Source organism: Pristiophorus japonicus, chromosome 13 (assembly GCF_044704955.1).
Source record: "Pristiophorus japonicus isolate sPriJap1 chromosome 13, sPriJap1.hap1, whole genome shotgun sequence".
Classification (NCBI taxonomy): Eukaryota; Metazoa; Chordata; class Chondrichthyes; family Pristiophoridae; genus Pristiophorus; species Pristiophorus japonicus.
The window spans coordinates 103993029-104065117 of NC_091989.1; positions in this window are offsets into that span (position 1 = coordinate 103993029).

Below are 72089 nucleotides of genomic sequence, written 5' to 3' on the forward strand. Positions count from 1 at the left end.
TTACACCACTTCACTCAAACCAATTGCTGACCCACACGGACTGCTTTGAAAAGTGAATGTGTGTCAGGGAAAATTTCATTCATCACTTAGTGCAAAGTGCAAATTTCTGTTGCATACATGCAGATAATCAGATCCATTTTTTATTTGATTGTGGGAGTATTTCTGCATTGAGGTGCAGAATTTATTACTGTGTGGAATACTGAGTGGACCCAAAAAACAAAAAACACTGACTTTTACTTTAGTCTTAATAGAGTTCTCCTTACTTTGGGTTACTCGTAGACTCTTACTCCCGCTCTCCCATCCACTCTCTGACTTATTGTATTAAAATCAAAGGCTGACAGTAGATCTTACTTTTATTAATTTGAAATTGGCAGTGCGTCCCAATTATGATGAAGAGTACTAGAACCCCCAGTCCACCCACAGCACATCTAAAACACGAGCACTAACGGGACATATCGACATTATCTGCAAGATTAATAGGAGTATAAATATTAAGTTATACGTTGTGGTGGGTGTTTTGTAAAATGAGGCAGAAGCGAGTGCTTATTGGTTAATCCAATGCTGTTTTCTGCAACTCCGCAGTATAGAACGGAAAATGAAGTTTAAATTAATTATGTTTTACATAAAGTATTAAAGCGAACTTCACCATCGAATGGATGAGAAGCATTTGGAATAACCTGTGAAGCGGGATCCCGAATTTAAAGCTTTCGAACACTGGCGCAGCGGAGGTAGAATACGAGAGGGACGATTTCCCTGGACCGAATGGTTTGTTATGGTTCTTGACATTTATTATGTTCTTTACTTAATTGTTTGACTGTGACAATTGTTTAGGCGTTGCCAGCATAAATGCCGAATTAAAGAAATCTACAACGCCCGCAAAACACATGAGGAGAGATTGAAAAGAATGGGCCTATATTGAAGTAAGAATTCAGTAAATAGTAAAGGAGAGCGACACGCGGTGGTTTATTAAGTATTAAGGTGAGGCAAACAGTGGCTGTTAAAACCATGTAACCGGCTGTGCTGCAGGCAGGTTGTGAGCACAATTTAAAATAAATGTATGAGACAGGTCTAACCGCAATGCCATGGAAGAATAAGCTGTAAGATTTGGCCAGAGGGTTAATTGCAGACAACTTCACCAGGAATCGCGGAAAAGGGAGGTCATGATCGTAATCTGCATTGGGAGAAGGGCGAGTGCAGACAACCTTGATAACAGTCTTGATGCAGGAAAACTAGATAATTTAAACGAATAAAACCATTTTAACATGGAGACAAAGAAAGACTACTAACGGGCAGAATGTGAAATATAATGGAAAAACAAAGATAAATCTCTTGGTGATAGTTAGCTGAATTATCCGAAAGTGGGGTCAGAATCGGGAACTGCATTGAGAGAAAGCCGAGCACAAACGACATGACTGTTGCTCTTGATAACAGTCTTGCAAGGGGAACAGACAATGGTAAAGCATAAAACAATAATGAAAACAAACCCAGCCTATCCAATCTGTCATCATTGCTTAGATTCTCCACTCCTGGCAACATCCTCTTAAATGTCCTCTGTCCCCACTCCAGTGCAATCATGTCCTTCTGTAATGCGGTGGCCAGAACTGCACGCAGTACTCCAACTGTGGCCTAACCAGTGTTTTATACAGTTCAAGCATAACCTCCCAGCTCTTGTATTCTATGCCTTGGCTAATAAAGGCAAGCAATCCGTATGCCCTCTTAACTACCTTATCTATCTGGCCTGCTGCTTTCAGGGATCTGTGAACAAGCACTCCAAGATCCCTTTGTTCCTCTACACTTCTCAGTAACCTACCATTAAATATGTATTCCCTTTCCTTGTTAGCTCTCACAAAATGCATTACCTCACACTTCTCTGAATTAATTTCCATTTGCCACTGTTCTGCCCACCTGACCAATTGATTGATATTTTCCTGCAGTCCACTGCTTTCTTCATTATCAACCACACAGCCAATTTTAGTATCATCTGCAAACTTTTTAATCATACCCCCTATATTCAAGTCTAGATCATTGATGTATATCACAAAAAGCAAGGGATCTAGTACTGAGCCCTTTGTGGAACCCCATTGGAAACATCCTTCCAGTCGCAAAAATACCCATCAACCATTACATTTTGCTTCCTGCCGCTGAGCCAATTTTTGATCCAACTTTTCACTTTGTCTTGGATCCCATAGGTTTACTTTTGTGACCAGACTGCCATGTGGGACCTGATGAAAAGCTTTGCTAAAATCCGTATACACTACATCATATGCTTTGCCTTCATTCACTCTCCTGGTTATCGCCTCGAAAAATTCAATCAGGTTAGTCAGACTCGACCTTCCCTTAAAAAATCCATGCTGACTGTCCTTGATTGAACCATGTCTTTCCAAATGAAGATTTATCCTGTCCTTCAGGATTTTTTTCCAATAATTTTCCCACCACTGAGGTTAGGCTGACTTGCCTATAATTACTCGGTCTAACTCTTTCTCCCTTCTTAAACAAAGTTACCACGTTAGCAGTCCTCCAGTCCTCTGGCACCACTCCTGAAGACAAAGAGGATTGGAAAATGATCGTCAAAGCTTCTGCTACTTCCTCTTTTGCTTCACTTAGCAGCCTTGGATACATTTAATCCATCCCCGGGGTTTTATCCACTTACAAAGCTGCTAAACCCCTTAATACCTCCTCTGTCACTATGTTTATTTCATCTAATAGTTCACACTTCTTCTCCTCGATATTAGTGCCTGCATCACCCCTCTATTTCCTCGTCCCTGGGAGGACAGATGCACCAACATTAGTGTCGTGGACCAGGGAACATCCCCAGCATTGAAGCACTGACCACACTTGATCAGCACCGCTGGGCAGGCCACATTGTCTGCATGCCAGACACGAGACTCCCAAAGCAAGCGCTCTACTGGGAACTCCTTCATGGCAAACAAGCCAAAGATGTGCAGAGGAAACATTACAAGGACACACTCAAAGCCTCTCTGATAAAGTGCAACATCCCCACAGACACCTGGGAGTCCCTGGCCAAAGATCACCCTAAGTGGAGGAAGTGCATCCGTGAGAGTGCTGAGTCTCTTCGCCGAGAGCATGCAGAAATAAAGCGCAGGCAGCGGAAAGCGCATGCGGCAAATCTGTCCCACCCTCCCTTACCCTCAACGACTATCTGTCCCACCTATGACAGAGACTGTGGCTGTTGTATTGGACTGTTCAGCCACCTAAGGGGGCATTTTAAGCGTGGAAGCAAGTCTTCCTCGATTCTGAGGGACTGCCCATGATGATGATGATCTCTTTTATGAAAACCGATGCAAAGTCTTCATTAAGAACCATACTTACATCTTCCGCCTCCACACAGAGATTACCCTCATGGTCTGTAATAGGCCCTACTGTTCCTTTAGTTATCCTGTTGCTCTTAATATATTCATAAAACATCTTGATTTTACTTGCCAAAAATTTTCATGCTCTCATTGCTTTCCTAATAACTTTTTTAATTTCACCCCTGGACTTTCTATAGTCCTCTAGAGATTCTACAATATTTAGCCCTTGGTATCGGTGATATGCCTCCCTTTTATTCTTTATCCTACCCTGTATGTCTCTCGACATCCAGGGGGCTCTAGAATTTTTAGTCCCTCCATTTTTCTTTGAGGGCACATATTTGGCTTGAACCTTACGGATCCCCTCCTTGAATGCCTCCCACTGCTCTGACACTGGTTTACCTTCAAGTAGCTGTTTCCAGTCCACTGTGGCCAAATTACTTCTCAGCTTAGCAAAGTTGGCTTTTCACCAATTTAGAACTTTTATTCTTGATCTATCCATGTCCTTTTCCATAACTACCTTAATTCTGACTGAATTATGGTCACTAGCACCTCAATGCTCTCCTACTGATAAAATAACATAAGAACATAAGAAATAGGAACAGGAGTAGGCCATACGGCCCCTCGAGCCTGCTCCGCCATTTAATAAGATCATGGCTGATCCCTTCCATTCCCTAAAACTAAATGCAGAACCATTCCCTCCCGTGTTGAGCTTGCTACATACTGGCTAAAAGAGTTCTCATGAATGCATTTTAGGAATTCCGCACGCTCTATACCCTCAGGAACTCGGGGAGAGAAGGTCAGGAGCTGAGGATGAGAGGAGAAGGTCAGGAACTTGGGGGGAGGAGGTTCAGAGCTCGGGGGAAAGGAAGAATGTCAGGAATTCAGGGGGGGGCAGCGAAGGGCGGAAACTTGAGCGAGGGGAAAAGGTGATGAAAAGGTGGGAAGGGGAAAGTCAGAAACTCGGGTGAAGGGAGAAGATCAGGAACTCAGTTGGAGAGGGGGCATAAGGAACTTGGGGGAGCAGAAGGTCAGGGCCCCAGGGTGAGATGGCCAGGAGCTCGGGGGAGTGGAGATGTTCATGAACTATGGGGAGGGGGAAGGTCAGAAACTTGGGAGAGGGAAGAAGATCAGAAACTTGGGGGAGGGGGTGCTGGTGTTGAAAGTCAGGAACTGGGGGGTGGGGGGCAGAAGTTAAGGAGATATGGGGAGGGTAGAAAGTGAGAAACTTGGTGGGAGAAGCTCAGGAGTTCGGCGGAGGGGAGATGGTCAGGAATTCGAAAGAGGGGTAATGTCATAAATGCAGGTGGCAGGAAATGATCAGGAAATGGGGGAGGGAGATGGCAAAGATCAGGAGTGGGTGGGGGAGGTCAGGAGCTTGGCTGCATGGAAGATGGTTAGGAACTCGGGGGTGAATGTCAGGGGCTAGGGGGAGGGGAAAAGGTCAGAAACTCGGGAGAGAAGGTCAGAATCTGGGGGAGGGTGGGGGGGGGGGGGGGGAAGGACCCCGGAGGGAGAAGATCAGGAGCTTAGGGGAGGGGAGAAAATCAAATACTTAGGTGGGTGGGATGATCAGTTACTCGGGGGGTTCGGAAAGGGTTGGAACTCGGAGGGCAGGGGTGGGTGGGGCGATGTTGTTCAGGAGCGTGGGTGGTGGGAATACAGTTGGGAACGCGGGGGTGAAGGTCATGAGCTAGGGGGAGGGGAGGAGTCAAAAATTAGAAAGGAGAAGGGCAGGAGCTGGTGGAGGGGAGGGGACAGGACCCCAGGGTAGAAGGTCAGGAGCTCAGAGGAGGGGATAGGGTCACGTATTCATGGGAAGGGGAAGGTCAGATACTCAGTTTGGAAGAGAGGGTCAGGTACTCGGGGTGGAGGGTGAAGGGGTTCAAGGTCAGGAGTTGGGGGTGGGTGGGGAGAAGGTCAGTACCTCGGGGTACAAGGTCAGGAGCTTTTGCGTATGTGCAAAGGGGGTGGGTAGGAGCTTGAGCGTGGTGGTAGGAGCTTGCGTGTGGGAGGGTTGGCAGTTGTTGAGGAATACAGGATGGAGGGTTACTGTTTAGAACCCGGGAAGAACAATGGGGATGGGGGAAGAATGTGATCGAGGTCTAAAGTGCTGAGTTGAGAGCAAAAAGGTGATCCAGATGGGAAGAGGGATCACATTCTCCCCCCATGTTAGATGTGGATCATGTTCTTCCAACCAGATGAATTAGTAAAACCCTTCTCAAACATGGAGCATGTGAGCGGTCTCTCCCCAGTGTGAACTTGTTAATGTCTCAGAATGTTGGACACATGTAAACATATGAACAATGACGGACAGGTAAAGACCATCTTGGCCATCAAGCCTGTTCCACATAATTGCGATACCATGTGCATCACAACATATACACCCCACCTCACCTGAAACCGTGTGATCTCCGGTGAGAGAAAAAAAACAGATAAGAAACGCAGGCCAATTGAGAGAAAAAAGTCTGTGAAATTCTTCTCTGACCCATCTAGGTGATGGAAATTAGTCCGGGAGATTTTTCTGCCACTGAATTCGCTGAAGTGCCTACCCTCTATGAGCGGTAATCTCTGCCACAGCCAACAACATGTCCAGCTCTCAATTGAAGGAATTCAATGAGTCTGCATCCATCATACAAGATGATGTATGATGTCCAGAGGTCCACTACTCTCTGGGAAAAGAGCCATCTCCTAACATCTAACCTAGAGCTAGCCTTATATAACTTTAATTTGTGACCCCTGGTCCTGCCTAACCTATGTAATTGAACAAAACTGTCAGCTGGAACACAATCTGTTCCCTTCATTATCATAAACTTCAATCAAATCCCCCCATAAGTCTATGCATATGTAAGGTATTGAATACCAAGGGGCCAAAATTGTCCCTTTGCGCAGTGCCAGTTAGTGCCACCAGCCAGCGCTACTGGTTTGCATCCCTGGTGAGCCTCTAATGAAATTTTGTTCGGGGTGTTAAATCTGTGCTTCCAGTTGGTTAACTCTTACACTCCAATCAACATCCACTCTGGCCGCTGAGTGAGGCATTAGCTGTACTTGCTGAGGCAATATCAAGTCTCTCTCTAGCTGTTTGATTCACACTGATAGAAATAGCAACCCCAGCTCCCCCTTGACCTATACTAACATTTCTAAAAAGTATGTAGCACTTTAGGTGAATTTCTGTCATATAACTTTCATCTAGCTATGCCTCAGAAGTACAGTTAGGCTAGAAATTCGGTATCACCCCGGTTGGGGCTCTAAATTTTAAAAAGCATCATGCTCAAATCCTTCTGACCTCCTGCTAAATTGATTGTTAGCACTTCAAGAGAGAACTGAAGCAGTAAATCAAGTGCTAATCATTTAAATTAGGATGTTACACACAGAGAGTGGGGCGTTACCCGCAGAGCGATAACACATTTCAGGTGCACTCCAATCGGCCCTCATCATTCACAGTGGCTCCTTCCAGTTCTTAAAGGGGAGTTTCAATCATGCTTCACAAACTCATTGTCAACATTGCTGGCTCTGAAGTTGACCTCCAAGCAACTTAACAGCTACACCTCTTATCCTCATAGCTGATCCCAATCCCAGGGAGAGAGCTTGCCGTTTCAGTGACCAGGCATTGGAGGCATTGGCCATAGCAGTCAAAAGAAGGAGGGCAGTGCTGTTCCCAGATATTGGCAGGAGACCATGTCTTCAGGGCAATGTGGAGGCAAGAGGCCCAGGACGTCTCAGCCAGCAGGGTGGTCCTCTGGACCCTCATACAGTGCCACAAAAAATTCAATGATCTCACTGGGCTGGTCAGGGTATATCCATCTTCAACAAGTCCTACATACCAGCATCTTAAACTCAGTCTGTAAACTCTGAACAAACCACCACACCTCACAACTCATCAACCAAGCATCTGCATCTACTAAAACTCACATCCACATCTCACGGCTTACCTACAATCAGCTATTCAACTATTGCAGGCACATTTCCAAAATGCATAGCTGCACAGTCACTCAAAAGCTTACCTTTCTCTTGCAGGCCAAGATCGCCCACAATAGGAGAGTGCATAGGCAAACAGGCAGGGGGGAACTGGACATCGAACAGCTTAGAGACCTGGAGGAGTGAGTATGGAGAGTCATTGGGCACGAGGTGGTGAGTGCCGTGGCCATTGGCAATGTTGATCCACTTGGGGACAACAATAGTATGTTCATCCCCCCTCCTTTTCTCAGCACACTTCCCCCTCACAGCACAAGCCTTTCCCACTTTCCAGCTCCTGATATTGTCTGCATTCCTTGCTCCCTTACGGTCCATGCCCTCATCATAGGGTGAGCCTTGCACCTTTATGCTTTCAGGTAATCAGCAACCAGATGACCAGCCTGTCCCTGAGCATTCCAGTGAGAGTCTCTGGCACTGACACTCAGCAACCTTCCACCCAGCCCTGCTGCAGTCACTGGGGACAGACTATGTTGGGGCAGTAGATTAGGAAAAGGCAATGTAAAGAGGGGATGTAAGGGTTTTCTCAAAGGTGATTAGTTAATATTGTTGTTGTACATAAGTCTTTACTGAATGTTGATAATTTTTTTATGGAATGTTGCAGATTTTGTGCTTTCTGCTGTGATATGGCATGTGAAATGGATGAAATTATGGAGACGTGGTGAGCAACCTGGACGTGGGTTAGAAATTGTTGGAACTGCAATCTGATAAGGTGGTCAAGGACCGCCCTGCCAGAAGGCTGATTGAGTGGCTGCGTCGTCCCTCACTGCTGTTCCTCCCCCTGTTCCTCCTCCTCCTCCTCAGCCTGCTTCTTGTCATCCTCCTCTCCCTCTTCATCCTCCTGAGGTGGTTCCGCTATTCCTGGGGGCAGTGGTTGGACGCTTATGGTAGTGAAGTTGTGCAACATTTAGCACATCACAACAAAAAGGGCCACCTGCTCAGCCGACTATTGGAAGGCTCCTCCCGAATGGCCAAGGAACCATTGCTTGAGCACTCTGATGGTCTGCTCGATGATGTTCCTGGTGGCGGCCTGGCTATCATTATAAGAGTGCTGCGCAGTAGAGTTGGTGTTGCTGAGTGGAGTCATGAGCCAGCTGGCGAGCAGATAGCCCTTGCCTCCGACCACCAATCTGGTGCAGGGTGAAGGCATCGTGGCTGCTGCCAGGATAGCGGGCACTGACAGTGACGATTCATTGTCTGAGGTCACACACCAACTGGACATTGCGTGAGTCGTAGCCTTTGAAGTTACAGAATGCCCCGGGATTGTTACAGGGATCCCGTAAAGTGATGTGGGTGCAATCAACACCGCCATGCACCATGGAGAAGCTCACTATCCTGGCAAAGTCACATGAATGCTCATGTGATGGAAAAGGAAATGTATGCACTTCTCCTTCTGTAGATAGCCTCTGTGATCTCGCGGATGCAGCAATAGACGGAGAACTGTGATAAGTTAGATGTTTTCTGCTGACTACCTGGACGGATCCGCTGGTGAAGAAATTGGAGGCAATGGTGACCTTGACTGCCACAGAGAGTGCCATGGTGATCTTGATCTGGTGTGTGAGGTTTGGCTGCAGGAGGTGGCAAAGCACTGTAACCACCTCCTTGCTGAAGTGGAGCCTTCTAAGACACTGCTCCTCAGTTAAATGTATATAGGAAAAGTGCTCCAGGAATACCCTGTGGGGGTAAGGCCTCCTGTTGTGAGCCATGTTGGCACTCTTCCCTCTAGTCACTTTTTCTAATCTTTTGCTTTGCTTCCGCTGCCTGCGAAGTTGATGCTGGAGGGCGAGAATGAGAGCCAGTGCAGCCCACATTAACCTATCCAAGTGTACCAGTTTGAAATCTCAGCAGAATGAAAGTGGCAGATTCTCTGCAGGCAGAACACTCCTGAAAGGAGGAAATGGTTAACTCACAGCTTGCATCTAAGAAAGCAACATTGATTGGCGATTACTTTGAAACCTGATGTTGATTCCCTTAAAATACCATTCCTATAGTGGCCATCCGAACCATCACGCCTCCTTTTCCTGCCGTTGTTCACACCAGGCATGAACGCAGGGGACGACAGTTAATTTTGCATCTGGCCATTAATGGGGCGCTCCAAATGCATTGGTGTCACAATCTGGCAGGTGCTAAAGGCATAGGTGCTAAATGTTCGCGCCAGTGCTAATTCCTGCGTGAATTATGCATGCGGCATTAGATTTGCCACGCCTAGTCCCCAGGTGCCAAGCGGAGGCACGAACATTCTGAATTTTGCCCCCATATATATCTAATTTCCTCAGCACAGTGTAGGATTGCAGTTCCAGCAATTTGTTTCTAACACTTTGAACCCACACACACGAAGCCCTGACTCACGGATCCCATACACATGGACCCCACAAAGATGGACCCCACAGACACAGAACCACCACATACCTGGATGCCAAACACATGGACCCGCCCCCCCAAACAAGATTTCCACACTCAGACCCCCACACACGAACCATTCATTTAGAATTAAATAATTTTGTTCGCACTTGCAGAGGAAAATAACCCATAAATCTCCAACGAATTAACTACCCCATCAATTAAAATATAAATTTGTTTATTTTACCAGCAGTGCAATTGCAGATTAATATTAACATATGATTGTCACAAAGCTAACTATACTTCCACATTCTGGCAAGAATGGCAAGACTGGAGTAAGCTATTCACTGTAGGGTTGTCTACAGAAGGCAGGATCAAATTACACGAGAAAAACTCGTGGCTGTGTCTTGTCCTCCAAGGGAAACAATCAGAAATCTGGTCTTGTCCTTCAAAGGGAAATAATGAGAAGTCTGCTGTTGCAAATAGATGTTGCCATGCTTATTATCAGCTGAACCTCATTGGCTGCACCCTGTCTGGTTTTAACCAATCATTCTCTTACAAAGACTATGTGCCATTGTTTGCCTGCAATGAGGTATGATTCCCATCCAACCAATTGTCAAAGCATGCAATTGTTAAGTTGATAACAGTTGACAAATTTGCATTCATCGACGGCCAACTAACAGTTAATTGGCTCCACCCAGTCTAACTTCAACCATCTTACAGCTAACGAGGTGCCAGAGCTACAGGAGTGCATCATCAACCCTGGCAACAAAATTTTAATTTGATTTTAACGTCTAAAGTTTAATTTGCTTAAGTTGTCGGTTTTAATGCCCCCATCCCCTCTTTTGCAGGGAACATAAAAACTGACTGCAAAAGCTTCTATAGATATGTGAACAGAAAACGATTAGTGAAGACAAATGTAGGTCCCTTGCAGTCAGAATCAAGTGAATTTATAATGGGAACAAAGGAATGGCAGACCAATTGAACAAATACTTTGGTTCTGTCTTCAAATGGAAGACACATATAACCTTCCATAAATACTAGTGAGAAGGAGGAACTGAAGGAAATCCCTATTAGTCAGGAAATTGTATTAGGGAAATTGATGGGATTGAAGGCTGATAAATCCCCAGGGCCTGATAGTCTGCATCCCAGAGTACTTAAGAAAGTGGCCCTAGAAATAGTGGATGCATTGGTAGTCATTTTCCAACATTCCTTAGACTTGGGATCAGTTCCTATGGATTGGAGGGTTGTTAATGTAACCCCACTTTTAAAAAAAGGAGGGAGAGAGAAAACAGGAAATTATAGACCAGTTAGCCTGACATCAGTAGTGGGGAAAATGCTGGAATCAATTTTAAAGATGTAATAGCAGCGCATTTGGAACGAAGTGACAGGATCAGTCCAAGTCAGCATGGATTTATGAAAGGGAAATCATGCTTGACAAATCTTCTAGAATTTTTTGAGGATGTAACTAGTAGAGTGGACAAGGGAGAACCAGTGGATGTGGTATATTTGGACTTTCAAAAGGCTTTTGACAAGGTCCCACAAAAGAGATTAGTGTGCAAAATTAAAGCACATGGTATTGGGGGTAATGTATTGACGTGGATAGAGAACTGGTTGGCAGACAGGAAGCAAAGAATAGGAATAAACAGGTTCTTTTCAGAATGGCAGGTATTGACTAGTGGGGTACCGCAAGGTTCAGTGTGTGGACCCCAGCTACTTACAAAATATACATCAATGATTTAGATGAAGGAATTGAGTGTAATATCTCCAAGTTTGCAGATGACACTAAGCTGGGTTGCGGTGTGAGCTGTGAGGTGGATGCTCAGAGGCTGCAGGGTGACTTGGACAGGTTAGATGAGTGGGAAAATACATGGCAGATGCAGTATAATGTGGATAAATGTGAGGTTATCCACTTTGGTGACAAAAACAGGAAGGCAGAATATTATCTGAATGGTGACAGATTAAGAAACTGGGAGATGCAACGAGACCTGGGTGTCATGGTACATCAGTCATTGAAAGTTGGCATGCAGGTACAGCATGAAGAAGGCAAATGGGATGTTGGCCTTCATAGTGAGAGGATTTGAGTATAAGAGCAGGGAGTACACGGCCTTGGTGAGGCCACACCTTGAATATTGTGTACAGTTTGGTCTCCTAGTGTGAGAAAGAACATTCATGCTATTGAGGGAGTGCAGCGAAGATTCACCAGACTGATTCCATGGATGGCAGCACTGACATATGACGAAAGACTGGATCGACTAGGCTTATATTCACTGAAATTTAGAAGAATCAGAGGGGATCTCATAGAAACATGTAAAATTCTGACGGGATTGGGCAGGTTAGATGCAGGAAGAATGTTCCCAATGTTGGGGAAGTACAGGACCAGGGGTCACAGTCTAAGGATAAGGGGTAAGCCATTTAAGACCAAGATGAGGAGAAACTTCTTCACTCAGAGAATTGTGAACTTGTAGAATTCTCTACCACCGAAAGTTGTTGAGACCAGTTCGTTAGATATATTCAAACGGGAGCTAGATGTGGCCCTTACTGCTAAAGTGATCAAGGGGTATGGAGAGAAAGCAAGAATGGGATACTGAAGGAATGATCAGCCATGATCATATTCAATGCTGGTGCAGGCTCGAAGGGCCGAATGGCCTATTCCTGCACCTATCTACTATGTTTCTATGTTCCTATGTTTAGCCAGGGGGTCTTGTATAATTTTTGTTTTTGTGCTTCTCCCCAAAACAACAACAAAAAAACAACAAAAAAAATCCCCGAAAACAAGGGGGCACTTGAAAAAATTTTGGAGTGTGCGCCCCCCACCCCCCTTTAATCAGGGGACACTTGATTAAAGTATACAACAAAAATATTTGTAGAGTTCTTTTGGGCGTGGCCTATTAATTTGGAGCTGTGAGTCTGTGCATTGAGGAACTCCTGCAACTGCTCCTGCAAACCTGCAAATCATTGTACCTAGGAGAGGAGAAAGGGGCCTACTGTTACAACACTTCGAGCGAGAGGAGGAGAGTAAGAACTACAGCTAATGAGGTTACCTCACAATTCCCCACATGGAGGGTGAAAAACTTAGTTCTAATTCTGCAACAGGATGACCAGTCATCTCCACCCGCCCACTTAAGTGTAGCTAGCTCCAGATTATGAGCGTGTAATTTCATTATTTTGATGGGCTGGTTGATATCGCAGCAATGACTGAACTTTGAGTGAAAGCACTGCCCTGGTGTTTTGGAGGCCGTGCAAGCATCATTATTATCCGCGTCCATTTGACTGTGTAAATGGAAATCCCCATTGTTTTGGGAAGTATTCCACTGATCTTAGTAAACTGTTAACAGTCAACCTCATTTACAACAATAGTGTCGAATAAGCACAAGACTTCGTAGTAGTGTTTATAGAACAGGCTTTATTATGCACAGTAAAGATGATCAGCCTTTAACTGTATATAGAGAGTGACCTTTTCCTGTAATTTTATTCATTCCTGGGTTGTTGGCTTCGCTGGCAATGCCAACACTTATTGTCCATCCCTAATTGCCCTCGAGAAGGTGGTGGTGAGGCGCTTTCTTGAACCATTGCAGTTTGTGTGGTGAATGTACTCGCATAGTACTGTTAGGGAGGGAGTTCCAGAATTTTGTCCCAGCGACTATGAAGGAACGGCGATATATTTCCAATCAGGATAGTGTGTGACTTGGAGGGGAACTTCGATGTGATGGTATTCCCATTTGCCTGATGCCCTTGTCCTTCTAGTTGTTATAGGTCATCATTTGGGAGGTGCTGTTGAAGAAGCCTTGACGAGTTGCTGCAGCGCATCTTGCAGATAGTACACACTGCAACACAGGTGCTGAAGTGAGTGAATGTTTAAGGTGTTGGATGGGGTGCCAATCAAGCGGGCTGCTTTGTGCTGGATGGTGTCGAGCTTCTTGAGTGTTGTTGTAGCAGCACTCATCCAGGCAAGTGGAGAGCATTCCATGACACTCCTGACTTGTGCCTTGCAGATGGTGGAAAGGCTTTCAGGAGTCAGGAGGTGAGACACTTGCCACAGAATACCTAATCCCTGACCTGCTCTTATAGCCACAATACTTACGTGGCTGGTCCAGTTAAGTTTCTGGATAAAGGTGAACGGCGTTGTATGTCAAGGGACGATGGCTAGACTCTCTCTTGTAAGTAATAGTCATTGCCTGGCACTTGTATGCTGCGAATGTTACTTGTCACCAAGCCTGCATGTTGTCCAGGTCTTGATGCATGTGGGCATAGATTGCTTCATTATCTGAGGAGTAGCGAATGGAACTGAACACTGTGCAATCATCAGTGAACATCCCCACTTCGATATCTTTTGAGCACACTCTGAAATACCATTGAAAAACATGATCCTTTTTACAACATATTTTGAGTACATCAAAGGAAAGTATCAAAATAACGTATTTATTTCCCAAATCATTTATAAACAGAATATCTATGTAAACAGTTTGCTTAATGTTTTACTTCAAACTAACTTCCCTTAAACAAGGCTTCCTTTACCTAATCCTGTCTTTAGAAAATGAGGCTTCTACACCTGCTTCATTACACTAAAACTAAAGTTACATTTTATTACCTAAACTTATTTCCTTACACAAGCACTTTACATATCAGAAGACAAACCATGCTTTTTCCTCACAGTAATTCAAAGCCATCCTGTGCGTACATAGGAAATACGGAAAGCCTGTAAATCCAAGGTACAATGAAGTTCAGCTGTTAACCCTTAACTCCCCAAAATGTCCAACGTTCATCTCTCAAGGATGTCCAGCCGTTGTTGTGCTACTCAAACTGGAACCAACATTTGTCTCAATGTTCTTGCTGCCTGTGCTGTTTCTCCTATGGATAATTAGTTTTACACATTTCTCTCTCATTCATCCAGGTTTAATTAAATCAGGGATGTGGTTATCACTAGACCATCCCCCAAAATGTATATGTGACACCTCCGCAAGAGTAGGGTCCCACCCAATACCTAATAATTGAATTAAAGGGTTGACAGGGCAAACATTTAAAGATCACATGGATGAACTTCAACAATTGTACATCCTGGTCTGGAGTAAAAATAAAATGGGGAAGGTGGATCAACCGTGGCTAACAAGGGAAATAAGGATAGTGTTAAATCCAAGGAAGAGGCATATAAACTGACCAGAAAAAACAGCAAACTTGAGGACGGGGAGAAATTTAGTATTCAGCAGAGGAGGACAAAGGGTTTAATTAGGAGGGGGAAAATAGAGTATGAGAGGAAGCTTGCTGGGAACATAAAAACTGACTGCAAAAGCTTCTATAGATATGTGAACAGAAAAAGATTAGTGAAGACAAATTAGGTCCCTTGCAGTCTGATTCAGGCGAATTTACAATGGGGAACAAAGAAATGGCAGACCAACTGAACAAAGACTTTGGTTCTGTCTTCACGAAGGAAGACACAAATAACCTTCTGGAAATACTAGGGGACCGAGAGTCTAGTGAGAAGAAGGAACTGAAGGAAATCCTTATTAGTCAGAAAATTGTGTTAGGAAAATTGATGGGATTGAAGGCTGATAAATCCCCAGGGCCTGATAGTCTGCATCCCCGATTACTTAATGAAGTGGCCCTAGAAATAGTGGATGCATTGGTGATCATTATCCAGCAGTCTATCGACTCTGGAACAGTTCCTATGGACTGGAGGGTAGCTAATGTAACACCACATTTTAAGAAAGGAGGGAGAGAGAAAAAGGGGAATTATACATCGGTTAGCCTGACATCAGTAGTGGGGAAAATGTTGGAATCAATTTTTAAAGATGAAATAGCAACGCATTTGGAAAGCAGTGACAGGATCGGTACAAGTCAGCATGGATTTATGAAAGTGAAATCATGTTTGACAAATCTTCTAGAATTTTTTGAGGATGTAACTAGTAGAGTGGACAAGGGAGAACCAGTGAATGTGGTGTATTTGGACTTTCAAAAGGCTTTTGACAAGGTCCCACACAAGAGATTTGTGTGCAAAATTAAAGCACATGGTATTGAGGGTAATGTATTGACGTGGATAGAGAACTGGTTCGCTGACAGGAAGCAGAGAGTCGGGATAAATGGGTCCTTTTCAGAATGGCAGGCAGTGACAAGTCGGGTGCCGCAGGGCTCAGTGCTGGGGCCCCACCTACTTACAATATACATCAATGATTTAGATGAAGGAATTGAGTGAAATATCTCCAAGTTTGCAGATGACACTAAGCTGGGTGGCGGTGTGAGCTGTGAGGTGGTTGCTAAGAGGCTGCAGGGTGACTTGGATAGGTTGATGAGTAGGCAAATGCATGGCAGATGCAGTATAATGTGGATAAATGTGAGGTTATCCACTTTGGTGGCAAAAAACAACGGCAGAATCTTATCTGAATGTTGGCAGATTAGGAAAAGTGGAGGTGCAACGAGACCTGGGTGTCATGGTACATCAGTCTTTGAAAGTTGGCATGCAGGTATAGCAGGCGGTGAAGAAGGCAAATGGCATATTGGCCTTCATAGCTAGGGGATTTGAGTCTAGGAGCAGGGAAGTCTTACTGCAGTTGTACAGGGCCTTGGTGAGGCCTCACCTTGAATATTGTGTTCAGTTTTGGTCTCCTAATCAGAGGAAGGACGTTGTTGCTATTGAGGGAGTGCAACGAACGTTCACTAGACTAATTCCAGGGATGGCAGGACTGACATATGAGGAGAGATTGGATCGACTGGTCCTGTATTCACTGGAATTTAGAAGGATGAGAAGGGATCTCATAGAAACATATACAATGCTAACGGGACTGGACAGGTTAGATGCAGGAAGAATTTTCCCGATGTTGGGGAAATCCAGATACAGTCTAAGGATAAGGGGTAAGCCATTTAGGACGGAGATGAGGAGAAACCTCTTCACTCAGAGAGTTGTTAACCTGTGGAATTCTCTACTGCAGAGAGCTGTTGATGCCAGTTCATTGGATAGATTCAAGAGGGAGATAGATATGGCCCTTATGGCAAAAGAGATCAAGGGGCATGGAGAGAAAGCCCGAAAGGGGTACTGAAGTGATGCTCAGCCATGATCTTATTGAATGGTGGTGCAGGCTCGAAGGGCAGAATGGCCTACTCCTGTACCTATTTTCTATGTTTCTATGTTTCTAAAACTCCAAACTCTTCGGGATCTGGTAAGTGGTTGCTATGGTTTCATTCAGCGCAGTTTATAAGCTTTCTCTCCCCAGTATATGGTCTTGGTAGTGGTTGTTCCATTGTGTGTTGGTTCATCTCTGAACTCCATCTCCTACGACCATGAAGTTATGTGCTTGAGTCGTTGGTTGTGGACCTACCCACAGCTCGGATATCAGTCCAAGCAAAAGATACCATCCATTTTCCATTTCCAGCTTTAGTTCTGTAAACCAAGCATTGCATTTCTCATTATCACAGTCTTAAAGCTAATTCTTAACCAGTTGTTTTAACTTGCTTGATGTGATGCCATCTGCTACTTTTCACATTCTTCTTCCCGACACCCTGAATCAGCTATACTGAATTTGTTGATTATGGGTATCACTCCGGTCCATTTAGGTGCAAAGGCATGTAAATGGACCGGATTCTGCCATAATCCATTACCATTAGTGTTTCGCCGATCTGATACACAAAAGATCGTACCTTTCCATCGAAAAACCTTTTCACTTGATTTTTTTGATTTGCCCATTATTTTTAGTTACATACATGTTTGTTTCTCTGATTGAATTTTCCATTTGTTGTACCCAATTTTCAGTAACTGCTCCCTGCAACATTGGTGTGTAGCTGTTGGGGTTAAAAAGTGACCAAGCGACTTCATCAACCTTCCAGACATTGCGCCATATTGCGATATGGTAGTTGGAGAATGTGCGTGTCTATAATAACCATTAAACACATAGGAAGCATATTTTCCTATTGTGCAGGGTGATTGGCACAACATTTGCTGAGCGTCATTTTTAAGGTGGCATTTTCTCTTTCCGCTACCCCTGAGGATTGTGGGTGATGGTAAATGCATATGATTGACTGTAGTACTGCGAAAACATTCCCTGTAAAATGTGACCCGTGATCACTGTCCACCTGCAGATCACCTCGCACAATAACATCTGAGCTGCAGCCTGGAGGGTGGTGCACGGAGCAGTCCCGTGCAACAAATTTTTAAGTCGGTTCACGGGCTCCCAGGCCGCCTGCAATTTCTGCGGTCTGGAGGAGTCCGTGTTCCACGGTTTTATTGAATGTACGAGGTTGCAGCTCCTGTTCCATTATTTAAAGGGGCTGTTCCTCAATTTCTGGTTGCACTTCAGTCCCACACTCCTGATCTTTGGGCACCCGGTGCGGAGGGGAGCGGGTAGGTCCGAGAGCCTCCTCGTAGGACTGCTCCTCGGCACGGCCAAGGGTGCCATCAGCTGGTCCAGGCAGCGGGCGGTCGAGGGGGTTGTTCAGCCTGACTGCCTGCCTCTCTTCCGCGCCTACATCCGGGCCAGGGTGTCCCTAGAGATGGAGCACGCAGTGTCCACCGGTACACTCGCGGCCTTCCGTGAGAGGTGGGCGCCGGAGGGACTGGAGTGCATCATCACCCCAGCAACCAAATTTTAATTTGATTTTATGTTTTAAAGTTTAATTTGTTTTAATTGCCGGGGTTTTTTGTGTCCCCCTCCCCTTTTATAGGGGGCACTTGTAAAATATGGAATTTTAATGCCCTAAAAAAAAACATCCGAGCTGCAGTTAAAACTGTGCAAGTGCGTACCGGCAAAGCCACTATTAATTTAATAAACTAATCCTGGATGACTAGACAGCGAACAATACCACCCAATGAATGTGGTAGCGGCCCAATAAAATTAAATTGGCAGCAATCGAGAGCAGTGAGCACAAATTTTGCATGCATCTAAAGCATTAGAACCTGGCGCTAATTCTCCAACATCTCTAATGACGTCGCCAATTCCTGGGCTCCAATGAATTCCGAGCCCATGCATGACCATCCATAGGTGATGAGTGAAACATTTAGATGAAGTCCTCTGCCTAACTGGGTGGCATGCATAAAACAGGGGATTGGCCGCCACTGAGACCTGTTGTATGGGAGTAGGTTTTCACGGCACCCCATGTTGTACTGCCATCTTAGCATGCTGATCAGCCAACGCGTTATCGTCGGCGGTATGTATCCCATTTTGCTATGAGCCTTCATTTACGCAAAGTAGATTTTTTATATTCATTCACGGGATGTAGGTGTTGCTAATTGTCCTTGAGAAGGTGGTGGTGCACCCTCCTGACTTATAGCGCCACCCAAACTTGGGAGAGCATTCCTGCATGTACCAATGGTTTTCGATCTGCAAAAAAGCGGCAACTATATTGACGACATAAACACTGTCAAATTAATTGTTGGCAACCACACCGGATGTGATGTGGGCAGCCATTAGTAAGGCCGCTAATTCAGCATACTCAGCAGAATGCATGTTACATTTGTACTGGTACACTTGCTCAGGGGTAACCATCACGAATCCGATATGTGGTTTCCCATTCACCATACAGGATGAGCCGTCAAAGTATTCTCTATCGGGTTCTTTAGGACTGGATGACAATTAAACTGAATGATGCGTAAGGGACACGTGTGTGACTCCCCTTGGTACAATAAAAGATGCGGCATGAACATTGTCTTTTTAGGGGTGATCTGGATGTCACATTCCATCAGCAGCAATATCCAGTGGTTCAGTAGTGGCGAGGAGACCACTGTGCTATCAGATTATAGTAACAAGTTCAGAGGGGTTTAGGTAGCATGCAGCATCAAAGTCTGAAGCCCGATGATATAAATAAAATGCGTTACTGCCCAGAAGTTGTCGCTCACACGGATCAAACGTCTTCTCGACTCGCGTCAGAATGTGAGATGCATACTCGATCGTTGACAGCGTGCTTTACACCTCCTGGCACAGTAACGCTGCTAAGCTTTCTGATGTGGCCGCCACTTCCAGGTGAAAGGACTGATGCGGGTCTGGAGAGATCAAGCACTTAGCCTTTGCAACCACTTGCTTCAGCTTGGTTACTGCGTCCGTAGGTCAGTCGGTCCAATCTTGCTGAACTGAATCGTCATCTCCCTTGTATAATTGCAGAACTGTTCAGCGAGATCTGCAAACTGTGGGATGAGCAATCGTTAGTACCCTACGATTGCTAGTCTCTGTATAATGTCCACCTTGTATCTGTCAGACGTCTCTCCGTCGCTTGATAAAGTGACCCCCATAAATGGTACTTCTGATTATCGTAGCTAAGCCTCCATGGGATTAGTCTTTAGACCAACTGTCCGTAGTCTGTCCAGAACGTCCCGGGATGGTGGTGTCGCTTCTTGGTGGCAAACAAAATATCATCTACATATTGTAGAACCGAATGCGAGCGAGAATATCCTTTCATATGAATGTCATACGATAACTGCAGGGGAGTTATGGAACCCCTGTGGCCAACATGTCCAGGTGTATTGTGGTTCATTGAAAGAAAATGCGAATTTATATTGATCCTCGGAATAAACTGGGACTATCTGGAATCCATACGAAAGAAGTAATAGCAGGACATTTAGAAATTGTAAAACAATCAAGCAGAGGCAACATGGTTTCACGAAAGAGAAATCACGTTTGTCATATTTACTAGAGTTCTTTTGAGGATTTTACGAGCAGGGTGGATAAAGGGGAACCAGTAGATGTAATGTATTTGGATTTCCAGAAAGTATTCGATGAGGTGCCACATAAGTTTACTGCATAAGGTAAGAGCTCACAGGGCTGGGGGTAAAATATTAGCATGGATAGAGGATTGGCTAACTAACCAAAATCAGAGAGTCGGGATAATTGGGTCATTTCCAGATTGGCAAACTGTATCTAGTGCGGTGCCACAGGGATCAGTGCTGGGGCCTCAACTATTTACAATCTATATTAATGACTTGGTTACAGGAAGTGAGTGTACAATCTTGGTCTCTTTATTTAAGAATGGATATACTTGTATTGGAGGCAGTTCAAAGAAGGTTCATTAGATTGATCCATGAGATGGAGCAGTTGACTTCTGAAGAACGGCTGAGCAAGTTGAGCCTATACTCATTGAAGTTTAGAAGAATGAGAGGTGATCTTATTGAAACATCTAAGATTCTGACATGGCTTGAGAGGGTAGATGCAGAGAGGATGTTTCCCCTCGTATGGGAATGTTGAACTAGGGGGCATAGATTCAGAATAAGGGGACGCCCATTTAAAACAGATGTGGAGGAATTTCTTCTTTCAGATGGTCATATATCTTTTGAGTTCTCTATCTCAGAGCTGTGGATGCTGGGTCATATGAATATATTTAAGGTAGAATAGACAGATTATTGAAATACAGCTGAGTCAAGAGTTATGGGAAGCGGGCAGGAAAGCGGAGTTGAGGCCAAGATCATATCAATCATGTTCTTATTGAATGGCGGAGCAGGCTCAAGGGACCAAGTGGCCTACTCCTGCCCCTATTTTTTTAATGTTCTTGTGTTCTTATGTACTGTAGCCAAATTTGCTGATGATACAAAGATATGTGGGAATGCAAGCTTTGAGGAGGACACAAAAAATTTGCAAAGGGATATAGATAGGTTAAGTGAGTGGACAAAACCTTGGCTGATGGAGTATAATGTGGGAACATGTGAGATTATCCACTTTGGTAGGAAGAATAAAAAATCAAACTGTTATTTATATGGAGAGAAACTACAGATGGATCTGGTGGTCCTTGTCCATGAAACACTAAAAGTTACCATGCAGGTACTTTAATAATTAGGTAGGCGAATGGAATGTTGCCCTTTATTGCAAGGCAGCTGGAGTATAAAAGTAGAGATGTTTTGCTAACACTTAAGAGGGCGTTAGTGAGACCATATCTGGAGCATTTAGTTTTGGTCTCCTTATTTAAGGAGGGATATACTCATTAGAGGCAGTTCAGAGAAGGTTCAGTAGATTGATTCCCAAGGTGATGTGGTGGTCTGATGAAAGGCTGAGCAAGTTGGGTCTATACTCATTGGAGTTTAGATGAATGAGAGGTGATTTTATTGAAACATATAAGATTCTTAAGGGGCTCAGCAGCGTTAATGCTGAGAAAATGTTTCCCTTCTTGGGGGAATCCAGAACTAGGGGACAGAGTTTCAAAATAACTGAGATGAAGATGAATTTCTTCTCTCAGAGGGTTGTGAATCTTTGGAATTTTCTTCCCGAGAGAGCTGTGGAGGTTGGCTCATTGAATATATTTAAGATGAAGAAAGACAGATTTTTGAATTCCAGGGGAGGCAAGGGTTATGGGGAGTGGGCAGGAAAGTGGGATTGAGGCCAAGATCAGATCATCCATGATATTATTGAATGTTGGAGCCCACTCGATGGGCCAAATGGCCTGCTCCTGCTTTGATTTCTTATGCTCTTATGTTCATTGGAGATAGGGGTAAACAGAGAAACATAGAAAATAGGTGCAGGAGTAGGCCATCCGGCCCTTCGAGCCTGCACCAACATTCAATAAAATCATGGCTGATCATTCCTTCAGTACCCCGTTCCTGCTTTCTCTCCATACCCCTTGATCCCTTTAGCCGCAAGGGCCATATCTAACTCTCTCGTGAATATATCCAATGAACTGGCATCAACAACTCTCTGTGGTAGGGAATTCCATAGGTTAACAACTGAGTGAAGAAGTTCCTCCTCATCTCAGTCCTAAATGGCTTACCCCTAAGACTATGTCCCCTGGTTCTGGACTTCCCCAATATCGGGAACATTCTTCCTGCATCTAACCTGTCCAGTCCCATCAGAATGTTATGTTTCTATGAGATCCCCTCTCCTCCTTCTAAACTCCAGTGAATACAGGCCCAGTCTCTCCTCATATGTCAGTCCTGCCATCCCAGGAATCAGTCTGGTGAACCTCCGCTGCACTCCCTCAATAGCAAGAACGTCCTTCCTCAGATTAGGAGACCAAAACTGAACACAATATTCCAACTGGGGCCTCACCAAGGCCCTGTACAACTGCACTAAGACTTCCCTGCTCCTATACTCAAATCACCTTTTAATGAAGGCCAACATACCATTTGCCTTCTTCACCGCCTGCTGTACCTGCAAGCCAACCTTCAATGACTGATGAATCATGACACCCAGGTCTCGCTGTGTTAATTCCTGGATTCTTTTACCTCAATCTGGTTCAGTAAAATTACTGAGTCGAATACCTCTTGTGCTTTGAACAAAGCAGTCTTTATTACCGGCCAGTAAGACCTATCAGACAGAAGATATACTCTCTGGATAGAGCGTACACACTCCCTACGGATAGGTGAAGTTACATCGTAAAGCGTTAACAGTTATACAGTTTTGAAATCAGATAACAAAATACAAATGGATTGACAGTCTAACTCAGACACTCATTAGTCAATCTATATGAGATGTTCTTCTTGAAAGCTCAAGTATTGCCTCCAAATGTTTCAATCTAATGGTGTGACTATTTACTGAGACCTTGCAATTCTGCAGATGTATTTCATGTTACAATTATATATTATTGGCAGGATTAGTGACTTGAAACCTTGAGACAGACTGTTAGCTAAGCTGATGTTGCACTATTTGCAATCTGACATTCTCCCAGCTATTCTTCCATGGCTTATACATTTTCATATATCCCGTTTACTTTACTGTCCTTAATTCCATATATTCCGTTCAGATATCCACATCCCCCCTTTTATCATTCTATGATAACATTTAGGATCATTCTATGAGTATTGCATTGTTGAGTAGTTCTCTAGTTTGTTGGATCATAACCCGGGAACCCTTGACCACAAGAGGGTCTGCTAACCTTGTCATTGCTTTACAGCAGAGGTTAAGGCAACCAACAATCAAACAGCAGGTAATTATTATGATGAGAACAATTGCCCCATGTATTAGATAGGATCTCCAAGATCCACCCATAAACCAATCAAACCTGCTAAGTTCTTTTGCTGGTGTGGATAACTTTTTCACCTCCCTCCTTATGTGATCGGCAAGGTGGGTTATGTTTTCTGAACTATCAGGAATGTAAGTGCAACATTCAGATCCTATCAGGGCACACGTTCCCCCTTTCTCAGCTAACAGGTAATCGAGGGCCATTCGGTTTTGTAATGCTACGGTCCTTATCGCTACCATTTCAGCTGTGATGCCCTCCAGAGCCTCAGCAGTGCGGTTAGCTACCTGTTCCAATATCGTTTCTTTGAATCCATCTAACAGTCTCAGTTAGGGTCAGGGGAACGGTGCGCAAAGGAATTCCCCCTTTGGAATGTATAGGTATATGTGAACACACCCAGCATCTAGTGAAGTGCCCTTTTTCCGCATAAACGTAAGACATATACAAAAAGGTGTTTACATGGAGCTCTCGCCTTTGTCTTCCTTCCCGTGCACCAAAACTGTCATATATCAACACTATTATGCAGACAGTAGCATACAGACACAATCTCATCTTATAAATAGTCCAATTATTTAGCTGATAAAAAGAGTTCTGTTTTCACGTTTCCCTTCAGGTCTCCGTCAGTGTATTTGGTCAAACTGATCCTCCTTCAACTGCCTTGTTCAGCTATAGGGAGGAGGAGATCTGGAACAGAAACAGGAATTAGACTAACCAGCAAAATTTGTTTAAATGGTGATGAGCTTGCAGTGGTGCAGGTGAACCCAGGCATTTTTCCCCTCAACCTTGGCTGCAGTGGGGGTAGTGAGTGACACCTAAAAAGGCCCCTCCCATTGTGGCTCTAATCCCTTCCGAATCCATACTTCCCTGGTGCCACGAGGGACAATTCGGGTAAAACTGGGAGGTCGAGGTGAGCATCTTGAACCTGGTTGTGAACTAGTCGCAGAGCCTGAGTCAGAGAAAGAACATAGGTGGTCATCAGTCTAGCTGAGATCTCATATCTAGGAACAATTTCCCTCATTAACACCTTAACAACAGTCTGAGTCTTATTGTCCAGGTTAGGGTAGGCTTCAATCCATCTGCTAAACACACCTACTATTACTAACACATATCTGTAACACTGAACTTTTTGCAACTCAATGTAGTCCAACTAAAATGTCTCAAAGGGACCTTCGGGTAGGGGCGTTTTACCCCAATCACAGGGGACTCCCTTCCCTGGATTATGTTGCTGGCCAACCAGGCAACGACTACTGATGTTCTGGGTGAGCGCCTGGAGTTTAGGGTGCCACCAAGTAGCCAAAAGTGTATCACTTGTTGCCCTTGCTCCACAATGAGTAGCAAAATGCAGACATTCTATAACCCATGAGGCCAACTCGTCAGACATGCAAGTCTGTTCCGCGGGAGTGGTCCAGAGTTTAGAAACATTGTCATAAGTACATGCATAATATTTCCACAACAGTTTATCTTTTTCAGGAGCGTCCCCCTGTGCTTTTATAACATCTTGGATGGTTGGCATTGGTTTTTCCGAGGCTAACTTATCCTTCGCAGGATTTTTAGTCTGACTCATAATTTTGGGCACTACCATCTGTTGGTCACGAGAGGCCTGTTTGGCCTCTTGGTACAATGGCAATGCGTTTGGGGAACATGAGGGCTTGCAACAAATCAGATACTAGCTGTTTATGAGATATCTCATTCCCCTGTGAGGTTAGGAATCCCCTATTTTTCCATAATTGTCCGAAATCATGCGCCACCCCAAAGGCATACCTAGAGTCGGTATAGATATTGACTTTGAGATCTTTGGCCAAGATGCAGGCTCGGGTGAGGGCGAATAGTTCAGCTTGTTGAGCAGAATAGGCGGTTTCAAAGTGGCAGATTCCAAGACCTGATTCTCCTGGTTTACTATGGCGTATCCTGAGATTCGTGTATCTTCTGGATTAATAGAAGTACTTCCGTCAACATACATAAACAATCATGACTGGGTTCTTCCTCATCTTTGGTTGGCTCAGTAAGAATACAGTCTGGATCTTCCATTGGTACATCAACTAAATCTTCCCTGACTGATGTGGCCTCTTAAATTAAAGATAAGCAATCATGACTGGGTTCTTCCTCATCTTGGGGTGGCTCAGTAAGAAAACAGGCCGGATTAATTGCAGTACAGTGCCGAAAAGTCAGTTTAGGATTGCCTGTGATTTCAGTGGGTTCTGTCGGATAGAGGGCCAGTCCACATTGCCCTGCACTGGGATCTCAATTAATGGGAGTATAACCCACTTGGGAGGGGTCCTCTGCCCACACATGAGGATCCACATAGTCAGGTATGTCCGAGCCAGTATGATGCCATAGAGTTGTTAATACTTTCTCGGGGTCCCCATTAAATTGGACTGTTCGGCCATGTTTTACGATTTGCACATCCCGGCTGGTAGGGTCAGCCTCATCTATGGCCTTGCGTACCATAACTCCCAAATCTTTAGCATGGTGAGGGGCTAATACTTCACGAGCAATATGCGGTGCCATTGTTAGGGGCTGTTTCCACAGATTCTTATCCACTTCCACAAAATCTGCCTCTCTTTCCAGTCCAGTCACTCTAGCCCTTAATAGAATTCCCTTCATTTCCCCTTCGTGATCCTGATAAAAGTTCTGCAGGTCCTGATTCTTTCCACTGGGATCGTATGCTAGGGTCACGTGATAGGGTGCCTGCGGCAGGTCCAGAGACCACCACTGAGGGGTTCTAGTGGTATAATACTGCCGCTTAAGGGTTTCCTGTTTTACAATAATCCCATTATCTCCACACTCCAAATGCAACTGGAATTTGCAAAGGAGGTCTCTAGCCATCAAGTTACAGTCCAGATTGGTTGTGATAACAACTCGATGTTCCACCGATTCTTCCTGGTAACCCATTTTAACCGGTTCTGACACTGGGAATGTCGAGATTTGTCCCAGGAATCCTGAAAGTTCCTGTGTTTCAGTAGAAGCAGGGAGTTTAAGCTTTGATTGTACAGAAGACATGAAGGCTCCCGTATCTATCAAAAAGGGTTGCCACTCATTCAGAATGGGTTCGTCGTCCGGGGAGGATCCCTGCACAATCAAGCTGCGTAGTCAATCGGGGGACAATTGACCAAAGGGGTTGTTCTGGGAGAAGTTAGTGTAAGATCTTCCTCTCCCCCCTTGCCCCCCTCCTCTTCCTCCTCTTCCTTTTCCATGCTGACGGTAGGGGCAATTTTTATTCCAATGTCCTTCCTGCCCACAATTAAAACAGTCAATTCCTCTTACCCAGTCCCGGCCTCTTCCCATACCATGCCGGGGACAATAGGGAGGTTTATTAGCAGGGCTCGGGCCGTTTGGTTGTTTAGTATAACCGTATCCTTGCTTATCCATCCAATCCTGTATGCCACACTACGGTTCTATTGATCCTTCCTCCCGAGATGGCTCTTCCTTTCTAGTCACGTATTCAGTCTTGACCCGGGTTGGGGCGCACCTCCCCCCTCCCCTTTCTTTTTCTGCCAATAATATCTAACTGCCCTTTCCATCTGTCCGGATAGCGTGAGCAATCAAATAGTTGTTTGAAGATCACAGACATCTATAGAGAGGTGGTCTGCAGCTTGTTGTGCATCAGAGTTTGGCATTGGTCTGACAGGGAATTGGTGTCGGGACTTTGGGATCTTGGAAATCATTTCTAGGCCGGAGGATGTTTCAGAGCTGTCTGACTGCTTGACAGTTCTGTGTCTCGATCGGCGGGGGTGTTTGCTATGTCTTTCACAACTTGGACTGGTAGGTTGACTAGAAGATTTACGGGACTGTTTGTGATGTTGAGATATAGTTCTGCCCTTTCGAGTGTGAGATCTGGTCCTTTCGGCTGTATTGCTTGTAAACTGGGGATCCGAATCGCTATCAGAGGATGAGGAGTCAGTTTGGGTTTGTTGCTTTGGTGATATGTGGTTGTTCCTAACTCTTTTTTACTGGAGTGTTAGGTGGAGGGTGTTGGGAAGAGGACTGGAGCAAGAGGCCAGGGGGTGCGGGAGGCGCCGTTGGGCGCTGAGTCAGTGGCCACTCATCAATTTCATCATCAGCCTCGGTTAACACAAAGCCAGCCATTTTAACTTGTAGTTGATCAATACCTTTCTCAGAGGTCCCAGAGGATCTCTTAGCAAGTTTCTCGTGCGCACATTCATTCTTTTTTTTTTTAAAGACGTCTACAGTTTTAACATGTGTTCCCTCTGTCAATGCAAGTCCTAATTTAATAGCATTTGTTTGCCAACTCGATAGAAGTGATGCATCTTTTAATTTCTGACAATAATGTCGCCAGGTTGCAATTACATTTTTTTTTTTATCCCCTTTTCCTCGTCCCCTTCTCCAAATTAATCCCTGTGCTTTTTTTTTTACCTCTACGCTTCTAGTGTCACTTAGAGGCCACTGGTCATCCCCTAATAATTTGTTCAGGGCTCCTGATAATTTTCTAAAGTCTTCAGCTCTTTCAGGGAATTCCTCACATAACTTTTGTAGCGGACTATCCGCATCCGTGGTTTTATCTAACTGATTTCCCATTTTCACACTGCCCCTCGTATTACTGTGTCGCTACGCGTTCGTGTCGTCGTGCAATTTAAACAAACTTACAAATAGACACAGACTTTACAGAACTAACACGGACTTTAACTAACTCCAAATCTAACACTTACCCGCATCACCGCACGGTCCGCGTCGCCGCACGATCTTAATACTAAACTACCACGTCGCCTCGCAGTTCACGTCGCCCCGCAATCCGCGTTGCCTCGCAGCTCACGTCGCCTCGCAATCCGCGTTGCCTCGCAGTTCACGTCGCCGCGCAATCCGCGTCGACCCGTGGCTCGCGTCGCCGCGCGAGTTAAGATACTTTAACTTTACTTCAAACACTTACCCGCATCGCCGCACGGTCCGCATAGCCGCGCGATCTACAAAATAGACAAAGACTTCTAACACTTACCCGCATCACCGCACGGTCCGCATAGCCGCACGATCTACAAAATTACCCGCATCACCGCACGGTCCGCATAGCCGCACGATCTACAAAATTACCCGCATCACCGCACGGTCCGCATAGCCGCGCGATCTTAATACTAAACTTAAAACTCTAAACACTTTAAGACTTACAGACTTACTGCCATTAGCACTGACTTTCGCGATTCGCGTTGCTGCGCCTCTGCGTCACTACGCGTCGGCGTCACTGCGCGTTAACGTCACCGCGCGTCTACGTCACTGCGCGTTCGCTTCACTGCGCGTTTACGTCGCTGCGCGTTCGCTTCGGCCCTTCTCTCGGCCGCGCGTTCGCGTCGGCCCTACCTTCCGAGTTGCTGCGGGGTTTTTTTTTTAAATTCAATCAGAGCCTAGACGGGCCAAGTGATATACAAGGTCGACGTCGTACCTGAGTTGAACACCTATCCTCTATTTAAATCCCCATTTTATTCCCTGTGAGCCTAATTTTCTAATTTTGATTTCTTATGAGCCTCAATTAATTTATTTTAGTCTCCAAATTTCCCTATCCTTTGACGTTACTGCGCAGTTTAAATTCAATCAGTCAATGAAAGCCCTAATTTAATGGAGTTTTTTCTGCCAATTGGACAGGAGTGATTTTATATTTTTCATAATTTAAAATCTCAGAACATTTTTTTTTTTCTTTCAGCACCTATTTAGTACGTTACTTTTTTTTTTATAACTAGAGAGAAGTCTGGCACGTAGGCTGTGGATTGCTTTTCGTTATCTCAATTGTTCCAGCCTCAAGGTCGTGTTATTTAATATAATTTTTTTTTTAAATCCTTTTAAATCCATCTCAGTTGTTTTGCTGTGCCTTCTCTGAATGTTTTCTTTCAACAAGTTTTTCTTTTTTTTTTTAACCACCGGGACCATGTAATTTTTTCTCTTTTTAACAAATCTATCCTTTGGGCATTTCCTGGCTCCGCAACTTATCATCCGAATATACGTAATTCAATAAGGTTCACACTCTTAAACTTCCCACATACAGGACAACACTACGAAGGGTTAAAACAAACTTTCATTCTGTTTGAGATAAAACAAACCACAACTCCCCGGCTTTTTTTTTTACAGTAAAAGTCACAGAAGCATTTCTCATTTAAACAGACATTCACAAGAGTCTCTTTTCTTTCCTATTAATTTTTTTTTTTGGATCCATGATTGATCATCTATCCCTATCTAGCTCTAACTATCTTTCCAAGTCGCCGCTTGGTTTGCATCATCGCACAATTTCCCTATCTCTATCCCTATTCTAAGTTTGAAAGGTATTCACCAGATTGTCCTGGATCTCGTTCAGACACTACCTGAGAACCAGCGAGTGGCTAAACTTTCCTCAGACTTTTGAAACCGGGGGAAACTGGAGCAGTATTGAAATCATACTCACTCCAGTGGCCATTTTCCCCTCGTCTCATCCAAGGCTAGTCTGGCTCTTAATTCGCAAGTTTTCGGCAGTCGTCCGTTGAGATCCCACTTCTGACACCAAATGTTAATTCCTGGATTCTTTTACCTCAATCTGGTTCAGTAAAATTACTGAGTCGAATACCTCTTGTGCTTTGAACAAAGCAGTCTTTATTACCGGCCAGTAAGACCTATCAGACAGAAGATATACTCTCTGGATAGAGCGTACACACTCCCTACGGATAGGTGAAGTTACATCGTAAAGCGTTAACAGTTATACAGTTTTGAAATCAGATAACAAAATACAAATGGATTGACAGTCTAACTCAGACACTCATTAGTCAATCTATATGAGATGTTCTTCTTGAAAGCTCAAGTATTGCCTCCAAATGTTTCAATCTAATGGTGTGACTATTTACTGAGACCTTGCAATTCTGCAGATGTATTTCATGTTACAATTATATATTATTGGCAGGATTAGTGACTTGAAACCTTGAGACAGACTGTTAGCTAAGCTGATGTTGCACTATTTGCAATCTGACATTCTCCCAGCTATTCTTCCATGGCTTATACATTTTCATATATCCCGTTTACTTTACTGTCCTTAATTCCATATATTCCGTTCAGATATCCACAGCTGCACCTCCCCTTTTCCTAATTTGCCACCATTCAGATAATATTCTGCATTTGTGTTTTTGCCCCCAAAGTGGATAACCTCACATTTATCCACATTTTACTGCATCTGCCATGTATTTGCCCACTCACCTAACCTGTCCAAATCACCCTGCAATCTCTTAGCACCCTCCTCACAGTTCACACCGGTATCCAGTTTAGTGTCATCTGCAAACTTGGAGATATTACACTCAATTCCATCATCCAAATCATTAATATATTTTGTAAAGAGCTGGGTTCCCAGCACTGAGCCCTGCGGCACTCCACTAGTTACTGCCTGCCATTCTGAAAAGGACCATTTAATCCTGACTCTGTTTCCTGTCTGCCAACCAGCTCTCTATCCACGTCAGTACATTACTCCCAATACCATATGCTTTAATTTTGCACACCAATCTCTTGTATGGGACCTTGTCAACAGCCTTTTGAAAGTCCAAATACACCACATCCACTGGTTCTCCCCTGTCCACTCTACTAGTTACATCCTCAAAAAATTCCAGAAGATTTATCAAGCATAATTTCCCCTTCGTAAATCCATGCTGATTTGGACCAATCCTATCACTGCTTTCCAAATGTGCTGCTATTTCATCCTTCATGATTGATTCCAGCATTTTCCCCACTACTGATGTCAGGCTAACTGGTCTATAATTACCCGTTTTCTCTCTCCCTCCTTAAAAAGTGGTGTTACATTAGCAACCCTCCAATCCATAGGAACTGATCCAGAGTCAATAGGATAGGCGAAATGATAGAAACTTAGAAACATAGAAAATAGGTGCAGGAGTAGGCCATTCGGCCCTTTGAGCCTGCACCGCCATTCAATGCGTTCATGGCTGAACATGCAACTTCAGTATCCCTTTTTGCTTTCTCGCCATACCCCTTGATCCCCCTAGTAATAAGGACTACATCTAACTCCTTTTTTGAATATGTTTAGTGAATTGGCCTCAATAACTGTCTGTGGTAGAGAATTCTACAGGTTCACCACTCTCTGGGTGAAGAAGTTTCTCCTCATCTCGGTCCTAAATGGCTTGCCCCTTATGCTTAGTCTTTGACCCCTGGTTCTGGACTTCCCCAACATTGGGAACATTCTTCCTGCATCTAACCTGTCTAAACCCGTCAGAATTTTAAACATTTCTGAGATCCCCTCTCATTATTCTGAACTCCAGTGAATACAAGCCAAGTTGATCCAGTCTTTCTTGATATATCAGTCCCGCCATCCCGGGAATCAGTCTGGTGAACCTTCGCTGCACTCCCTCAATGGCAAGAATGTCCTTCCTCAAGTTAGGAGACCAAAACTGTACACAATACTCCAGGTGCTGCCTCACCAAGGCTCTGTACAACTGTCATAACACCTTCCTGCCCCTGTTCTCAAATCCCCTCGCTATGAAGGCCAACATGCCATTTGCTTTCTTAATCGCCTGCTGTACCTGCATGCCAACCTTCAATGACTGATGTACCATGACACCCAGGTCTCGTTGCACCTCCCCTTTTCCTAATCTGTCACCATTCAGATAATAATCTGTCTCTCTGTTTTTACCATCAAAGTGGAAATCCTCACATTTATCCACATTATACTTCATCTGCCATGGTTTTGCCCACTCACCTAACCTATCCAAGTGACTCTGCAATCTCAGAGCATCCTCCTCGCAGCTCACACTGCCACCCAACTTAGTGTCATCCGCAAATTTGGAGATACTACATTTAATCCCCTCGTCTAAATCATTAATGTTCAATGCAAACAGCTGGGGCCCCAGCACAGAACCTTGGCGTGGGGGTGGGGTGAGGCAGCCACCAGTCCCCAGTGACATCACTGACCTGGAGGACTGTGTGCTCGCACTCGTGGGGAAGCACACACGGACAGCCATGGTTGCATCTGCAGACCCTGAAGTGCTGCCACATGAGTAAAGCTTACACTATTGCATGATGTAAAGTCAATAGATGCTACAGCCACTCATATCTGAACACTCATATAAAATCGATGATTTCTAAAATTATCATATAAATAATGATGGCCTAATGAATATCATTGGAATGCAAATGTGTTGCTGGTTCTGAAATGTGATGTCTGTGAAGATTTTGATTGCAGTGGTCCTTTTGTCGTGCCTATGCTGTGTGTAGCGCTGGACTCACCTTGTCACCCTAGCACCCTCTTCTCCTCTAATAACCTAATTTTGTTTTGCAGATCAGCCAGCAGCACATCCCAAGGCAAGACCACAGAGGCCAGAATGGGGGAGCTGGGGCAGAAGTCGACAGATGATCCTACTACATCTGGTGCTGAGGAGATCCGATTCTTGCCCATCAATCTGCTGCGTCTGTTCTCCACGGATGAGAGATCGGACTTCGAGGAACCTGCATCGCCATGCTCCAGAAGCTATTCCACCCCAAGGCCGTCTAGTGATCCACCGGTCATTCCCGCCTCCACTCTGAAGATACTGGGCCCAGCATCTCGTCACAGGGCACCCCATTTCTTCCCAGGATGGTGCCAACCCGCGGAGGTCCCGTGGATGCAGCAGGTCTGTGCCACATGACAGCGAAGAGATGGTACAGTTGACCAGGAGGACTGTAGACATTGGTGACCAGCTCATCGAAGCACTGGGGGGCATATCCCGATAGCTGGTCACCATCTCTGGCACCATGACCGAGTACATTCCATGGATGGCGGAGTCCCTGGATAGGCTGAAACACTGCTGCCAGTGGTCCTCGAGCACGGCACTCCACCCCTAGGTTCCGCACCACCACTGCGAATGACAGATGAGAGCAAGGACCAAGATCCTGCTTCTGCATCACAGAATGTTGCCCCCTCAGCACCCCCACTCCCATACCCGTGCAATGACCGCATCTGCCTTCATCACCCCCACCCCCCACCCAAATGAGGCACTGCCTGAGGAGATCCTCGGCCAGGCGTCGTGTAGCGAGGAGAGGAAGGGCTAGAGGTGGGAAGAAGTGGAGGGGGAAAAGAAAGTGAGGTGCATGTCCGCAGGTAATGGCTGTGTTACATCTCCATCTGGGTGTATGCAATTTATTGCAATGTATGGGGGCTGGGGACCACGCTCTTGCTTTGCCTTTGTATTCTGTGTTGCTGGACATGTTGAACATGTCATTTATGTCAATGGGGGAAAAAGTGGGGTGTGGGCAGGAATGGGTGTTATTGCCTGTGATGCTTATAATTTCAGACCAATGCTGGTATAAAATTTTTGTTATTGAACATAACCTAGTTATGCATTGTCTCCGATAGCTGCACCATTATACATTGGTGATTCCTTAACATGAAAGGCTTCAATACAACTTAACATCAATCAACGTAAACTTTAACTGGCACCAAGGTGATGGGCACCATTGATATCTGAGCTGCACAGACACAGCAGTGTCTCAGCGTTGTCACTCAAATCAATGCTCTTTCAGGCAAATCTTTCAGATATCAGCTCCTCACATAAGAGTGGGATTTAAAAATTGCCAGCCACACTGCTGGCATTCATTCTGAACAGTTCCACTTTTTCTGGGTGTTTTTTTGGGGCGAGCGATATTGTGGGTGATGTGTGTGAGGTGGTGAAATTGATGCTGGGGGTATCTGCTGGGCGTTAGTTTTGGTAAATATGCTCTTCACGACAAAAAAAAGTGGATGGGTATTAATATTGAATCTCTGCTCTAACTCTGCGCAGAAATTAATGCTGGCCAATATTATGGGCGTTGATTTTGACCATTATGATGATTCCACCCCAAAAAAGTGGGCCGCTGATGATATATTTTCCCAACATTAAGCACATGGGGAAAGTATCGCATGGCGATAAGTTTCCTAAAAATGGGTGTCAGTTTCAATTTTGTGGCTAAATGGACAACATCTGGGCGCTATACATCATTTCAGTGGTAAAATGGGTGTTAAGTGGATGTTAAGCATGCAAAAAAGATACAGGTTCTAGCTAGGTCCCTTGCTTTTTGTTGTGTACATAATCAATGATTTAGACTTGAATATAGGGGGTATGATTAACAAGTTTGCAGGTGATACAAAAATTGGCTGTGTGCTTGATAATGAAGAAAATAGCTGTAGCCTGTAGGAAGATGTCAATGAACTGGTCAAGTGGGCAGAACAGTGGCAAAAGGAATACAATCTAGAGAAATGTGAGGAAATGCATTATTTTCTAAACTTCACTCAGATCACCCGTACATCTATACTGCTCTAAGGTATAGAGTCCAAACTCTTTTAGCCTATCTTGATAAATATGATGCTTTGGACTGAGAATTAATCTAGTAGCCCTCCTCTATGCCCTTTCCAAAGCCTTAATATCACCCATGTGCGGAAACCAAAACCAGAGTATTCCACGTGCTGCCTGACTGAGGTCTTGTACAAGAGCAAAACAGTATGCCTCGTCTTGTACTCAATTGTCCTATGGATACACCTAAATGACGTATTTGGTCTAGCTATTGCTACACAGCATTACAAATGCAACTTTACGGATGCATACAATAGAATGCCCAAATCTCATTCTGTCTCCACTATTTTTAATGCCATTCCCTGAAGGTTGTATGAATGTTGAGTATTTGCCCTGCCCACATGCATAACACTGCACCTATCTAAGTTATACATAATTGGGACAAAATTGCCCCAGAACCCGAATGGGGGCATTAACCTTCCAGGGCCATGACTGAAAGTGGAATTGCCCTTACCGCCCCTGAAAAAAAGTGTAGTGCAATCACCCACGCTCCACTTCCTTTAGGGCCGGGTCCCGGATGATAATTGGGATCGCGAATCAAGCACTAAGCAGATGCTACACATCGCACTGATGTGCTTCAATGCCCCTCCTTTTCGATTAAAGGACAGTGGCACTGCGTACTCTACACTGCCTCGACTAGGCTACCAGGGCAGTGTGCGACTAGACCAGCACCCAAGACGGAGTGCCTGGCTGCGTGATGGCAGCCCAAACCATGCTAGGTCCACCATCGTCGAGCTGACCCGAGAATCAGCTGACAAAAATGGGGCTGCCTGGGGCCCTGGTGACACCCTTCCCCCCCCCCCCCCGCCGCCCTTAATCATTCCCCCCCCCCCTGAGTGTGGATGTCTGCCAGCTTCGCCACCCGTGAAGTAGGCGCTGACAACTGCCTGTGCTAACCTCCAGTTGCGCAGCGGCTGCAGGTGCAAATGGGGCTATAAAAATGGGCAATTTCTTCCCCAATTTCCCAGTGTTGCGCCCGATCTCCTAACACAAAGATCTATCTAAAGCAGACATGCATCATCTACAGTTCGAACACTTGCAGAGATATTAGCATCATCTGTAAATTTGCAGATTGTGACCCCCAACAACTACATCCAGATTGTTAATAAAAATAGCATTGTGCAACAGATCCAATGCTGATCCCCATGGGAACCTCTGGTGACCGGTCTCCAAATAGATCCAAATCCATCTATAACTATCTTTTGACATCCTATAATTCAATTCTGCATCCAGCTCAATATACTACAACTAATACCAGAGGCTTTGATCTTGGAGAGAAGCCTCTTATGCGGTACCTTTTCCAAAGCTTTTTGGAAAATCTACATTTACAATGTCTACTGGACTTCCTTCATCCACCAACTTTGCAATTTCCTCAAAGTAGCATTAGATTTGTAGTAGATAATCTCCTTTTTTTATGAAGCCATGTTGAGTGTTCCTAATATGTCCCTCTGTATCCAAGTATCCATACATAGTGTTGTGTATGGAGAGAGTCAGACTGGACACTGAGCTCAAAGTAAAGTGTGACCTTAGTCTTTTATTGCAGGTCTCCAGAGTGTCTCTCCAACCAGTGAAGCCTCCTTAAATACCTGTGCTCCCAAGGGATTATGGAATACCTTAGGACTCCAGGGGATGAGCCCTCTGGTGGCTGTACAGAGTAAATACAAGTCTACAGATATAACAACACTCCCCCACAAAGTCAATAGTGTAACTATTTACAATGTGAGGTGATCTGGGGCCTTTCTTGCCCCAGTTGATTGTCTCGGTGTGAAAGTTGGTGTTGTTGAATCATTTGTTGGGCCCTCGCTGGGCTGTTGTGCAGCTGGCCTTGCTGGGTTGCCTGTTGTGTTTGGGCCCTGCAGGGCTGCTGTGGATGATGGGTTCTGCTTCGTGGTCAACCGTGGTGCCGGTTGCCACTGGTGTGTAGTTTGGGGGATCAAAAAATGTAGGGTCCAAGGTGGGTTGCTCAGGATAGTCGTGAATCTGAGTTTGATTTGGTCCAAGTCTTTCCGGTGAATGAGTCCATTTGAAAATTTGATCTGAAACAACCTGCTTCGCTCTTTGGCCACGACAGTGCTGGGAAGCCACTTGGGACCTTGTCCATAATTCAATACAAACACAAGATCATTGAATTCAATCTCGCATGACACATTTGCGCTATCATGGTATACACTTTGTTGAAGCTGCCTACTTTCTCCCTGTTCACGTAGATCAGGGTGAACTAACGAGAGCCTTGTCTAAAATGCTCTTTTCATGACAGTTCAGCAGGTGGGATCCCAGTGAGCAAGTGGGGTGTCGTGCGGTAACTAAGCAGGACTCGGGATAGCCGAGTCTGCAGTGAGCCTTCAGTTACCCTCTTCAAGCCTTGCTTGATGGTTTGCACTGCTCTCTCTGCCTCACCATTGGACGCTGGTTTAAACAGGGCAGATGTGACATGTTTGATCCCGTTACAGATCATGAATTCTTTGAACTCCGCTCTGGTAAAACATGGTCCGTTGTCGCTCACCAGGACATTGGGTAGGCCGTGTGTGGCAAACTTGGGCCGCAGGCTTTCTGTGGTGGCACTCCCGGAAATCCTCCTCCACCGTATTGCTTCCAGTTTGGTGAGTCCAATCTATATGCATATTAAAGTCACCCATGATAACTGCTGCACCTTTATTGCATGCACCCCTAATTTCCTATTTGATGCTGTCCACAACAGCACTACTACTGTTTCGAGGTCTGTACACAACTCCCACTAATGTTTTTTGCCCTTTGGTGTTCTGCAGCTCTACCATATAGATTCCACATCATCCAAGCTAATGTCCTTCCTAACTATTGCATTAATCTCCTCTTTAACCAGCACTGCTACCCAAAAGCTTCTATAGATATATGAAGAGAAAAATATTAGTGAAGACAAACGTCGGTCCCTTGCAAAAATAATCAGGTGAATTTATATTGGGAAACAAAGAAATGGCAGACCAGTTGAACAAATACTTTGGTTCTGTCTTCACGAAGGAAGACACAAATAACCTTCTGGAAATACTGGGGGAATGAGAGTCTAGTGAGAAGGAAGAACTGAAGGAAATCTGTATTGGCGGGAAATTGTGTTAGGGAAATTGAAGGGATTGAAGGCCGATAAATCCCCGGGGCCTGATAGTCTGTATTGCAGATTACTTAAGGAAGTGGCCCTCGAAATAGTGGATGCATTGGTAAACATTTTCTACGGACTGGAGGGTAGTAAATGTAACACCACTTTTTAAAAAGGAGCGAGAGAAAACAGGTAATTATAGACGATTAGCCTGACATCAGTAATGGGGAAAATATTGCAATCAATTATTAAAGATGAAATAGCAGGGCATTTGGAAAGCAGTGACAAGATCGGTCCAAGTCAACATGGATTTATGAAAGGGAAATCATGCTTGACAAATCTTCTGGAATTTTTTGAGGCTGTAACCAATAGAGTGGATAAGGGAGAACAAATGGATGTGGTGTATTTGGACTTTCAAAAGGCTTTTGACAAGGTCGCCCGCAAGAGATTGATGTGCAAAATTAAAGCACATGGTATTAGGGGTAATGTACTGATGTAGATAGAGAACTGGTTGGCAGACAGGAAGCAGAGAGTCAGGATCAACGCGTCCTTTTCAGAATGGCAGGCAGTTACTAGTGGGGTCCCACAGGGCTCAGTGCTGGGACTCCAGCTAATTACAATATACATCAATGATTTAGATGAAGGAATAGAGTGTAATATCTCCAAGTTTGCAGATGACACTAAGCTGGCTGGTGGTGTGAGCTATGAGGAGAATGCTAAGAGGCTGCAGGGTGACTTGTATAGGTTAGGTGAGTGGGTAAATGCATGGCAGACGCAGTATAATTTGGATAATTGTGAGGTTATCCACTTTGGTGGCAAAAACATGAAGGCAGAATATTATCTGAATGTTGACAGATTAGTAAAAGGGGAGGTGCAATGAGACCAGGGTGTCATGGTACATCAGTCATTGAAAGTTGGCATGCATGTACAGCAGGTGGTGAAGAAGGCAAATGGCATGTTGGCCTTCATAACTAGGCATTTGAGTATAGGAGCAGGGCGGTCTTACTGCAGTTGTACATGGCCTTGGTGAGGCCTCACCTGGAATATTGTGTTCAGTTTTGATATCCTAATCTGAGGAAGGATGTTCTTGCTATTGAGGGAGTGCAGCAAAGGTTCACCAGACTGATTCCCGGGATGGCAGGACTGACATATGAGGAGGAGAGACTGGATCAACTGCGCCTCTATTCACTGGAGTTTAGAAGGATGAGAGGGGACCTCATTGGAACGTATAAAATTCTGACAGGACTGGACAGGTTGCTGCAGGAAGAATCGTACCGATGTTGGGGATGTCCAGAACCAGGGGACATAGTCTAAGGACAAAGTTAAGCCATTTAGGACTCAGATGAGGAGAAACTTCTTCACTCAGAGTTGTTAACCTGTGGAATTCTCTACTGCAGAGAGTTGTTGATGCCAGTTCATTGGATATATTCAAGAGGGAGTTAAATATGGCCCTGGAGTACTTGGAATAAGGTGGACGAATTAACTGCGCAGATAGCAGCTAACGGATGTGATGTAATTGGCATCACGGAGACATGGCTTCAGGGTGACCAAGTCTGGGAAATCAACATCCAGGGGTATTCAACATTTAGGAAAGGTAGACAGAAAGGAAAAGGAGGCGGGGTGACATTTCTGGTTAAAGAGGAAATTAATGCAATAGTAAGGAAGGGCATTAGCTTGGATGATGTGGAATCTGTATGGGTGGAGCTGCAGAATACCAAAGGGCAGAAAACGCTAGTGGGATTTGTGTACAGACCACCAAACAGTAGTAGTGAGGTTGGGGACAGCATCAAACAAGAAATTAGGGATTGTGCAATAAAGATACAGCAGTTATCATGGGTGACATTAATCTACATATTGATTGAGCTAACCAAACTGGTAGCAATGCGGTGGAGGTGGATTTCCTGGAGTGTATTAGGGATGGTTTTCTAGACCAATATGTCAAGGAACCAACTAGAGGGCTGGCCATCCTACACTGGGTGATGTGTAATGAGAAAGGACTAATTAGAAATCTTGTTGTGTGAGGCCCCTTGGGGAAGAGTGATCATAGTATGGTAGAATTCTTTATTAAGATGGAGAGTTACACAGTTAATTCAGAGACTAGGGTCCTGAACTTAAGGAAAGGTAACTTCGATGGTATGAGACGTGAATTGGCTAGAATAGACTGGCGAGTGATACTTAAAGGGTTGACGGTGGATAGGCAATGGCAAATATTTAAAGATCACATGGATGAACTTCAAATATTGTACATACCTGTCTGGAATAAAAATAAAATGGCGAAGGTGGCTCAACCGTGGCTAACAAGGGAAATTAAGGATCGTGTAAAATCCAAAGAAGAGGCCTATAAATTAGTGAGAAAAAGCAGCAAATCTGAGGACTAGGAGCATTTTGTAATACAGCAGAGGAGGACAAAGGATTTAATTAGGAGCGGGAAAGTAGAGTATGAGAGGAAGCTTGCTGGGAACATAAAAACTGACTGCAAATATATATAAGAAAAAGGTTAGTGAAAACTTGCAGTCAGATTTAGGTGAATTTATAATGGGGAATAAAAAATGGCGGACCAGTTAAACAGGTACTTTGGTTCTGTCTTCAGGAAGGAAGACACAAATAACCTTCCGGAAATACTGGGGGACCAATGGTCTAGTGCGAAGGAGGAACTGAAGGAAATACTTATTGGTGGGAAATTGATGGGATTGAATCCCCGGGGCCTGATAGTCTGCATCACAGAGTACTTAAGGAAATAGCCCTAGAAATAGTGGATGCATTGGTGATCATTTTCCAACAGTCTATCGACTCTAGATCAGTTCCTATGGACTGGAGGGTAGCTAATGTAACACCACTTTTTAAGAAAGAAGGGAGAGAGAAATCCGGTAATTATAGATCAGTTAGCCTGACATCAGTAGTGGGGAAAATGTTAGAATCAATTATTAAAGATGAAATAGCAGCACATTTGGAAAGCAGTGACGGGATTGGCCCAATTCAGCATGGTTTTATGAAAGGGAAATCCTGCTTGACAAATCTTCTCAAAATTTTTGAGGATGTAACTGGTAGAGTGGACCAGGGTGAACCAGTGGATGTGGTGTATTTTGACTTTCAAAAGACTTTTGACAACGTCCCACACAAGAGATTGGTGTTCAAAATTAAAGCACATGGTATTGGGGGTAATGTACTGATGTGGATAGAGAACTGGTTGACAGACAGGAAGCAGAGAGTCGGGATAAACGGGTCATTTTCAGAATAGCAGGCAGTGACTAGTAGGGTACCGCAGGGCTCAATGCTGGGACCCCAGCTATTTACAATATACAATAATGATTTGGATGAGGGAATTGAGTGTAACATCTCCAAGTTTGCAGATGACACTAAGCTGGGCGGCAGTATGAGCTGTGAGGAGGATGTTAAAAGGCTGCAGGGTGACTTGGACAGGTTAGGTGAGTGGGCAAATGCGTGGCAGATACAGTATCATGTGGATAAATGTGAGGTCATCCACTTTGGGGGCATAAACACAAAGGCAGAATATTATCTGAATGGCGGCAGAGTAGGAAAAGGGGAGGTGCAGCGAGACCTAGGTATCATCAGTCATTAAAAGTTGGCATGCAGGTTCAGCAGGCGGTGAAGAAGACAAATGGTATGTTGGCCTTCATAGCTAGGCAATTTGAGTATAGGAGCAGGGAGGTCTTACCGCAGTTGTACAGGGCCTTGGTGAGGCCTCACCTGGAATATTGTGTTCAGTCTTGTTCTCCTAACCTGAGCCAGGTTAGGTGCAGGAAGAATGTTCCCAATGATGAGGAAGTCCAGAACTTGGGGACATAGTCTGAAGATAAGGGGTAAGCCATTTAGGACTGAGATGAGGAGAAACTTCTTCACTCAGATTTGTCAACCTGTGGAATTCCCTACCGCAGAGAGTTGTTGATGCCAGTTCATTGGATTTATTCAAGGGGAGTTAGATATGGCCCTTATGGCTAAAGGCATCAAGGGGTATGGAGAGAAAGCAGGAAAGGGGTACTGAGGTGAATGTTCAATTATTGAATGGTGGTGCAGGCTCAAAGGGCCGAATGGCCTATTCCTGCATCTATTTTCTATGTTTCTATGTTTCTATTCAAAGAAGAGTTATCCCTGGTAGCCCAGGAAATATTTATCCCTCAACCAACATCACGAAAACAGATTAACTGGTCATTACGGCTAAAGGGATCAAGGGGTATTAAGAGAAAACAGGAAAGGGGTACTGAGGTGAATGTTCAACCATGATCTTATTGAATGGTGGTGAAGGCTTGATGGGCCGAATGACCTACTCCTGCACCTATTTTCTATGTTTCTATGTTTTTATGCTCAGTGACGAGCTTACAGCTCGCATCCTGCCATAGGCAACTGGGCTCATACAGCAGTGCCTGGTCTGCAGTCATCTTGAACCCCCTTGCCACTGGACCAAGACCTTGCTCTGCTAAGCCTGTATGGTAGTCATGTGCAAGGTCCACCGCATGTTAAAAGAATTCATGCACAGGCATCTTCCACCCTCCAAAATGAAGTTCGGGACCTGGAACATCAGGAGTCCTCGTGGACAACTCCAAGAGCAACAGACCAGAATGATGCATCACTATCGTTGCCCAGAAACTTAGATGATTCAATGTCGACATCGCCACCCTAAGCGAGACCAGGCAGGCAGAGGCATGCCCATTCAAAGATCAAGGTGGAGAGTACATCTTTTTCTGGAAAGGCAAACAAGAAGAAGATCACCGCCTCCATAGAGTCGGTTTCACCATGAACGAGCTGGTCGACCGCCTCAGAAATTTCCCCTGCAGGATCTCAGTCTTTCCGGCTCACCCTATCCTGGACCTAATGCGCCACAGTTATCAGTGCCTACTCCCCAACACTTGACGCAACAAATGAGGCCAAAGAGATATTCTACTCCAGCCTCGAACAATCCCTGGCCTGTGTCCATATGGATGACAAACTGATCCCCTCGGCGAATTCAATGCTAGAGTCGGTAAGGACACAGACCTCTGGGGAGGCGTGATTGGCAGAGATGAGGTAGGGCACACCAAATCCAGTGGTACCCTCCTTGACAAAATGCCTAGAACACGACATTGTCATCAACAATTCCTTGTTCTGCCAGAGGGACAAGTACAAGGCATTGTGGCAACACTCTCGCTCCAAGCAATGGCAGCTGCTCAACTATGTAATCGTTTGAGCAAGGGATCGCAAGGACGTGTGCATTACCCGTGCCATGACAGGAGCCAATGACTGCTGGATGGACCACCGCTTAATCTGTTTGGTCATCAACATTCATATAGCCCCAAAGTGACGACATCAACAGAAGCAATGCCGCAGAAACATCAACGCCGGGGCATTCAAGGGCCCAGCTAAGAGAGCCCTATACAGCCAGCGACTCTCTGCTAACCTCAATGACGCCAAGATGCAGTGTGCCCACAGTGCTTCTTCTGCAATATAGGCCACCATAACCAGTGCCTGTGAAGAGAGGCTCGGTCACTCAACCAGGAAACACTAGGACTGGTTTCATGAGAATGACGAGGAGATCCAAGAGCTCATAAACCACAAGCGAGTACATTTCTGAAATTAAAGCTACAATCTAACTCAGGAGCAGCAAACCAGCATTACAGATGGCTGAAGGCCAATGTCCAAACAAAAAATTTACAACCCAAAGAATAGATGGTGGGTGGAGAAACCACAGGACATTCAGCAGCTGGCCGGCAGCCATGATGTACGAGGATTTTTCACCGCAGTCAATCCACCTATGGTACAAGCACACAAGGCCTACCCCACAGCTGGCCAGGAATGGGGAGACACTCATCAAGGACACTGAGGCAGTCACGACCGACTGGAAGGAGGATTTGAAAATCTCCTTAATTAAGACTCTGCTTTAAAACGAGTGTCCTCGATTCCATCCCGCAGCATGCTACCCGCCACCACCTCAGTGAGAACCCAGCCTTTCAGAAAATGCCATCCATTTGCTCAAGAACAACATGGCATCAGGAGGAGATGGAATCCCCGCTGAGGCACTAAAGTATGGCAGAGAGGCACTCTTGGCAGGAATGCATGACCTCATCTCTTTCATCTGGAATAAGGAGTGCATGCCTGGCGATGTCATAATCATGACCATCTTTAAAAAAAGGGGACAAGTCCGACTGCGGCAACTACAGAGGAATCTCCCTGTTGTCAGCCACTGGGAAAGTCATTGCTAGAATCCTTCTCAACCGTCTTCTCACTGTGGCTGAGGAGCTCCTACAGGAGTCACAGTGCAGATTCTGTCCACTATGAAGTACAATGGCCATGATTTATGGCGCAACAACTGCAAGAGAAATGCAGGGAACAGCACCAACCCTTGTACATGGCCATCTTTGAACTTTCGTAGCCCTCTGATACTGTTAAGCATGAGATTATGGCATGCCCTCCTCCATTTTGGCTGCCCCCAAAAGTTTGTCGCCATCCTCCGCCTGCTGACATGCAAGCCATGATCGTGACCAACAGATCCACCATAGATGCAATTCATGTCTGGACCGGAGTCAAGCAGGGCTGCGTCATCGATCTTCCTCATGCAATGCTCCACCTCACACTCAATAAGCTCCTCGCTGGAATGGAACTAAATTATAGAACCAATGAGAACCTGTTCAACCTTCGTCACCTCGAGGCTAGATCCAAGGTCGTTCCATCCTCTTTCGTCGAAAATGTACGCGAACATATTCAGAGGCTGAGATCCAAGCCATCATCAACATCTTCACTGAGGCCTATGAAAGCATGGGCCTTACACTAAACATCCATAAGACAATGGGCCTCCACCAACCTGACCCCGCCACACAGCACTGCCCGCATGTCATCAAAATCCACGGCACGGCCTTGGATAATTTGGACCTTTTTCCATAACTCAGGAGCCTATTATCAGCAAAGGCAGACATTGACGATGAAGTCCAGCACCACCTCCATTGCGCTAGCGCAGTCTTCGGTCACCTGAGGAAGAGAGTGTTTGAAGATCAGTTCCTCAAATCTGGCACCAAGCTTATTGCCTACAGGGCTGTAGTGATACCCACCCTCTTCTGGCTCAGTGACATGGACCATATACAGTAGACACCTCAAATCTCTGGAGAAATACCACCAACGATGTCTCTGCAAGATCCTGCAAATATTCTGGGAGGATAGTTGCACAAATTCAATGCTCTCAATCAGACCAACAACCACAGCATCAAAGACTGAACACACTCGACCAGCTCCATTGGGTCACATTGTTCGCATGCCCGACACAAGACTCCCAAAGCAGCCGCACTTCTCGGAACTTCTACATGGCAGGCAATCCCCAGGTGGGCAGAGGAAACGTTTCAAGGACACCTTCAAAGCCTCCTTGATAAAATGCAACATCCCCACTAGCACCTTGGAATCCCTGGACAAAGATCGCCCTAACTGGAGGAAGAGCATCCGGGAGGGCATTGAGCACCTTGAGTCTCATTGTCTAAAGCCTGCAGAAAGCATGCACAGGCAGCGGAAGGAGCATGCGGCAAACCGGACTCCCCATCCACGCTTTCCTTCAACAACTGTCTGTCCCACCTGTGACAGAGGCCATCATTGCAGTATTAGATTGCAAAGTCACTTGCAAACTCACTTTTAGAGTGGAAGCAAATCTTCCTCAATTTCGAGGGACAGCCTATGATGATCAATCATGATGGAACATCCCAACTGTTGACCTTATGTTGGAGGGAAGGACATTGTTGAATTAGGTAAAGATGGTTAGGCCTAAGAAATTGCCCTGAGGAAATCTTGCAGCAATGTCCTGGGGCTGGGATGCTTGGCCTCCAACAACCACAACTATCTTCCCTTGTTCTAGTTATGACTCTACCCGGTGAAGATTTTCCACCTGATTCCTATTGATTTCAATTTTACTCAGCTCCTTGATGCTACACTCACTCAAATGCTGCCTTGCTGTCTAGAGTTGTCACTCTCACCTCACTTCTGCAATTCAGTTCTTTTATCCATGTTTCGACTAATTTGTAATGATTTGTAGAGATGAGTGATCCTGACATAATCCAAACTGAGCATCAGTGAGCAGGTTAGTGGTGAACAAATGCAACTTGATAACACTGCTGATAACTGCTTCTGTCATTTTGTTGATGGAGAGTAGACTGAGCAAGCAATAATTGCCGGATCGGGTTTGTTTCTATGGACGGGAAATAGCTGGGCAAATTTCCCCTTTGTCGATAGATGCTAGTGTTATAGCTGTATTGGATAAGCTTGGTTATAGGCATGGCTATTTCTGGAGCACAGGTAGTCAGCTCTACAGTCAGACTGCTTCGTGGCCCATAGCCTTTGTTGTATCCAGTAGGTTCAGCCATTCCTTTGCAAAGGACTGGCTTCAGTGGTCATGGCGGCCTCAGGAGGCGCCAAGCTGTATTATTCATTTTGCACTTCTAGCTGAAGATGGTTGCAAATGCATCTGCTTTTCGTTTGACTTCATGTTTTGTGCTCCGCCATCATTTGATAGGGATTTTAACAGAGCCTCACCTGTTAGTTGTTACCCCACCACATTCACGACTGGATGTTGCAGGACTGCAGAGCTTTAATCAGACCATTGCTTGTGGAATCACTTAGCGCTATCTATATCATGCTACTTCCACTGTTTTAACTGCCTCTAGACATGTGGTGTAGCTTCACCACGTTGGTACTTGATTGCGAGGTATACCAGGTGCTGCTGCAGACATGCACTTCTACGCTCCCCATTGAACTAGCATTCATCCCTGGCCTTGATGGTAATGGTAGAATGATGGATGTGCTGGGTTACAGATTGTGATGGAATAAAATTTTGCTGAATCTGATGGCCCACAACATTTCATGAATGAACAATTTTGAGCTGCTATATCTGTTCTGAATCTAACTTGTATAGCACAGTGGAAATGCCACACAACACGATGGGAAGCGTCCCAAGTGTGAAGATTGGACTTCGTCTCCACAAGGTCTGTGTAGTGGTCACTCCTACCAGCACATGGACGTATGCATCTGAGACAGGTAGATTGGTGAGGATGCAGAGAAGTAGGTTTTTCCCTCGTGTTGGTTCTCTCTCCACCTGCCAGAGGCGCAGAGGCAGCTATTTCCTTCAGGGCTCGGCCAGCTCAGTCAACAATGCTGCTACAGAATCATTCTTCATGATGGACTTTGAAGTACTCCACCCAGAGTACATTCTGTGCCCTTGCTGCCATCAGTGCTTCTTCCAACTGCTGTTCAAACTGATTGATCAGCTGAGGGAGGGCAGTTTGTGGTAATCAGCAGGAAGTTTCCTTGCCCATGTTTGGCCTGGTTCCATGAAAATTCATAGGGTCTGTAGTCAATATTGCGAACTCCCATGATCACTCTCTCCCGTCTTGTACGACTGTGCTGCCACCTTTGGTGGGTCAGTCCTGCCGGTGGAACAGCGCATATTCAGAGATGGTGATTAAATATTCTGGGACATTCCATGAATTGTATGATTCTGTGAGTATGACTATGTCAGGCTGTTGCTTGACTTGTGTGTAGGACAACATTCATAATTTTGACACAAGTCTTCATGTGGTAGTGAGAAGGACTTTACAGGATCCACTGGACACGAATCCTAGGTCGAGGCTGGGTGGTCCGTCTGGAGCTGTTCTAATGAAGATTATTTTAAATGTTCCATAAGTGATGACTTTCGATAGTCTGTGCCATAAGATTTGGAAGGGAGTGTGAAGTTACTCCGCAATTCTGGTAAGTGCAGAGCCTATCCCTTTATTCAGAAGTTGTCTTACGTGAATTTGACTCTATCCACTGGATTGTCTGAATGTATCACTTAGGTTGGTTACCGGAAGAAGGTAGCAGCATTTAGAAAACAAAACGCGAATTGTTCCTTTTTAATCAAATAAATTATTGTCTCTAATACATTGAGTTTTTTTATTTCAAAGAAATGGCACCACGTCTATTTTATTAAACAATTGCAGTCTCTCCATGGTGTTGCTCACAGGTTTGGAGATTCTCTAAGAACAGGTGCCTAATGGAAGTTTTGTAGTGTTATAGAATGAAATATGATTAAGGTGCATTGAGCCAGCCCTGGACAGATTTTAGAGCAATAAGATTGTAAAGGTTTATGGGGAGCGGGCAGGGAAGTGGAGCTGAGTCCATGATCAGATCAGTCATGATCTCATTGAATGGCGGAGTAGGGTCAAGGTTCCAAATGGCCTACTCCTGCTCCTATTTCTTATGTTCTTATGTTCTCCCAAAGCCGCGACCTCTACCACCTAGAAGGACGAGGGCAGCAAGCACATGGGAACACGACCACCTACACGTTCCCCTCCAAGTCACATACCATTATGATTTGGAAGCATATCGCCATTCCTTCATCGTTGCTGTAGTCAAAATCCTGTAACACCCTCCCTAACAGCAAGGTGAGTGTACCATCATCACACAAATTGCAACGGTTCCAGAAGATGCCACACCACCATCTTCTGAAGAGCAATTTGGGATGGGCAATAAATGCTGGCCTTGCAGTGATGCCCACATCCTTGGAACAAATAAAATAAATGCCAGTTTATGAGCCATGAAATTACACAGTGATACCACAGTCTTTCAGCCATTTGCTCTGTTTCTCCAAGTTTTTGCTAGTCTATTGCCCAAATTTTGACAGACCAGGAGAAAGCACACTGAATTTAATGGGGCACTTTAATAAGCATAATATTTTGGTTGTGGAAACCGTGAGTCACAGGGTCACTAATCATGGGTTCTGTCTCTCACAGGTTATGCCTCAGCAGTTCACAACAGTGGACAGCGTCTCTTAATAAATGCTATCACTTTCATGAAATAACTATTTAAGACTACAGCATGAAATTTATTTCAAACGTTTTTTGGAAAAAGCGAAGCAATTCTTGAACAATCAAGACTGGCCCCCTACTCTTCAATTCCTATTGATGCAGACAGTATGTAGGCCTATTCTGAAAACTGGACGTGCTCACAATACTCAAGTTGCATGTTGTGACATTCGGAATGCACAGAATGAATGTGCCCCTCCAATTGATGTGAGATGATCAAATATCCAATTGAAGTCTTGAGAGAAATGGAGTCCTTGAAACAAAAGACTAGACTTTCCACTTTGTTGGCTATGTTCCAGCATTGGCGATGTGTCAGCCTTCACGATTGCTGGAAGATCGCCCATTTTTTGCATCATGACTTTCGGCTCAGCGATAGCCCACTGATGTGAACTGGGTGAAGCAATATCACAGTGATGTTAAATGGGCCCAGTGATAGCCCAGCAATGTGAAATTGGCCCAGTGATGTGGAAGGTAAAGCTTCCCTAGCAACGGCCTTCTGCGCATGCATTTTGTTTTGGTGGACAGCTTTTCCCACATTTCGGGAGGTCAAGGGTCATCCACACATGGCAGAAGGCAAAGGGAATGGGGGAGAGAGAGAGAGAGAGAAGAGGATAGCGTGAGAGGAGGAAGGCAGACAAAGAGTAGAGAGTAAAGAGAGAGAGAGAGAATATTACAGCAAGAGAGAGAGAGATAAAGAGAAAGAGATGTCTGATTCAGAAAACAGTATGCATGATGCGGAGGGGGCGAGGAAGAGGGCCAAACCATTTCCCGATGAGGCCAACTAGGCACTCATTGTGGAGGTGTACTCCCGGTGGGCGCAACTAACCTGGCATGCCCACGGGAAACCTCCACCCCGGGCATATCAGAAAATATGGGGCGAGATCGGCAACATGGTCAGCTCGGCTTCCCATGAGGTGAGGGGATCCAACCAATGCCGGAAGCACTGGAACAGGCAAGTTACTTCGGCAAGAGTAAGTAGGATTTTATATTGTAATGATGCAAATTGTAGTTCTATTTAATCTCCTGAATTGAATTTAAGCTTATTATTATTACATATATTCCCCACTAAGATCCGGACAGGGCTATGAACCTGTGCTCTTATTAAATCTCTCTGGCTGCTGTCACTTACACATTGACCCATTATGGACTGGGGGAAGAGCTGCCCTTGCTCACTGTCTGCCCTGGGACACTTCTGTACATTAGCTCCAGCCATTGCCGAGTTCAATGGAGATTGTAGTCGAGAGAGATGAAGTGTCAAGCATTAGCTCCTAAACACAATCTTTGTTATAACTGTGCATCAATTGTGGATTAAAACCCCATTAGCTTATAATGTTGGAAACTGTTGACTTTCCATGACTGTTCAGCCATGGAAAGTCAACAGTCAACTCATTGAATAGTGGTGCAGGCTCGAAGGGCCGAATGGCCTACTGCTGCACCTATTTTCTATGTTTCTATGATAGTACCTTAGCTCATGCCATGCTCTTGTCACATTTGCAGAGAAATTTATCTAACAATAGGAGGGAGCAGAGCCACACCGGACGAGGCCCTGCTCAGCTCTAGCAGCTGTCTGAGATCAATGAGCATGCAGCGGCGCTTGTGGTGACCGACAGTCGCTTGGCCACCACCTGAGGTGTTGCAAAACCCACGCATGCATCACGTGAATAATGTGTCAAGCAGTGCTAAATTAATGTTAATATAATGTAGCATCATTTAATTATAACGTACGATTGATATCATGTTATGCATGCAGCATCCATGCTACTCTCAGGTTGACAACATAAGAACATAACATAAGAGCAGGAGCATGCCATCTGTCCATTGTCCCCTTCTCTGTCCGCTCCCCATAAACCTTCAGTCCCTTATCATTCTGTCTATCTCTGAATTATCCAGCCTCCACAGCTCTCTGGGGCACTGAATTCAACATAGATGTACTACCATATGCATTAAACTGTAATGTCTCTCTGTCACATTTATTGCAATAGTGCTTTTCCTCATACGTATGCCAGCGCAGCGCAAGATTCATGTGCACCCTTCAGCTTAATTGTGTTTTGCAGGTCGCCCTGCACCAGAGGTGCAAAGGGAGGCACAAGCAACAACACCAGCACCGCTGGAGTTGCTCATGACCACCGGTGGTGAAGAGGAGGAAGAAGAGAGAGCATGAGACTACTGAGACTGAGGACGGAGGATGAGGATGCCCCTAACATCTATAACATCACTGAGACAACTGTTGAACCTGTGGGACCTGTGGGAGTTTGTTTTTGAACGAGGAGGTAGCGGGACAAAGCAGCGTGCAGCCGGCAATGCCAAGGCACTCATTAGTGCTCACGCAGACCCCACGGATGTCGGGTCAGCGAGGTCAGCACAAAACTAACCTTACCAATCGGATTGAGAGCTTGACAAGACTGTGCGGGGAGATTTGCGATTAGTCGCGAACATCTACAAACATTTGTGCAGTTCACATGAGACTTTTCCTGGGTGTCTGCTCGCCAAGCGGATGCATCGCAGCTGACGCTCATGGAGATGCGTGCACAGACCGCCGCCACCAATGCCTTGCGGCATGCGTCGTTTTCGTGATATGGCGCTGCACCCCAAGATGCCCTGTTTCGACACACCACAAGCACCAGCGCACAAGCGAGTCAGGAGGAAACACTTCCTTCTGACTCAAGAGTTGATGCCATAGCTTCGTTTTCCCATCCAACAGCCGATCACGCCACCATCACCCCCATCACGTCTGGAAGTCTTGACATTGCCTGCTACACGCCAGCATCGTCTCGGAAACCAGCGACCAAAATGGGCGGGTGGGGCTAGGACATGGGAGGTGGGGGGGGCGGTCCAGGATCTGAAAGGAAATGTGGCCGCAGGTAGGGTGTAATGTTTTTTATATTGTTCAAATTGTTTTTTGTTATTGGTTCACTGTTGGAGTGTGGGTTGGGGGCTGGGTGGGTGTTATCTCAAAATAGTTCACAAAATTTGTTAATTTAATATAAAAATGTATTTAACTTTGCAATGGTTGTGCAGTGTCTTCTAATAACATAAGTTAAGGTAAAACATGAATGCAACTGTTGTAAAACAATGGCCAGGTCAGCCCAGGGAAGGATGAAATGTAACTCAATGCAAATTATTGTCTTTCCATAGCGATAACTGTAACTGTGACTGTCCCCAATGTAAGTTCATGCAAAGCATTCATTTATGAGCTGCTGGCACAACTGCTTTGCAGCCGCATAACTTCCATGGGGTTTTTGCTGCCTTGGCGGGGGTCGAGGTGGAGGTGGGGGTGTGGGTGGGGGTGGGGGTGAGGGGGGGTGGGAACATGGATTCAACACCAGGCGGATTTTCCTCTCTGAGGTCCTCACCAGCCTCCTCCTCGTCCTGCTCCTCGTCATCTGCCTCTTCTGCCTCAAATCCTTCCTGAGGTGCACCGGCAGCCCCATCTGGCAATTGTTGTCCTCTCCTTATAGCTAGATTATGCAACACGCAGCACACTACAATAAACTCAGCGATCCAGTTAGGGTGGTATTGTAGGTTGCCTCCAGAGTAGTCCAGGCATCTGAAGCACTACTTCAGCACCCAATTATCTTTTCAACGATATTGCGTGTAGCTATGTGGCTTTTGTTGTAATGCTCCTCTCCTTCCATCAGGGGATTATGCAGGCGGGGTTATGAGCAACCTGGCAAGGTCCCCCAGCATCCAACCATGACGTTGTGGCTGACTATCAAAAAGGTCAGAGACAACACTCTCACGCAGAATGTGCGCATCACAGATGCTGCCTAGATATTTAGCATTAACTGCCATGATTATTTGGTTGAGGTCGACAACGAGCTGCACATTCAGGGAGTGGAATCACTTTCAGTTACAAAACGCCTCCATGTTCTGTAAACATGCTTTCAGGGCGATGTGCATGCAGTCTATTACACCCTGCAACTTGGGGAAGTTTGTTATTCTCGAGAAACCGAAAGCCCTCCCGATCTGTACCTCCCTGGTCATAGCGAAGCTTATAAAGTCCATCCTGCTAGCGTAAAGGGCTTCAGTCACCTGTCGAATGGAGCAGTGTGTGGCGTACTGAGAAAGACCAGAAATGTTGCCAGCTGAAGCCTGAAAGGAGCCCAATGCATAGAAGGATAGTGCCACAATAACCTTTACCTCAACGGGCAGTGCGGTCCTGAAGGTGCTAGTAAGCTGCAAATACCTCTTGATGAGCTGGCATATCTCATCGCTGACCTACTTTCGGAAGCGCAGCCTCCTAAGGCGCGTGTTATCAGACAAGTGGAGGTAAGATTTATTTTCCCTGTAAGTTCATCGGCTGTACATCCTCCATCTCCGCATTCGTCTGCCCCCTCTATGATTGGCCCCTTCACTAAACCCTTCACTTAACTCAACTTCAGACACCAGCCTGTGAGCAGTTACAAGTAAGGGTAGAGAAGCTACAGGCCCCATCACTATATCACTATTATCACTATTATCACTATTATCACTATCACTGTTGATATAAATGCACTTTCTACTAAATTAAGTAAAAATATAAATATATGTACAAATGTGAGTGGATCTATCAGTAAAATACCCTTAAACAACTCACAAATTATAAGCCCCTTGTTTATGCAGCTTCCTCACTTCCTCCAATGTTCAAAATGGCATCCGTAGTACTGAGATTCTGTGAAGAAGGCAAGGTAAAAGCAGCTTTTCTCCAGCGATGTTCTCGGCGAGCATTCAGGCTGGCGATGTGTGGACGATATGCCAAAAGTTGCGCTGGGCGAGGTGTGGGCGATCACCTTCGTGATTATCTCGACGATGTGAGCTGAAAGTTGGGTTGGCAATTTTCCAGCGATATTCCGGCCCAATTTACCACTTTTGTGTCAAAATGGGCGATAGCAGGCCTTTTTGGGCGATATATGGGCACGAGCCCTGCGATGTCAAGTGGAAAGTCTAGCCCTTAAGGGCACATGTTTTCCCTGATCCTTCTGGATCTCCTCCTTGAATGCCTCCAACTGTTGCGACACTGATTTAGCTTCAAGTAGCTGTTTCCAGCCCACTGTGGCCAGATCACTTATCTACTCAACAAAGTTAGCTTTTCCACAATTTGGGACATTTTTTCATGGTCTATTCCTGTCCTTATCCATACCTACCTCGAATCTGACTGAATTATGGTCACTGACACCCAAGTGCTCTCCCACTGATACCGTATCCACCTGCCCAGCTTCATTCCGCAAAACTAAATCCATAACCGCCCCCTCCTGTGTTGGGCTTGTTACATACTGATTTAAAAGGGAATTCCACACCCTCTACCCTTCACACTATATTTGTCCCAATCAATATTAGGAAAGTTCAAATCCCCTACTATTACTGCCCTATGATTTTTGGATTTCACAGTAATGTGCCTACATATTTGCTCTTCTATCTCCCTCCCACTTTTTGGGGGTCTATAATACATGTCCAACAGTTTGATCATCCTTTTTTTATTATTCAGTTCGACCCATATGACCTCATCTGATGATCCCTCTAACATCTCATCCCTCCTCACAGCTGTAATAGTTTCTTTAATCGTTACCAGAACATCCCCACCCCCCCCCCCCTTTACGCTCCTCTCTATCCTGTCTAAAAATCCTATAACCAGGAATATTGAGCTGCCAAATCTGCCCCTCCTTCAGCCATGTCTCTGTAATGGCTATAATGTCATACTCCCAAGTGTCTACCTGTGTTCTCAGCTCATCTCCCTTTTTTGCTATATTCCTTGCATTGAAGTATATACCTCTTAGCTCAGGAAGACGTCCTTGATGACTACTTACTAACCCTTTTTTCCTCTGTCTTACAGATTCACATTCTGTATTCTTGCTGTCAAATTTCAGCTTTACTTCCTTCTCTGGTGACTTTGGTCTTAGGTTCGCCTCCCCATCCAAACCCACATCAATCATTTCACATCAAAGTGGCGGCCAAATCCGAAAGCTTAGCAGTCGTACTGTGCCAGCAGGTGTAAGGCGCACTACAACGATCGTGTATGCATCTCACATCCTGACACGAATTGAGAAGACGTTCAATCCGTGTGAGCGACACCTTCAAGCAACTTCTGGGCAGTAACGTATTTTCATTATATCACCAGGTGACAAACTTTCGTGCTGCATGCTCCCTAAACCCCTCTGTACTTGTTACCATAATCTGCTGGCACAGTGGTCTCCTTGCCACGCCCGAACCACTAGACATTGCTGCTGATGGAATGTGACATCCAGATCTCCGCTAAAAAGACAATGCTCATGCGGCATCTTTTATTATCACACGCCCCTTACCGATCATTCAGTTTCATCGTCATCCAGTGCGAAATAACCTGAGAGATGATATGCAAAACACTTACATTGACGGCTTATCCTATAACGTGAATGGGCAGCCATGTATCGGATTTGCGATGGTAACCCCTGAGCAGGTGTACCAGTACAAATATAACATACACTCTGCAGCGTATGCTGAATTAGCGGCCTTACTAATGGCTGTTCATATCCGGTGTGGCTACCAACATCTATTCTGATAGTGCTTATGTCGTCAACATAGTTGCTGCTTTTTTGCAGCCCAGAAACCACAGGTACATGCAGGAATGCCTTCCCAACTTTGGGTGGTGCGACAAGAAAGGAGGGCACACCACCACCTTCTCAAGGGCAATTAGCAACACCTACATCCCGTGAATGAATATAAGAAAACCTACTTCGCGTAAATCAAGGCTCATAGCAAAACGGAATACATGCACTCCCACGGTAACTCGTTGGCTGATCAACATGCTAAGGTGGCAATGAACATGGGGTGCCATGAGAACCTACTCCCATGCGGCAGGTCTCAGTGGTGGCCAATTCCCTGTTAGGCACCCAGTTAGGCAGAGGACTTGATCAAATGTTTTACTTATCACCTACGGATGGTCATGCGCTATTAGAAGTGGGCTAGAAATTCATTGTAGCCTAGGAATGGGCAGTATAATTAGAAAAGGTGGAGAATTAGCGGCAGGTGGCAATCGTTAGATTGCAGCAAATTCATGCTCACTGCTCCCGGGCGATAACTGTTAAATTGCATTTGTTAGGGGGCTGCCACAAGCGTCGGGTGGTATTTTTCACTGTCTAGTCATCTCAGATAAGTTTCCTAGAACCTTTGCCGGTACGCAAATGCACAGCTTTAACCACATTAACCGATATTATTGTGCGAGTTAATCTGCAGCTGGGGAATACCATTGGACAATGATCAAGATTCACACTTCACAGGGACATTTTTCGCCGAACTTCAGGCAATCATGCCACATCACCCACAATCCGCAGTGGTAGTAGAAAGACAGAATGCAACCTAAAAACAACGCTCAGCAAATGTTGTACCAATCACTCTGTAAAATAGGAAAATATGATTCCTATGTGTTTAATGTTTATTAAAGCCACCCCATATATTACAACTGGCATATCGCCATATGAAGCGATGGCCGGAAGTTTGATGAGGACAATTGTTAACCCCAACTGCTACACCAATGTTGCAGGGAACAGTTACTGAAAATTGGGTACAAAAATGGAAAAATCAATCAGAATCACAAACATATACATCACTAAAAAAATGGGCAAATCAAAAAAACAAGTGAAAAGATTTTTCGCCGAAAAGATACGATCTTTTGAGTATCAGATCGGCGAAACATTAATGGTAATGGATAATGGCAGAAAGAACATCCCTTTGCACCTAAATGGAAAGCACCTTCCACATAATCAACAAGGCTATTCCATCAGTATACCTGATTCAGGGTACCGGGAAGAAGAATGTGAAAAGTAACAGTTGGTATCAAATCAAGCAACTTAAAACAACTGGTTAAGAATTATATTTTAGAATGAGACAATGAGAAATGCAATGCTTGGTTGACAGAACTAAAGCTGGAAATGGAGATTGGATGGTATCTACAGCTCTGATCGCTATCCGACCTGTGGGTAGGACCACAGCCAAAGACTCAAGCATGTAACTTCATGGTCGAAGGCGATAGAGTTCAGAGTGGAACCAATACATAGTGGAACAACCAATACCAGGACTATATATTGGGGACAGAAAGCTTAAAAGAGTGCTCTGAATGAAACCATACCAGATCCCAGATGGGTTTGGAGTTTGAATTAAATGTTTATGTATTTGGGACCCTATCCTTGCGGAGGCACCAGATATACATTTTGGGGAATGGTCTAGTGATAACCACATCCCAGGTATAATTAAATCTCGGAGAATGAGAGAGAAAGGAGTACAACAAATTCTCCATGGGAAAAACAGCACTGACAACAAGAACATTGAGACGATATGTTGGCCCCAGTTTTGGAAGCACAACTACGGTTATTTCACGTATCCCAGAGAGACGTATTTTTAACATCTTGGGGAGTTAAGGGTTAGCAGTGTATCTTGTTTTAACAGGCTTTCCGGATTTACAATATAAAACAGGATGGCTTTGAATTATTGTAAGGAGAAAGCTTGTCCTCTGGTATGTAAAGTGCTTGTGTAAGCAAACTAGTGTAGGTAATAACATGTAACTTTAGTCTTAGGGTAATAAAACAAGGGTAGCGCGCCCATTTGCTAAATATAGCAGTGGGTAAAGGCAGTTCTGTTTAAGGGAAGTTGATTTGAACTAAACATTTGCAAACAGTTTACATGGATATTCTATTTTCAAGTGGCTTAGAAAATACATACATCATTCTGACATTTTTCATTGAGGTAGTCAAAATAGCGTGTATAAAGGATCATAGTTTTCAACGATATCTCAGAAGGTGCTCAAAAGATGCAGAAGTGGGATGTTCGCTGATGACTGCACAGCGTTCAGTGCCATTCGCCACTCCTCAGATGATGAAACAAGCTATGCCGAGATGTAGCAAAGTTTGGACAACGATCAGGCTTGGGCAGCAAGTTATATTCGGGCCACACAAATACCAGGCGATGACTATCGCCAACAAGAGAGTGCCTAACCATCGCCCCTGGACTTTGAACAGCGTCACCTTCACCGAATTGCCCAACATCAACATTTGGGGGTCACCATTGACCAGAAAAGTAACTGAATCTGCCACATAAATTCTGTGGCTTCAACAGCAGGTCAGAGGCAGGGTATTCTGTGGTGTCTTACTTCCTGACTCCTTAAAGCCATTCCACCATCTACAAGGCACAAGACAAGAGTATGATGGAATACTCTCCAATTTCTGGGATGAGTGCAGCTACAACAATCTACAAGGTCGACACAGTCCAACATGAAGCAGCTTGCTTGATTGGTGCCCCATCCACTACCAGAAACATACATACCCTCCACCATCGGTGCACCGTGCCTTCAGCGTGTACCATCTACAAGATCACTAAGGCTTCTTCAACAGCACCTCCCAAATCATGACCTCTACCAACTAGAAGGACAAGGGCAGCAGGTGCATGGGAACAACATCAACTCCAAGTTCCCCTCCAAGTCACGCAAAATCCAGACTTGGAAACATATCACCGTTCCTTCAAAGACGCTGCGACAAAATTCTGGAATTCCCTTCCGAACAGCACTGTGGGAGTACCTTCACCATACAGACTGCAGTGATTTTCTTGAGGGCAATTAAGGATAGGCAATAAATTCTGGCCTTGCCAGCGATGTCCATCTCCCAGGAATGAATAAAAGAAACAGGATAAAAGCACTCTCTTTATGCATTTAAAGGCTGATCATCTTCACCGTTTATCAATAAAGTCTGTTCCCATATACTGTACTACGAACTCTCCTGCTTACTCAAAGCTGTTGTTTTGAACCATAGGAGAAAGGGGATTGACTGCTAACAGTTTACTAATGTCAGTAGTCAATAACCAGTGGAATGCCTCCCACAACAATGGGGCTTGCCACTTACACAGTGAAATGGGTGGAAATAACAGTGACGTTTGCACGGCCTCCATGGAACTGGGGCAATGCTTTCACTCAAAGTTCATTCATTGCTGCGACATCAACCCATCCATCAAAATAGAGAAATTAGATGCTAATAATCTGGAGCTAGTTTCCCTTATGCGGGAGGGTGGAGACGACTGGTCGTCCTGTTCCAGAATCAGAACTATGTTTTTCACCCTCAAGGGGGGAATTGTTAGTTAACCTCGTTGGCTGTAAGATGGTTGCAACAAGACAGGGTGGAGCCAAATAGAATGTGTACCATACCATTTTCACTGTTAGATGGCTTTTTGATGTAACTTTGGACATAACTTTGTCAGCTGTTGTCAACATATCAATTGTTTGCTTTGATAATTGACTACAGGGAAGTAATACCTAATTGCAGGCATACAATGGCACAAGTCTGTGTAAAATAATGGCTGGTTAAAACTAGACAGGGTGCAGCCAATGAGTTTCGGCTGATAATAGGCATGGTAGCATCTATTTGCATCACTAGATTTCTGATTGTTCCCCTTTAAAGGACAAGGCCAGATTTCTGATCATTATCCTTGGTGGACAAGACACAGACAACAGTTTGTCTGGAATGTATAATTTGATCTTGCCTGTTGTACACAGCCCTACAAAAAGTTATTTGCTCCAGTCTTGCCAGATTACAGAATGTACAGACTATAAAGGTAGACCAGGAATACAAGTTCACAATCGGGGTAAAGCCAATTTTGCTGAGCTGAGATAGGATCTGGCCAACGTGGACTGGAAACAGCTACTTGATAGTAGATCAGTGTCAGAGCAGTGGGAGGCATTCAAGGACGAGATCCTGAGGGTACAGACCAAGTATGTTCCCTTAAAAAATATGGTGGGGCTAACAAATCTATAGCCCCCTGGATATCAAGGGACACACAGGGTAAGACAAAGAAAAAAAGGGAAGCTTATGATAGTGTTGGACTTTGTGAGTCCATGCACGGTAAGAAAAAGTACACAGTTTATTATTCAGAGCGCTCTGGGAGAAGAGACAGAGATTCCACAATCTCGTTCCCATCTTCTTCCCGAGATTGGCCTGCTGTTTACAATTATATCCCTGGGGACGTCATTGCCTCTCTACATCATCCAATCAATTCATGTTGGAGTGTAGCATTGCCTTATATGGCCGTGATCTGGCACACAATTCACTCACGTATAGAATGGCAGGACGTACATCACATGGGTGCACGTAAGCTGTTTTTTTTAAAGAGGACCGTTCAGTAGGCTGTACATGTTTATACACAGTTTATAAAGATAATTAATGGCTACAAATTCCCTCCAACATTCTCTCTTTTTGATCTTTTCCCATACCATGCGGAGAAGAGCAGCCACAAATCACAGCCGGACTGATTCTTCCAGTGTCGGTGGCCGCTGATGGTATCATTGTGCCCGGTGCTGTAGTTTCTGATACTCTGAGGCAGGAACTGGAGTTGGTCAGGAGATGCTGGTAGCGTTAGCGTGTGTTGCCGAGAACACTGATGCCGTTATACACAAGTTTGACATACACATCTTAATTATCATAACAGCAATGTATAGGGTGATACATATTCATGCAAATAGTACTAATCCTTGTACAATGCTCTGTCCGACGCCTGACATCCAGCTCCCCAACCAACCAAACCGGTTGTCAGTGGATTTCAGCTCTTCCACCTCCTTTTTTATGTGTCCTGCTAAATTAGTTATATCTTCAGAGTTATTGGGGATGTACATACAGCATTCAGCTCCTATTAGAGCGCAAGTGCCCCCCGCTTTCTGCCAAGACATAGTCTAATGCCACACGGTTTTGTAGTACCGTGGTTCGTATTGCCGCCGTAATACCTTCCAGAGCATCGGCCGTGCCATTGGCTGTCTGCTCCAGCAACTAGAGACGTTACTATTCTTTGCATAAATGTAGGACATATAGAGGAATGTATTGACGTGGAACTCTCGTGTCTGCCTCTTTACCACCGAGATACATGCAATACAGACTGAAGTTATCACACAGATCGCGGCATACAATTTCATCTCATTATTACTCTATGTTAACAATTACTCAAAGGCAAAATGATCGTTCTATCTTGCTTGAAGAGTTGTCACTGACCTGTAGGTAGATAGGTACTTTCATTAAGTGGCAGGCTGAAAAATTTTAAGCTGGGTCCAATGTTTCCATTGCCCTTTCCCTCTGACATCAATACAAGCACACGTATCTCCACTAATCATAATCTCGTAAGGTCCTACCCACTTCGGGGCGAACCCGGGTTTTCCTGGTGGAACTTTCACCATCACACGGGTCCCTGCCTGAGGTACGTCCGGGAAGGCGGTGGCCTCCAGTTTCTTATCGCATTGAGTCTGCCTTTCTCTGGTCTGTTTCCTCATTTCCTGGAGACCATTACTCATTTCTAATATATATCTCCTAATTCTATCCCTTAGAGGTCCTACATCTGCCCCTCCTGTAAAAATTCCTTCTGGGAGTTGCATCGCCCTTCCCATCATTAACTCATAAGGTGATAAGCCCGTTGTTGTACTAGGGACTGCCCTTAGTTTCATCAGGATGATGGGTAACACATCAACCCATGTGGTCCCCATCTCGTGGATTGCTTTCGCGATCGTTATCTTAAGGGTTCGATTCATCCGTTCTACCATTCCTGAGCTTTGGGGGTGGTACAGTATATGGAATTTCTGTTTTATCCCCATTCGTTTACATACGGCCTTTACTACCTTCCCCGTGAAGTGGGTGCCTTGGTCCGAGTCTATCGATAACAGCACCCCCCACCTAGGGATTATTTCTTCCGCCAGAATTCTAGCTACACTAGTGGCCGTACAGTTCCTTGTTGGGTAAGCTTCCACCCATCGGGTGAACTGATCTATTACCACTAAGCAATATCGTTTCCCCCTTGAGTTAGGCAGTGGTCCGGTGAAATCTATTTGTATGTTTTCCCATGGCCCTCGGGGTATTGGCTGATGTGCCATTCGTATCTTAATTGGCTTACCGGGGTTATGTTGTGCACACGTGATACAGCGCGGAGAGTGTTTGGCTATATCCTGCCCCATTCCGGACCACCACCAATCATTTGTGAGCAACTCCATCATGGGTCCCCTGCCCACATGAGTCACTCCATGGTGTAATTCCAGCAAGGTTTATTGAATGTAGTTTGGGGCTATGACTTTTCCACCATTTCTCCACACTGAATCTATACCAGGTGCCCCGCCCTTGGCCTTCTATGCCTCCTGTTCCTCCAGTGAAACATCGGCGTGTAACCTGACTATATCCACTTCATCCCTCATTAAGCTCCCCACCGCCTCAGTCCTTTCTTCCTCGTCTTGCTCCAGAGCTCACTGTGCGGCGGCGTCGGCCGCCTGATTACCTTCCTGCTCCCGGCTTTGTACCCTTTAGTGAGCCTTTATTTTTATCACAGCAGCTTGCAGTGGCCCTTCGGCTGCATGCAGTAGAGCCTGGAATCTTTCCTGATGTCAGATGTGTTCTCCCCCTGTTGTGATGAACCCCCTGCGCTCCTATGCTATCATATAATCATGTACAACTCCAAACGTGTAGCAACTATCTATATAGATATTAACAGTCTTGCCCCTCGCCAGTTTCAGGGCCTCGGTAAGGGTCACAATCTCAGCAACCTAGGCCAAGAACCCCCCATCTAATTTATCAGATGCCACAGTTTGTAACTGACCATTTACCACGGCCCACCCGGTCCGTGGTGTTCCTTCAACATACTTTCTAGACCCATCAACATAGAGGGTCATCTGTGCCCCAATTAGGGGTTCGTTTCCCAGGCGGCCTTCTATATTTTCACTATCCACTTCCTCACACTGATGCGGCTCTCCTGCCCCCAGGAGGCCGTCAGCTGGGTTTCCTCCTGTCTCCCTGATAATTACCACTGACTGATCTACTGGCAATAAGTCGGCCTCCCAGCGTGCTCGGCGCATATTGGAAACCAACCTCAGTTTTCCGGTGTTCAGCATCTCCACTAAAGTGTGTTTGGTATGCAAGACAATGTCCCCGGTCATAACGGTAGGCTCACTAACCCTCACCGCTCAAGCGGCGCAATCAAGGGCTGCCACAAATCTTGACAGCCCAGACACCATGGGGGTCTGCTGTGTGGAGCAATATGCAACTGGCCGCTTCTGATCCCCATGTTGTTGTGTTACCACCGCCGCGTAGAATCCTCCCTCATTCTCACAATAAATATGGAATAGTTTTTTTGTGTCGGGTAGTCCTAACCCTGGGGCGGACACCAGGGCTTGTTTGAGCAGCTTATAGGCCTTTTCCTGTTCCTTTTCCCACTCTATAGGATCAGTTGTGGGCCTCCCGCCCTTTACCAATCTCTGAATCGGTTCGGCTAGTTTTTCAAAATCAGGGATAAAGTTCCCACTGTAGTTGAATAGCCCCAGTACTTTTCTGACCCCTCGTACAGAAACCGGTCGGGTAATCATCTGTATTGCTACCTTTTGGTCGTTGGGCATGGTTCTGACCCCTTGGGATATCTCCTGTCCCAGGTAGGTTACAATTTCCTTACCGATTTGAACCTGAACGGGATTCACCTTAAATCCTCCCTTTTCTAATGTCTCCAAAACCGATATGAGCGCTGAACAGTGACCTTCATGGTCCTCCGTGGCTATCAGCAAATCATCCACATACTGTAGCATATTGCTACGATAAAGTGTCAAGTCTACGGATTTTAGTATGGAGCTCCTAGCTCTGTGAAATATCGGCGGGCTATTGTGAAACACCTGGGGCAGTCTGGTCCACGTATACTGTCTCCCTCCAAACGTGAAGGCAAGCTTCTCTTGCAACTCTTGGTCGAGGGGTAGGGACCAGAATCTGTTCATGATATCTAGTACCGTAAATATCTAATGTTGTGGGCTTAGGCCATTTAAAATGGTAGCCGGATTTGCCACTATGGGGTGTAGTTTGGGAGTAACCTTGTTCAAGGCTGTATAATCTATAGTAAGCCGGTATGGCCCGTCGTGTTTCATGACTGGCCACACCGGGGAGTTCGTGGCGCTCTCCGTCTCTCTAATTATTCCCTTTCTTGCCAGGTCAAGTACGATTTTCGATACCACATCTGCTGTCTCTGGGTTTATCAGGTATTGCCTGTGTGCCTGGTGCTTGGGCCCTGGGATGTTAATCGGCATCATATTAACGAGGCCCGTGTCCTGCTTCGTTCTAGCCCAGACCATTTCTAGGGCCTCACATATGACTCGGTACTCCCCCTGCTCTTGTTTCCAATCTCGGACCAATGGTTTGACGCTGCCTATCTTCGCGATGTTGCATAAGGGCGCGTCCAAATTGGTCTTATGCCTTTCCGCTTCCGGCCAAATTATTTTGCTCTGTCCAGCATCTATTAATAATTTAAATTCCCTTATCAAATCTATTCCCAGAATAGTCCCTTTCTTTCGGTCATGTATAATCTGGTGAGGGACCCCGGGGGGGCCCCACTCCGTTTCCTTACTGGTCATTGTAGTCTCACGTCACGGTCTCACGACTGTCAGATGTACGCCCGGTATTACTCACTCCTACCAGATGAACTTCCAGTCTCTATCATCAGAGGTGTTCTATCACACTTGCGATTCGTCAAAATGGCCTCGGCGACTTACTACGATCTTCCTCCTTTGTTTTACACATGACCCTTGGTATCTCTGACCTGTGTGACTTAAGATGACAAACTTAATTTACAACCCGCGGCAGATCTGTGATTTCTCACCGTTCATGGACGTCCGTTCTTTGGTGAATCGGGGCTCCGGAGCCACCTTTCCCGCGGCCCAATTTGATGGACGGTCAAACTTTTGACTACTCGTCTTCCTCCACCGGTCGGGCGACCTGAAGTAACCCAAATTCACCCTTCTTGCAGCGGCAATTTGTTTGGGAATAAAACCCACTTTGAGTCCATGCACGGTAAAAAAAAATAGTTTATTATTCAGAGCGCTCTGGGAGAAGAGACAGAGATTCCGCAATCTCGTTCCCACCTTCTCCCCGAGCATGGCCATCTGTTTACAATTACATCCCTGGGGATGTCATCGCCTCCCTACATCATCCAATCAATTCATGTTGTAGTGTAGCATTGCCTTATATTACCGTGATCTGGCACACAATTCACTCACGTATAGAACGGCAGGACGTACTGTCGAGGAAATTTCTAAGTTAAATTAACTCAGGCGGAGGCTTTCAGAGTCGTGCTTCGAGACAATTTTATTTAAAAAAGCGAGATATCTCGGAGAGCCTGCTTGGACCGTACCAAGGCAGAAAACTCTCCTGTCCATGCAAATTGTCCCTATCTTTATACAGAAATAGAATACAGAAATAGAAAAGGAATCTTATTCATTAGTTCCGTGAGGACAAAGGTCGTCTCGGGAGGCACACACTCTATCTGTCCTTGCATAGTTTCTCCCTGTTCACAGTCTGTTAAGCAGAATATCAGGAGACTCCCTTTTAATACCGGATAGTCATTTAATTACATTTCTAAGTTTCAAGGCTAAAAAGTGTGGGTGTTGTTCTAGTCCTATTATTTCTTCAAATATAGCAAAAACAGAATTTAACCCTTCCCTTTACCATAAGCCATGGATTCATAGATTCTTTCTTCCACAATTCCCTCCTTGTTGATCTTTTTTTTTCAGATCAACACAATTTCCTATATTTTCTTCTTGCGCAAAAGGGGGTTCATATCCTTCAGGATAGGGTCGCATTTTGAGATATTCGTCTTCATCAAACTTTTCCTCTAAGCGACTTAACCTTCCTTTCATGCATACACTTTTCCTTTCTATTTCGGAGATCAGGCCTATTGACCAATTACATTTTTTAATTTCGTCCACATTCCGCAAAGGATTATAACCACACCTACGATTACTATGGGCTGTATAGCAAGCTTCAGTACTGCTGCAGCTTTTGGGGACCACCCGGTAAACACATCCCATCAGTGGTGTACTGTCAAAGAGGTGACTTCGTCTGCGATTCTCACTAGTTGCCCCTTCTTGTAACTCATTTCGACTCTAAATTGGTGGATGTCTCTGCCTTGCTTTGACAGAGCTTCCTCAATTTTCTTGTCATTCCGTATCAAATTGTGCAGTCTGGTCAGATTAATTACGGGGTGTAAGGGTTCAATCTTGTGCATAGACAGATATTTTCTACATTTTGCCATTGCCCAAAGGTATAAGTTCTTTTTACTTCAGGGTCATACAGGGTGTAGACTCTTCTCACGCATTTATTTGTTGGCTTTAATTACCATTTACATACTCCAATGGAGTGCTGCAGTGAGCATGGTTCGTATATGGCGGTCTGATAGGGACATACTATTCCGAATGGCCACCTAGCACATCCCCTCTGGTGATGTGTCATATTCTTCTCATCGACTCAATCTCCTTTAAATTCTGGGTACCAGAAGTTCTGTCCAAACAGCTGGGACATTACTTGGAACTGACACCAAATTTATTTTCGTGTCTTACTTACTATCTCCGCAGTAACGTTACATCCTTTTGAATTTCAACTGGTATATCTTTTTTTGAGGGTTAATGGTTAAATTAAGAAGCTTATCCCTTTTGTTAATTTCCAGCAACCTTTCCCATGTGTTAGCATGGAAGGATAATATTTTCCTTTCTAACTCGGCTCTTAATATTTGTCTGATCATTTCTTTAAACAGGCAATGGGTGTACTTGTTTACTCCCTGTTGTTCCTTTATTAGGTTCTCCATTTCCTTCTCTGCCCTTTCATTCTGTTCCCAGGTCATTTCGTTTATGACGCAACCTGATATTTGTAATTGCTGTAATCCTTCATCCCAGGCATTTCTGATTTTTATATCTTCCCCTACCAGTCCTCCGACGGCCTGGATTTTATTTTGTAGGGTCTCGATATCCATGGAGTTCAATGCTCCTATTCCTACTCCCACTCCACCTAACACAGTCTCTAATACATCCCATTTCTTTCTTTGGGGTCTTTCTTTTTCAAAAGATACCTTAACACTGGTTGTGTGGTAACCATCTTCTTTCTTTGGGGGATATTTAATTCGTATTGTTAGATTTAATACACCTGGGGATCTTACCACTGGGATGCAAGTGGTCAGTAATCTTTTTAGATGTCCCGGGTCCCGGTCTTCTGGGTGGCCAGATTCTTTTACTGACCATTTTACCATGAATGGGTCTCCTCCATTCACCGGGGTGTTATTCATGCACAACATCCGCTGCCCTTCTACCATACTTGAAAATGAATAACAGAGAAAGTCTTTTCTCTCATCCAGCCCTCCTATGTACCCCCATGTCTTGTTTTTCCCCGTGCTGTGGGTACACTTCATCCACACATCGGCCTGGTATTCTATGAACAACTGATACCCTTTCCCCAATATAAACTGGAATTCCCCTCTTTCTTCTTTCATTCCACATGCCTCACATCATGCCGTAAAGTTCCCTACTTTACAACTTTGGCCTACTGGGCATATAAAATTGCCTTGTTGCCTTGCACTATTACTTCTTTCCCATACCATATTTCCCTTCCATACTCTTCCTTCTTTTAGAACTTCTTCCTCCTTCCGGGAGTTCCCTGTCGCTAAAATGATCAGCATACCTAACGTCCATTTATAATTTTTCCAAGAGTCCCTTCCCATCTTCCCTTTCTTGTTTGTTTCTATACCACTCTTGAATTAAGTCATTACAATAACAACACGTCCACACGATAGTAACAGTGGCCCAAATAATAAAGTTAATATATTCAAAAAGGAGTTAGATGAGGTCCTTACTGCTAGGGGGATCAAGGGGTATGGCGAGAAAGCAGGAATGGGGTACTGAAGTTGAATGTTCAGCCATGAACTCATTGAATGGCGGTGCAGGCTAGAAGGGCCGAATGGCCTACTCCTGCACCTATTTTCTATGTTTCTATGTTTCTATGGCCCAAACTGGCACACAAATGAGCTCTGACATCCGTTCCTGAACTTTTGGGCAGTACTTTCAAGTCCAAATATTTAATTTGATACAAGAGCAGGTACAGTTCTTCAGCGAGAAGATGGCCTTTTTCTTAGTCAGGCAATCGTAGTACGTCCTGGTTCGATGCCTTTTCTTTTGGCTGTATTTCGTCGGGAAAATAATATTTACAACAGGTTGCATGCACCCAATTTGGATGCTTTTCCAACTTCAGCGCGGTTTGTGTTGTGAGAATTATCTGATATGGTCCTTTCCACCTAGGAGAAAAGGATTCTTTGTTTAATGTTTTTACCAACACTTGGTCTCCAGGCCTGAAAGGGTGCATATTTCCTTCCGACGGGGGCACCTGTGTCTGCTTTATTTGTTCATGCAGACTCCTTGCTATTTCACACATGGCCTGAGCATACTTTAGTGATTTTTCATCATTCCAAATTAATGCTATTTTTTCAGCTGCCAGTGGTGGTTTTATGCCAGTAGGCATTGGTCTTCCCAATAAGGCTTCATGTGGTGTCAAACCAGTGTTTCGGTTTTTCTGGTTTCTCATTGTATACAATACCAATAGTAAGGCATCTGGCCACTTTAGTCCAGTCTCCTGACATACCTTGGTAAGGGTAGATTTTATTATCCCATTTACTCTTTCTACCATTCCCGAGGACTGTGGCTGATATGGTAGATGTAACTTCCACTGGAAACCTGACGTTTCTGCAAGATTTTGCACTATTTTTCCAGTGAAGTGTGTTCCCCTGTCACTGTTGATTCCCATAGGTATCCCATTACTTGGTACTATTTCTTTAAATAGAATTTGTACTACTATTCGGGCATCGTCTCTCCCAGTGGCGTATGCTTCTACCCACCTTGTGAACATGTCTATTATGACTAATAGGTACTTAAGACCTGATACTGGAGGCATGTGGACAAAATCAATTTGCAAATTTTCAAAGGGCATACTTGGCTGGGGTAGAAGATCATATTCAGCAGGTGTTTTACCTCTGTTATTTTGTTGACAAATTTGGCATGTTCTAGCAACTTTCTCAATTACTACTGTTATTCCTGGTGCATACCACTGTGCATTAATAGCATGTATCATCCATCCTTTGCCCATGTGAGCCTGACCATGTGCTAGGCGAGACAGGGGCAAAAATAGAGATCTAGGGCAAACAGTTCGCCCATCAGGGTGACACCAGATGTCGTTTTTGAGAAAACAACCCTGGTTTTCCCAAGTTCTTATTTCCTGCATGGTAACTTGTTGTTGGGCTGTTTTAAGTTGTTGGATGTCAAGTACCTGTGGAAGGGAAACTGAGACTGCTTGAAGGCAGTCTGCCTGTGCTGAAGCGGCCTGTTTGGCTGCTTCGTCAGCCCTCCTACTGATACTTCATCCTCACCGGTTGTGTGAGCTGCACATTTGATAATGGCTACCTTACTTGGCAACTGAATGGCATCTAATAGATTAAGCACCAGTTGAGAGTGCTTAATATGCTTTCCACCAGAGGTGGTAAAGCCTCTGTTTTTCCACAGTTGTCCAAAATCATGGACTACACCGAATGCATATCTGGAATCAGTATAGATATTAGCAGTTTGATCTTTAGCTATTATACAAGCTCTAGTGAGGGCAAACAATTCAGCAGCCTGAGCCGAGGTTCCGGGAGGCAGGGCGAATGCTTCAACAGTTTCGTGGGGATTTACAATAGCATAGCCTGCCAACAGCAAGTCATCCGACGGCCTGTACGATGATCCATCCGTATAGAGAATAAGATCAGGATTGTCCATGGGCTCTGTGAGCAAATCTGGTTTTGGTAAGGTGGCTATTTCCCCTGTTAACAGACAATCATGCTGGTCTGGATCCTCTATTTCTCTAGTAGGAAGAAAGGTGGCTGGGTTTACTACCGGTGCGCGTCGAAAGGTATAGTTAGGGTGTGACAGCAGTAATACTTCATAACCTGTTCTTCTAGACGCTGTAAAGTGTTGCGTGGCAGCTGAATTCAAAAGTAATAACACAGCATGGGCTGTAATGACAGCACATGGATAATACAAAACAATAGGTACCGACTTCTCCACCATGACTGCAGTAGCAGCTACAGCACGAAGACATGCTGGCATTCCCCTTACTACTGGAGGCAGCAAAACCGAATAATAAGCAACTGGTCTATTTCCCCCACCATGTTCTTGGGTTAGTACTGCGGTTGCAAATCCTTCTTTCTCATTCACATACATCTGAAAAGGTTTACGATAATTCGAAGTCCCAACGCAGGAGCATTAGTAATGGCTTTCTTTAACTGTTTAAATGCCTCCTCTCTCTCTGGGGTCCACTCCACCTTGGGTGGGGCATCATTTAGGGCAGCTGATCTTAGGACCGCATCCCATTCTCGATAATCGGGGATCCATTGTCTACAGTACCCAACCATCCCCAAAAATGACAAGATATCCTTCTTTGTCTTTGGTATGGTGGCACTTTGAATTGTCTGAATTCTTTCTGGTCCTAGCTGCCTCTGCCCTTGAGATATGTGAAAACCCAGGTACTGGACTTGAGTCTGACAAAATTGTAACTTTGGTAACGACACTCGGTGCCCTCTTTTACATAGGTGCTGTAACAGTTTCAGGGAGTCTTGCATGCACCTGTATCCGTGGCTAGAAGCCACAAGCAAATCATCCGCATACTGCAACAGCACAGACTGGTCTGATAATGAACAGTCTTCAAGGTCTCTTTTTACTGCTGCTGCATATACTGCGGGGCTTTCGGTGTATCCTTGGGGCAATCTGGTCCATGTGTACTGCTGCTTCTTGTGGGTGAAAGCAAACAGATACTGACTTTCTTGATTTAACGGGATGGAGAAAAAAGCTGAACACAGGTCTATCACAGTAAAGACAGTTGCTGTTGGTGGTATCGCAGATAGTATAATGTTGGTGTCCGGTACCACAGGGGTGATAGGGACTACTATCTTATTAATAGCTCTCAGATCTTGCACTAATCTCCATTCATTCGGCCTATTAACCTTTGGTATGGGCAGTATCGGAGTGTTACACGGGATCTGTGTCTTTTTTAAAACTCCTTGTTCCAACAATGCAGAAATGACTGGCTCTATCCTATCTTCTGCCTCTGGAGGCTGTCTGTACTGCCTAATGCTTGGCAACACGGCGTTCTTTATCAATTATACCCGATGGGGTACTGCAGAATGTACTTGCCCAACATATTTCTTATGCTTTGCCCAAAGTTCAGAAGATACTTGATTCAATGCCATTGGCAGCTTAGGGCTTGGTTGTTCCGGGGGTTGCTGTTTTTCAAAAGTGGAGGCATGATTTTTACCTTTCCACTGGAGAATCCCCCCGTTGTGGGTGATAAAGTCTATCTGAACATTTTGCAGTTTTATTACTGCCCAAGGTTGATAGCCTTGTTGCTGTTTTTCTTTTTCTATTCCTACAATCATCGGACCCATATCTTTAGGTTTCGCTGGCGGTTTTGTAGCCAATGTCAGATGGGGTGTCGAGTTCACTTTTCTATACCGCTGCTGCTGTAAGGGTGTCAAATCAATGGCTACCCCCAATCCTTCTGGTCCAAAATAAATGTGGGGCGTAGCTTCTACTATTTCTTCTTTTTTTAAAAAGGATTGTACCAGACACTGGTAAGTTTCAGCTTTTTGTCGAATGTACCAGGCTGTACAATGAAGCTGAACTGCCTCAAAGCTTGTCAAAATTATATACATCAATTCTTCAGTATTAGGGTCGATTTTAGCTTTTAAATTTTGTATAACTTCATGTATCAAAGGGGAGTAGAAGTTGCCATTCAATTGCCAACAATAGAGGGCAGCCTTTTCTTTGTTATCCTCCCTTTTCTCTTCTTTAATCCCATTAAAGAACTGATGAATTTTATTTGGAGGGAGCTCCATGAACATTCCTTCCTTTGTGTAATAAATTGTGGCTCCTAGTTTGCACAAAGTCTGTCTTCCCAATAAAGAGAGAGGTGTTGTTTTCGAGACTATCAAAGTCTCATCATTAACTGATTGTCCTTCAATTATCAATTTGGTAGGTTCAGATAAAAATTCTTTCATGGGGATACCGGCCACACCCATACTTAAGACGGTTGTGTTGCTTACAGGTAATCCCACAGAGGATGGTACAGAAGACATAGTAGCACCGGTATCCACCAGGAATTTCACATAAGCGTCTCCTACTTTTACTACTGCCAAAAGGTTTTCTTCTATGTCTGCTGATAAGTGGAGGGCTGCCGCCTGTACCACTAAGCCTCCGGGGCATCCCTATGCTGATTGGTGCGGGTTGGGGTTAGAGAACGAAAACTGAGGGGCCAATGAAGGTGGAGGTTCGGGGAAATCCCCTTGTAACCCTCCACCCTGTTTCCTCCACCCTGTTTCGGGGGGCATCTGCAATCGCGAGCCGAATGCCCTTTCCTTCCGCAATTTCTATACTCATCTTGGGAGCGGTCTCGTTGGGGCCACTGTTCTCTCCCTCTTCCTCGTCCTCGTCCCCCAAACCCTCCTCTATTATTCTGTGCTTGTCCTCTTCCCTTTTGCTGATAGTACTGACCTGCTGTTTTAGCCTTATTTTCCTTATAGGTGAATAGTCCCTCCCTATCCATGTTGGCCAAGACTGTAATTGTTTCCATCCAACTTTTTCCTTGCCAGTCCAAAACCTTAATTTTATAGGTTCTCGCGTGTTGCGGCAACATACAATTTA